Source organism: Salarias fasciatus, chromosome 2 (genome assembly GCF_902148845.1).
Source record: "Salarias fasciatus chromosome 2, fSalaFa1.1, whole genome shotgun sequence".
Lineage (NCBI taxonomy): Eukaryota > Metazoa > Chordata > Actinopteri > Blenniiformes > Blenniidae > Salarias > Salarias fasciatus.
The window spans coordinates 7880832-7949975 of NC_043746.1; the positions used below are offsets into that span (position 1 = coordinate 7880832).

Below are 69144 nucleotides of genomic sequence, written 5' to 3' on the forward strand. Positions count from 1 at the left end.
CGTGACACACATGGAGGGCAGAGTGTGCAACAGGAGGACGAGTCCAGTCCGTCTTCTCGGTGGATGTGTGCACGTACGCATGACACGGTGTTCGCAAACGACAGGAGGACAGCTGACCTGCCACGATCCAAACTGTCTGACCTTGACAAAAGTTCAGGTTCACAAAAAAATAAATAAATAAATTAAAGCATTGGAGGGATTGTCTCAACTTGTAATGACATTTTTGCAAAAATATTTCAGTACCAGTCCTTCAATATTTAAAGATCGGGTCCATCTAAGCACATGAATCCACACGGAGCCTTTGTATCTCCATCCACTTCACAGAGTTGACTTATGGAAATCTGTCTCATTACTTCTGCCTTCCTGCGGTTCAAACTCCCACATAAAAACATCATGATCCAAGCTGTTTCTGTTGTCTGCTGCGTCAGTCAACGATTTCTCTCTCCCTCTTTTTTTTTTTTTTTGATGTTCTAAGTCTTCTCAGCTTCTTTCCTCGTGAAGTCGGCGATAATTATGGGAGTAAAAAGGCTCGCTATCAGAGCAGATTAACAACATCTCACTAGGCTGAACTCCTCGCTCCCTTTTATCCGCTCAAACGCAACAGAAGAGAAGAAGAGGAGTTACACAACTCCCACCTCGGGGACCCAGCCGACTTTCCACCCAACTTCTGTCTGTCTCCGCCTGTCTGGGGCGTCTGCTCGTCCTCGGCTATTTGATGTGTACGTTTGAAGCAGCCATGCGACCGGGGCGGAAGGGATGTGCCTGTTGTTCGCAGCTCTCGCCGCTTTGCCCCGTTCCCCGGAGGAAACGAGTTTCAAAGCGTGGCAAAGTTGGACCTTTTCTGGTTCTACATTTAACACCTCCTCATATCACAGTGCGAAGGTGCTGGATGGCTTCCTCCTCACCCCCGTCTTTCATCAGCCCTCCAAAGACCGCCCCCCCCCTCCTTCCTTCTACTGTCACTTAGCTAAAATCTCCCCTTTATAGGAATATGCTTCAAATTCCTGCAGTAACCAAAAGCCATTTTAACTCACACGGCCGCTGGATGAAAGGTTCACTTAATGATTAAAGGGGTGTAAGATCATGTCAGCTCGAGAAAAAACAAGTTGTTACACATTGGAAAAGCTAAAAACTTACAAGATTTCTTTCTTTTTTCTTTTTGACTGGACGCATTAGCAATACCTTTCATTTCCCTCGTGGAAAATAAATGAACAACAAGTTGAACTTGGGGTTAATTAGTTTCTGGCAGTGCTGAGAGAGAGGGAAAAAAAGGGAAAACGATCTGCATGGAAATGATGTGATACGGCTGTGTTGTCGTCTGAAATTTCCACATGCAGACTGAAGACATGTCAATAATTCAATCAACGGTCAGGATTAAACAAAAAAAGTCAGTCAAGATGACTTTTAAACACTTCCCCTTTCCGTTGACAGTAAATAAGTTTTCATTTGTTATAAACCGATCTCTCGTCGTCTCTCCCAGATGAGAAAAGCAAAGCAGAATGTCTTCCTCCACAATGAAAATAACCAAAACAACAACAAACTCTGTCACTGAACGCACGCCGCTGCGGGTTTAAACCTGATCACCAGCATCAGATTTCCTCGACTCAATCAGATTTGCACAGACAAGCTGCATTATAAGAAAATAGCAACGCTGATAGCTTTCTTGAATGTGACATTTCTGCTCAGGCTGTTTTCATATTTCAGACTTTCATATGATCTCTGAATGAAGGATACATATTAGCCTCAGTGAGTGATGAAGTGAGAGTAATAAAACGCTGCGATGTGCATCAGAAAAACCAAGCAAAGTCACAGGAAGAAGCACACGAATCTACATACGCGGATTCCAGCGAGATCACAAATAATCCCGAATATGGAACCTGTCGAAACTGTGTGATGATTTGTTCTGTACTCCTGTTTCCTCTCACAGTAGGAAAAAAAAAACAAACATGTTTTTGAGGTTTGGTTGCAGTCAAATTCATTGTCCATTGCAGTATAGAAAAACACATTTTTGGACTCCAACCAGAGATATTCATGCCGGAGGGCAAGAGTGTTAACTGATGTCTTTCCCTTACTTCAATGTTTCCTTTCCATACATTAAACCAAATTAAAACGTTTTTCCACAACAGTAAAGTACTTGTACTTCTGTCTAAACCTGAAGCTACCTTCTGATTTCAAAATACCACAATGACTCTGGTGCTTCCCAAGTATCACTGCCCTGTATGTTTTAGATGGTTTCTGCTCCAACAGGCCTGATTTAAACAAATGAGGCGCTGCAGAGGCCTGAAAATGACCCAGCATTCATCTGTGTCACAGCAGGGACATTAAAACATGAGGAGCAGTCAAACTGACCATTCAGAGCTTGGATAGATCAAACAATAAAACACAAAATCAATTGAAAAAAGGTATTTAGGGCAAGCTTCACAAAATGACACTAAAGTGACTGATAGAGAAATATCCATGTAAACCCATCATAAGGCTTTATTTCAAGCACACCTTCACAGTTTCCGAAGGTATTTTGATTTTAGTCAACTTTTTTTATTAAATGCAAGAGGGAGGTACTCTCTGTTAATAGTTTTCCAAACTATAAAAAGTTAAATGTATGACTTTCAGTATAGTACCCTTATAATTGTAATTTAATTTCCTTGGATTTTAAACCCAAAAAGCGACATTTAAATGCATCGTACGCTCACAGAAAACAGATGATTTAGTGAAAGCTCTTGAAAAAAAATTATATGATGACAGAAAAAGTAGTAATTAAAGAGTGTGTTCAGGTCGCTGGCCTGGTCTGTGAGGCAGAATCTGCAAGCAAACAAAGACAGAAGAAATGTCTTACCTGCTCCCCAGGCCGGAATCCCTCCTTTCCAAACTGTATCCAACTTTAAAGTCCATGAAGAACATGAGAAAGTTTCTCCTCCACAGTGATGAAGACCCGAACATGGCGATAACTGATGCTGCACGAGAATCAGTCGAGGCTGTGGTCATCGCGTTTCTGCTGCTCCCTGGTCGAAATCAAAGCTATATACATATATTTGTACTTTATATTCTATCTGGTTTGCTATCGTCTCGCTGACTCGTGCAGCACAGCTGTGAGGAAGGATTTTGCTCTGGAGTAGAGAGGGGCAACATGAGGCTGGAGGCCCACAGGTGGCACGACAGAGCGCAATCACTGGCACGTGATCAAAATCAATCAACACAAATTAATTTTCACAGATCCATGTTTGGTTTTTTTTTTATCATTCTTAAGTAAAAAGACTAAATACATCCTAAACTCCTGTGAATGTGGATAACTTAATTTCCCTCATAATATTTTTCTTTGTTTTATTTTTTTTCTTTTGCAGTTCTACACATTTCTCAACAGAGGATGAATATGAAAAAGAAACAAAAAAAAAATTACATTTAAAAAATTACAATATTCAAACAAAGAGAAGGTAAAAGGCAAAACACTGGCAACCCAGTCAGTATCAGTCTCTCATAAACAATGCTGTATTCATGAAACATAATCAGTCTCCCACATGTATTCACATACATGAATGAACATATTCAATCAAATAAAGAAAGAAAAAAGAAAATAAGGAACAATGCTGTCCCCCCCCAAAAAAATAATAATAATGAAAAAACTCATTAGTTGGTAAAAATTTCACTGAAATTTTAGTCTGATTAAAGTAAATATTGATAATGAGAAAATGTCTGTTTGTTTTCGCTTCAGGCTTCATGTGGCTGTTTAGACATCAGATGCACCGTGCTTCCTGTTCATCTCTCTCTCCTATTTTGAGCACTTTAAATGAGTAACTGAAGGCATTGCTATGGATTAGGACCATGTCTAGATTATCAGCCTCCTTTAAGAACAATATCCTCATCGTGTGCTTGACTGTCATCTTCATGTTTTTGCAAAACATCCAGGTTTTAGCGTTTGGTGTATTTTAACGAGGCATTCATGGCCGACTCCTTGACAACAGTTTGAAACTGTCATGTTGTTGACCTGGAATATTCCCGCAATAATCCCGTCAATATGGATGACCGTGTTGAAATACACAGTCTTATTTGTTGCACCACATGCATGAGAATGAAGACGACACGGTGCTCCTGATGCCTGTCACGTCCTGTGATTGAGCACTTTAGAGGTATTTTGTTCATAATTCTCCCAAAACTACAGTTTGTTTGAAATCAAACTCACGCCTACTTTCGAAATGATCACAGTCCACTCGCACAATCTGCACCGGAGCTGCTCCACAGACGAACGGCGTTTAATTCAGCAGCCGCACCGAGGTTCACTTAAATCAGACCAAGCCTGACAAGTGTGAAGAGGCCCTTATACACAGTTTCAATCTTGTCTGGTTTCATTTGAAATATCTGAAAACAGCCTCCTCCTGAATTCCAGCAGTGTGTTGAACTTTGTGCCCACTGATCTTTTTTAAGGGGAGCATGCAGCTATTGAAGGTGTTTCACTTCAGTTTTCCAATGACAGCTGAAAGGGAAATGTGACACATTTTTACAGATCATTCCTGGAATTTATTCCTGGTCCTAAGGCAGTTCAGTCTGTACTTTTGTGCTCATGTGGGTCTCTTTGCGAAAGTTAAAATTGAGCTGAACCCAAAGAGTGACTGCAAATAAACTAAGTGTGACAGTTTATTCAGTAAAATCCTGGCAAAGATCTGCTAACCGCAGGTGAAAATTGTACTGTTATAAATTGTTCTGATGGAAAGGAATCGAGATTAGATACTTATTGTTTGATGCAATCTGTCAAAATGAGGGAATAATGAAAAAGAAATACAAATCTTGAGTTCAAATATACGTATCAAGAGAGAAAACACAGGAGCACTTTCGCCAATAAAGCCGAATACTCAGCTCAGTCTGAATTTCCAGGTAATAATCACAGGTTTTATTGTATTTCTACAGCACTGAGGTGAAGGTGTGCCCCCAACACGACCAGTATAGAGATTAGTGATTAATTCTGGAAAATATGTCACATTCTGACTCCGAAAATGCAGGAAAATAAACAAGTGTGCAGCAGTAAACTGGATTTTTCATCCAGCCCTGCAGTATAGAGGTGTAGACAGAGAGTTAAACACAATCTGTGAATAGGAAATTTTTCTGAAAGTTTGGGATTTAAATAGAGAATTGTGAGGTTAACTCATTAGGCAACAACATTACAAACGCACATGTATGGTTGCAATTACCAAGAATGTACTCTGGAAAGACTGTTCAAGGGTTTTTTTTGTTTTGTTTTTTTTCTGTGGGCTAAATGCAGCCACAAATTATACACAAATCTTGATGGGATATATGACATTTCAGTGTATTGTACTTCTTTTTGGATAAAAAAGAAATACTTTCTCAAAGAAACAGTGATAAAAATGATGCAACTGGTGACCAAAAATGAAAGAAGCAAAGCGATGCAAGAAAGCAAGTGAGTGTTGCCGTTATGTGTCCCTGCCTTTGGTACACTTTTCTGCATGTTTGGACACTTCTTCATTAGAGCTTGTCTAAAAATATCCACATCACATCGAACTAAGACACATTTTAGAGTTTAAAAGTTTCCATTGTGTTTTTTTTTTTTTTTATGGTAAAAACCAATTGTTGAAAACTAAAGTCAATTACTGAGGAGCCTGTGTAAGTAAAGAATACTATAGTTGTATTGTTCTGCCTGATTCAGTCTATAATCATCTCTTTGATCATTATGTGAAAGAAAATATTGTGAAAGACGAGAAAACCATTCAGAGCCAGTGGCTGAGGAAAGAAATCCTGCTAATTAATTGAATATATTCCGAAATTAAACAGGAATCCAAATCTGGTGAGTCTCTGTATTCCTGAAGGCGTCGTCCTTCATGTGTTTATGTTGGATTTAACTCAGAATAAACACAATAAGATGTATTAGCACTGTTCCCTTCCTTAACTTCATACTGACATACTGACTGCAACTCAGAGCCGATCTCTCTAAACAAGAAAAGTTGATAAGGATAACAGAAAGTCCTGACTTTCACATTCTGAAGTTGTTTTTTTTTTTAATTCCAAGACATTCCGTATCAGCAAAACAGCGTCCAGAGAGTGTTGCCTCGTGTCAATTATACACATTAAAAGTTAAATTAAACGACAGAGGCAAAGAGGTGATAGTACAGAGCCGCGCGGCATCCCCAGGGCCTGACAATTGAGTTTTCATTTCATATAAAATTATACAGTGTGTCACCTCTGATCAGAATCTAGCTCACCCTCAGAGAGGCCCGCTGAAATTAAGAAAGAGTGAGAGACGATTCCAAACCCACACAGTGAAGGAGGGGGATGCTTTTCCCTGCAATAGCTTTATGAAACAACATATATACCGAGATTCTGTATAGTAATAAAGCTATTCTTCCATTATTTCTGAAACATTTAACTGACAACACTATGCATATTTTATATAAATGGAAATATGGATTAGCAGCTATTAGCAACATGTAAGAGGCAACTATTATAGTGAGAAGTCGATTTATTATAGATAACTATGTTTATGGTTAGCATTAGATGACAGTATTTGCACTAGTTACTGTATATTATGAAAGTGCTTCTTTAATAACTTGTATTATTCTTGCCACTAAACTACAAAGTGATTGTTGCTGCAACAGTCATTTTCTCCATTACCGCAGGCTCTGCTCTCTAGACCTACATTTATCATCAGTACACTTCATCAGCAGAGCTTCTTCTTCTTTTTTCAAATGTTGTTAGTGTTGAGATTAATCTCCCACATTAAAAATAGGTGCGATGCAGCTTTCAAGTGTCCCGCATTCATGGAAGCTCTCTGGTCCAATCAGATTGTTGCGTGTGGGAACCAACTGCTGTACAATAAGCTCAGGAGAAACACATTCAATCAGCAAATCCGACAAAGATCCAGCTTGACATCTCGCTCCGCACATGACTGGCTGCCGACATGCTGCTAACCCAGGGCTCTGCAACCCCGCTGCTCTTTCGCCTCTCTGCAGCGGCTTCCTGTAGCTTTTAAAAAATTACATGTAAATAAAAAGATACTTTTAATTTGTCTCACAGCATGCGACCTTTCAATGGGACTCTCATTTTGCAGTTTGAGGTGCCAAACGTGACACTTGAACAGAATAATGTTCCAATAGTTCCTCATCTAAAACATGCATACTATCAAAAAAAAAAGAAGAAACAACATCCAGCTATGTCACCTGTCCTCCCCCGTCACTGCAGGAGGTTAATGTTTCCCCTCCAACATCAGCCGCTGATAAACTAACCATGGATGAACCCGCAAAACAGAAAACTATCTGGCAGAATGATCCACGTCAGCGAGCGCTCATTTGTGTGCCATCGATTCTAATTCACTGTGAGGATCCAAATCTGCAAACAGCCACAAAAAAGTAAAGTGGAAAGCGCTTAATAGGTCTGTTTTATATAGCTAATATAACAGCGGCTGTGTATGAATACAGCAGGAACAGCACACAGTCAGATGCGTAATCTTCATTCATGTGAAAACTGACTCTTTTTGGTCAAAAGGTCGCGGGCCCTCCTAATGGGATTAGAACATGATGAGTCACATGACAGGGTGTTTGGACATTAGGAGAACTCATTTCTTTATCTCACATGTTTTACAAGCCGGTGCTTAAACGCGCCGCTCCCGGCCGCTGGTAATCTTGGCAGTCCCCTAATCTACATCTATGTGATCCGAACGTGACATATGGTGTTTGTCTGTCAACCTGCGAGCGGTGCCAGTCGGGACAGCGCTCAGCGGGGGTTGAATCGAGCATCGCCCCGGCACCGGTTGCCGTCTCGACTTTATCTCAGGACTGTTGGTCCACAGTCAGTTTAAATGACGTCGGGCCACTCAGGAGCAGATCAGCATGCTTACGGGTCAGGGTGTTAATAAGAGGACCTTAGCGCTTCCCGCTGAGGCGGACGGAGGCCAGGTGGAGGTGAGGCGTTATAGAGGGGAAAGGTAGCCAAGTGGAGATGTTCTCTGTTCCTTTATAGTCCTATAGGCCCGGGCCCTTTTCATCTGTAGCCACCAGCTGCTCTGCTGCACCTAGGCACACCAGCCACAGGTAAGCAAGCAAATTTCTCTGTATTCCCTCCAGATTTATGCTGCTAAATTGATGTGTACGGTTAACCAGGATGAAAAGAAAGTGTAGCATGGGCAGGGTCTGCGATTCAGCCGGCCTGCCGTGCCAAGGAGGCTGGCACGGGGCCAACCGGGGATCGAGGAGAGGCGGGGATGAGCCAGCTCTCTGCCAATGCTGTAATGCCTGGCACAGGTGCATTGTTAAAGACACTGTTAAAATGATTCATTTTCAATCCAATAATCTGCAGCACACTATAACATGTCCACAAAAGGTCTATATAGTCTCTAAACGGCTGCTAAATATGTTTTTCACCTTGAAAGAGAGGCTGAACTTTCAAACTGGGTGAATATCCATCACAAATGGGATTTACTTAATAACACTAACAACGGTTCTCTAATCGTTGACGGAACATGCCCTCTCTGGAGCGCCACGGCTGCTCCGCTGGGCCCCGAGGGGGTGGGGGTGGGGGTGGGTGGGTAGTGGGGGGGGGGGCGACCTTGAGGAGCTGGTCATGCTGGGACATGTGTTTTCTCTGCAGCCGACGTGATGCTGCCATAAACTGAAGCTCAGATGTAGAAGAAATGAAATAAAGCAAAGCAAAAAGTAATTCAGACTAAATCAATATTCAATTCACTTTGTAGAAGTAACATTAAACATTACTTTGCAATGTTTATATAGAAATTGTTAAAAGTGAAAACTTTAAAATGTTAAAAAAAAAAAAATCTAACTATTGACAGCATGGTGGGAATATTTTCTCCAGTAACATTGCACACGATTGAATAACAACCTGCAAAATTTTTGACCATCACAGCCTCCTGCTTAGGTCCTTGCACATTTTTTTTTCCAGATTTAAAATTTTGGGACTTGTGTCACACGACGACTCTCCTGCAGACCTCGTTTCGCTGTGGCTTTTCATCCCGGCCTTTCATTTCCAATGAGAGAATGAATTATTCAGTTTTCTACACACTTCAAAGCCCTTATTTTGCGTTGGATTTTTTTTTTTTTTTTTGTTCCCTTTTTCTCTTTTTTTGCGTGCCTACTGTGTTGTTTCTGCACCATTACATTCAGCTTGGAGCTATCCGATAGAATTTCACAAGAGCATGGCAAAAACATCTATAACCTAAGTTAGAGAGAGAAAGTGGTCCTGTAATGTCTGAATGTCATCACTTCGTCTTCTCGCCTTTCATCTGTCTGGCCTTCAGCTTTTAAGTATTCATCGGTGGATTCGGTTGTGTGCTTTGTCTTTGAAACCCAACATAATAAAAGTTTGATCAGATGTGCGTTACTCCGTCTAAAGCTTGACTTTCCGGCTCCGTTGCAGAAGTCTCCCTCCTATGGCCGGGGTATCATGGGCGGTGCCGATGCTGCTCCTGCTGGTGCTCTCCTGTCCGGGGGCGTCCCCGGGCCCCCTCCAGCACCTGTGCGGCTCCCACCTGGTGGACGCCCTCTACTTTGTGTGCGGGGAACGGGGCTTCTTCCACACCCCCACCCGGCTGCACAAGCGGGATCTGAAGCATCTGCTCGGTGAGGCAAGCGCCGACTCTGGGAAACGACTCCTTCTGTTTGACTTTGTGTAAAATTACTTCTAATTCTTTCAATGATGAGCGTTCAGAGAGCAAAAAAGGCATGACCTCACCCCGAGGCTCCCGCCTGGCTTTGTATCTGCACACCATGTTCAAAGTTCAGGCTTAGTCTCATGAAAAATTGGATACTAGCTGGAAGGAAGAAGGAGGGAGAAAAAAAACTTCACTGAACTAAATCTATGCATTTGTCTGAGCCATCATTAGTGTGCAGAGCCTCTCTCCAGCCTCTTTTGTGAGTCCGGCGGTGTGGTCAGGCTTTTGCTCTTTTATTGTTGCCTTTAACATCTCTGATGTGACAAATCCATTCATCACAAATCTTGTGAAATCCCCAAATTCTTCATTATGCCGTTCCCAAAACGCATTATTTGGATCCCCTGCCTCAGTCATCGGATTCGTGTTTTGAAGTTAACATTAGGGGTGTATGGCTGTGATATGCCTCTGCTGGAGCTCCGTCATATCCCCTCTTGAAGCACAGACTAACAAGGCTAAATGGATTTGGGAGATCAGATTAACTAGCTATTAAGTCCCCATTAAAGTGTGAACAGTAAATGGTATTTTTAGGAACTGGGGGTTTGCACAGCAGCAGCGGCAGGAATTAACACGGGGCTGTGGAAACTTTCCCCACTTCAAAGGGTTCCTGTCTGAAAGGGCCAGACAGGAGCAGCGGCCGTGGAGAGCGCCGTCTGGCCGCGACGAGCCCAAGGTGAAGCGAGGCATCGTGGAGCAGTGCTGCCACAAGCCGTGCAGCATTTACCACCTGGAGGGCTACTGCGACTGACGGACTCGCCGCTCCACAACCGACACCTCTCATGGCCGGTAAAGAAAGAAACCGGGACCCCAAAGTCTATTTCTGGCCCACATACTTGCTGGCTATGTCTTATCAACTGAAGGAAATAAAGCTTCATGACCCATGACCCACGGCTGCTCTCTGCAGAGATGTGAATTTGTGTTCTTTGTGGACGGTATGCGGTGTGTTGAAACATGAGTTTGCAGGAGCCTTGTGCTCTGCTCCAGCTTGTGGCAGCAGTCATACAGTGCCCTCTACTGGACGGAGACTGACGAGGCCCAAACAGGCCGGGCAGGCCGGGCTCTGGGCAAACACAGGCCAGTGACACTTCTGTCAAAGAACAGTCTTTATTGAACAATTACTAGAAAACAAAACAGTGTCTCACCCAGAACCACTCCCATATCCAATAGAACTTTCTGAGTTAAATAAAAAAAAGAAATCTGAAAATATTGTATGTACAGTAGAGTCCAATAACCTCAGTTAGCCTCCTTCAGTGCTGCATTGAGGCTTGAGGCGCCGAGTTCAGCGAGGCCCTCGCCGGGTCCAGACGGCGTGTTTTCCTTGTTGTGCTGGAAGGCCTTGGCGGGATCGAACCTCCTGCGGGGGGCGCCGGGGAGCTTCGCCTTCAGCTGCTCCAGGTCGCACTTCTGCCTGCTGACCTGGGAGCGGAGCTTTGACACCTCCTGCAGGCACAGACAGGCGGGGTGAAGGGGTGTAAACACTCCCAGCTCTGGAGATGGAGCCGCAGACGGCGCCGGTCTCACCTGCTTCAGAGCGACGTTCTCGTCTTTGAGCTTTATTACGTGCTTGATCTTTTGCTTCTGGTTCTGGTGTCCCAGGAGGTGAGCGTAAGCGTCCGCCAGTCTGTTCAGTTCCTCCTGGTTTGCGCCGTTCTCATTTAGGAGAGCGTCTCGCTGCGCAGCAAATGCGTTGAGCTGCTCCTGTGGGGGAACACACACACACACACACACAAACACACACGGAGAGGATTCAACTCATGCGCTTAGTTTAACTTAATGGGAGTTGATGATGCTTTTCAGCGTCTTGGGGCCGATCTGAGTCCAGAGCAATAAATAATTAGTTTGAGCAGATTTCAGAACCACTTCGGGATCTACAGGACGAGCCTCAGGTTTTATAAACTACTGGGTATTTCTGCATGTTGTCATTTTATGGTACCAATGTCAGATTACAAACAAGTAATGCTGCTGTGGAGGGCAGCGTAGAGTTAAAATACATAGATCAGAGAGGATATACATCTCCACCACCTTAGATAAAATGGGTTAAGATGAGTGTAGAGGTGAATTTAGGTCTTTCAACAGCTATGCAACTAATTCTCCCATCTAAAAACAGCACACAAACTGTGAATATCTAACATCATCATGAACTGGAGGAGTAGGTTTGTAGAACTGGCATCTATTTGGATCATTTCTGGGCACCTGACTAATGCAATTCCATCTTCTCCACATGGTCCCATCAACTTCTGAGGAAAAATATCTGCTGCTTTCAGCAGCTTAACGCTGCACCGTTTAGACCACACAGTCGCCGTCTGCATCATGTGTTCAAAGAAATGGGACTGAAGGAGAAGGCTAATGGGTCGGAATCAAATCTGAACGGTTTCGTGCTTTTAAAGTCAAAACAATGAACTGGGCGACGCTCATTACACCGGAGTAGACAGGAGATAATCCATCATGACAGACAGATTTCAAGTCGTTTTACTTTAAAATAGTGATAAGTGCAACATTAATGGAAAACCATCTGAATTCTAAACATGAATGTGACCGACTGACCTGGAATGGCTGGACTTTAGCAAACAGCTCCTCGTAAAGACTCTTCCACTGCTCTCCCTCTGAATTCTGGGTGCTTTTAAAGAAATAAATGAATTAAATATCAAGAAAAGAAAAAAAAAAACTGAACAAGAACTGTCAAACAGTGATGCAGGTGTGCTCACCTGTTCTCCTGCACCTCAGCAGTCAGCCTGTCCAGCTCCCGTCGCTGCTCCTCTATCTGCCACTGCAGAGCGACCTTCTCTTGGCTCAGCACCTCCACCTGCTCCCTGGAGGCCCGCGCCTTCTCCTCCGTGAGGCCCAGCTGATCCTGGAGGCGAACGCCGTCTCCCTCGGCCTCACGGAGGCGACTCTGGAGCTGACTCCTGTCGCTCTCGGCCTCACGGAGGCGACTCTGGAGCTGACTCCTGTCGCTCTCGGCCTCACGGAGGCGACTCTGGAGCTGACTCCTGTCGCTCTCGGCCTCACGGAGGCGACTCTGGAGCTGACTCCTGTCGCTCTCGGCCTCACGGAGGCGACTCTGGAGCTGACTCCTGTCGCTCTCGGCCTCACGGAGGCGACTCTGGAGCTGACTCCTGTCGCTCTCGGCCGTGCTCAGGTGGTGTTCGAGAGCATGTATAGACTCGTCTCTCTCTTTTAATTGAGAGAGAAGGGAGCTGTTCTCCTCCGCTGCCCTCTCAAGCTCGGCCTGCAGTCTGGTCTCCAGAGCGTCTTTCTCCTCCTTGATCTTAGCGTGGTGGTTCTTCGCTTGGTCGAGTTCGTCCGTGAGTTTCTCTTTCTCCAAGCGAACGACCTCCAGCGCGGTTTGGGCTTCCTCCCAGTCTCTTTTGATTTGACCCATCTGGTCCTCCGCTCGCAACAGCGTCTCCTTACTCTCCGTTGTCTGCAGCTGATGACTTCACAGTACAAAAAAATAAATAAAAAATTTCAATGACACCGGCAACAAGAGATCTAACTGTGCATGTGTGTGATTCAAAGCACAACAATCTTTGAAATCAATGGTTTTGCCTCAGCGCTCAAACTTTGACAAAAACAATTAGTTCGCAATCTTTCATATTGAACATTAGCACCACTTAAAATCTTGTCAGTTCTGTTTTTGTGTGTGTGTGTGTTTTTTTTTTAGTTTTGAAGGGGCTCACTGATTAAATAACATACACATAATAATGGATTTGAGACCATTACTGAATCAATGGAGACATTTTTGATCAATCCAAAATAATTCAGCTGCGATATGAGAATTTGTCATCACAATAATGACAAATGTTTGAAACTTGTTACTCGTTTGAAAAACTAGTTTTTAGCAATCATCCTGTCGGGCTTTAATAAACAGTACCAGACACTGTTTAGTGACAGGAGATTCACAGGTCTATAAATTTAAGTGGTTATTATCTGCTCGAGACAGATCATTGTCGTTACAGTCGTGTAGTGTGTCTTGTTTGGGTCGTCAGTTTCCCCTCTCCCTTTTCTGTTTGGTGTCTGTTGATTTGTTGTCGATCTAACCAATACCAATCTCTGTCAGTGCAGTATTTGTTGTCAGTGTGTTCAGCCGTCGGCTGCTCACCTCTCCAGGAGTGACCTGGAGTCACTCAGCTGCCTCTCCAGGTCTTCATTTTGTTTCTTCAGAGTGAGGATGGCCTCCTGCTTCCACTCGTCCTGCTCCTCCATCAGCGTGAGCTCCCCCAGGATCTCCTCCATCTCGTCTTTCAGCTGTTTGACCTGTTTCTCAGACTGATCTCTTTCAAACTGGACGAGGGCAGACAGGGTCTCCACCAGTTCCTGTAGTGAAAAGAGGAGGAGCTTCAACCTGACGGGCTTCACAACGAGCATTGAATTTCAGACTCTCACGCCAGATCTGACCTTCTGTTTTGCCAAGTCTTTCTCAAGCGTCTCATTTGCGTGCTTGAGCTTCACTTGAAGTCTCAGCGCCTCGCTTCTGGCCTCACTCAATGAGCTCAGCTCATTTTTCAGTTGGTTGACTCTCCTCAGGCCTTCCTCTTGAACTCTGCCTGCAACAGACCAGAATGTACACGTTCATCAAAATCGTCAAATGACCACAAGAAATAAGATCTGGTATGAAGATGAACGTACTCCTCTCCTCCTCAGAGAAAACACATCGCTGCTCTAGATGCGCCACTCTCTCGTCCAGCTCGTTCTCGGTTCTCCTGAGCACGTCTCTCAGTCTGAGGAGCTCCACTTCTTGTTGCTGAATTGTCGTCTCGGCCTCATAAATTTTCTTGTTTGCCTCGATCATCTCGTCCTCCAAGACTTTTAAAGTCTTTTGGGAGGACTCCAGCTCCTGCTCTTTTTGTTTCAGCCCGTCTCGTATGGATTGGAGCTCGGTGGTGCGCTGCTCCAGTTCGGCTTGCAGGTCCCTGTCAACGACGACAGGCGAGTTCACGTAACTGAAAGAATGCCTTCACACAGGAAGTTATCAAGTGTCTGCCTACTTGAGCTTCTCCTGAGATCCAGAGGCCATCTTCTCCCGAAGCTGGAGGCGGAGATCCTAGAAGGACAAGTTTAGATCAAAAACCTCTTCAAGCGTAAAGATTTGCTGTCAGCTTTTGAAAAGAGGTTTGCCCTCCTCATTATGATTCATACCTGGATCTCGTCATTGGCTGCATCCAGATATCCCTGCACGACTTTGAGTTCCTCCTTCAGTTCGCAAATCACAGCTGGAGAAGCGAAATCAGCTTTAAAAGAATCAAACCAATGAACGGAAACGCTGACTGTATTAAATGGAAACGCATACAAGTTCACATACTGAAAACTCACCACTTAATCTTGCGTTTTCAGTCTCGAGATCAGTGTTCTGTGATTTTAAGATGTGATGGAGATCCTCTATAGAAAGACAGTCTTTATAGGTTTGTGTACACATTAGTCAGCCCTGTTTCTTCAAACCAGGAGGAGGAGATGTGATTCTTACCCAGGTTTGTGTTCCGCTCCTTCAGGGATGTCGCCGTATTCCTGGCAGCTTGCAGTTCAGCGTCCAACTCCTTTAACTGTCCTTCACTGTTCACTCGAAGGACACTCAGTTCCTACATAGATACAAACAAGCACATCATATCAGCCAATAGCAACCAATTCAACAGCACTTAAAGCAGAGAGAAATAATCCGTACTGCGCTTCGAGCGTCCAGATGATTCCGGGCCTCCATCAACTCCATTGTGAGAGAGTTGATTCTCTTTTTAGAAGCATCAGCAGAAATCTAAAAAAACATAACTTTTTTTATTTTTTATGTTGCATAAATTGAAGAGCATTTGTAAGAACAGCACAGAAACGAAAAACAGACGAACCTTGTTTTTGAGGAAGTCATTGATTTTCTTGAGTTCTGCTCGCTGTCGCTCCAGTGTGGTAACATTGGCAGTCAGGCCCGTCTTCTCCCTGACAAAAGCCAGCAGCTTGGCCTCCACCTTCTTCAACTCCTCTCTCAGGGCCTGGAGCTGCCGGTCCTGCTCCCCTCGCTGCTGCACCAGGGACCGGATCTGGACAAGAAAACAGTTTGGACACGATACGTGATGTGAGACCTTCCACCTTGACGTCGGGAGCCTGGTTTTAACAACCAGGGGCCTCTTGACCTCTATTCCCCCACCCCAACTTCCTTCCAGATCTTTTTTTTTTAAATTTATTTAGGTAACATCAAAATATATGAAAGAATAAACAATCAGAGAGGCAGTAATGGTAGCTAAGGCTACTTAAACATCAAGATTATATTTTGGATTGAAAATCGACGAGAATATAAATATATTTGACAAAGTTTCACCTCTTTCTCCAAGAATTTCTGTTGTTTTCTGTCCGCTGTCATGCACGTCTTCTCCTTCCTGGCACTGGAGCCATCAACCTTGGGTTTTTGAAAGAGACAATTTAATGATGAGAGCAGTTGTCATGGAAGGAAGTGAGCATCGATCCAAAATCACACTGAAATGTATTGACAGAAATGCCTTTTCTGACTCATAGAAACTAAGTATTCGGTAATAAATTCCCTTCCAGAGCAGTGGAATTGATTACAATTTAACACAAAACTTACCAGCATATCAACAGACATTGCCCTGCGGACAGGGGTGGAGAGGGCATCTCTGGAGGGGGATGGTGGAGGCTGCATGGCAGTGCCCGCTGCTGGAGGCACACAGAGGGTGAATTACACACACACACGGCACGACGGTTTAGTCCTAATCCGTGTTGTTCACACACCGTCTTTGGGATGTTTGAAGCGACTCGAGCGATCGAAAGACGCCGCTCCCTTCAGGTCCCCGGGTTTGATGTCGTAGCTTCCCGGCGGAGGGGCGCAACCTTCGGACAAACAGCACACAGGTTGACAAGTAAAAGGTGTATTCCTGTTGTGGATCGGGTCGAGTACACGCCAACCCTGATGTATTTCTCGAATTAACATTTACAGAATGTGGAACCAGGCTGTAACCAGGCAGGTAACTGTAACCTTTCACTCGCGTTCAATAACACGCGCTCACGCGTTCGTGATGTTGACTTCACTTACCAACGGTCTCGTTGAAACGTTTCAACGGTGCTCTCGAAAAGGACATTTTATTTCTCGGTGGAAGACAGCCGACTGTTCCGAATCGCAAAGCTCCACAAATCCACAAAGCTCCCAACTCTGCCGCTGAAATTTCAAAACAGTCTTCTGCGTCTGTTAAAAGACGCACAACCAATAGGGATGCACGTCCTGGATTACGTCATGACGCGCCGTATACGCTCGCTGAGCTGCGTAACCTTTCTGCGCATGCGTCAAAATGCCCACCCTTCAAATGTGATGTGATGAAATGTAAATTTCCTGTTTTACAATTTATTGTTTCTCAAACAATTCAAAAGTTAAATGAAAAATTCTTTCATCTAGAAAAGTGATTTATAGTTTGAAAATATTATGCGGCTATTTTCTTTATTCTAATAATGTGAACCTTTGTCAAAAACCAAGGGAGTCTCACCTTTTTTATCATCATGGGCCAAACATAAGGCTGCTGTTTTTTTTCAACAAACCAAAGCAATTTTTCAAAATTAAATGTGTATTTATTTGATTTATTATAGTTTCAGAACCTGTAATGGCATTTAAGTACCACATATTTTTTTATTCATAAAGCACTTTTACACAACCATGATTGAAACGAAGTCTTGTACATGAAAATGATTGTATTCCATAAAACAGAACGAGAAATAAAATACAGATAAAACAGTGCTTTTAGATGAGTTTCAAAACAAAACAGTGAAGAGCCCTGTGTGGTAGACCTTTCCACATTTTAGGGGCAGTATCTGAAAATCGTGTATTGTTATATTTTATTTGCTGGCTGTTAGATAAAAGTAAGATACAACTTTAAAAACAAGACAATATATATGCAAACACACAGCTGCAAATTTTTAGGTTTACTTTGTGAACTGATGACATTGTTAGTGGTCAGTTTTTCTTCAGTTACAAAAAGAGAATGAGCACTATAATCACTCCTTATCAATTATAGTGGCAGAGTGGTCAGTGCTGTAACCGGGAAGAACATCCCTGACCTGAGTTTGGTGTTTTTTTTTGTATGGAGACTGCATGTTCTGTCTGTGGGAAATTCTTTTTTCCCCCCTCTCAGTTCCAAATGTTCTGCCTGCTGTTTTTGAGTAACTTTAAAATGACCTGTGAATAGGACTATGGCTGTGAGTATGAGTGTTAGCCAAAGTGTCAGTCATTCACTAAAAATAATGTGCATTTAAATATAACGCATGTAAAAAAAAAAAAAAAAACCACACACACCAGATTTATTTGTCAGCTGTAAAGTGATAAGTCTTTGATGTAATGTCTCTCATGTGCCCATAACTCTGATTCTTCACTGGTAGCTATATATAAAGAAAGTGTAAAGTCTACAAACAAAGTGATTTGTGAATCTTGGTGTGAAATGAAAGCTGCATTTGAGGTTAATAATAAATTTGACTTCATTTATTCAGTTAAACTTTTTTTTTATTTCATGGAAATACAACATAATTTTAAATCCCTTGCAGGACCATTGTTGTACATTTTATATTCATTTTCTCCATTTTTTTGTACTTCAAAACATGGTCACTTGTACAACAACTTCATAAACAAAGCCTCATGTCACAAATGGAGCCATTGATGACAATAAATTACATTTGCCATGCTAAGGTTTCGAGATGATACATTGGTACCTTCAATTTTACGAGATTAACCTTCAACTGAACAGTAAGTCGGAGCTGAATAAATATGATATAAAGACACTGGAGTTACAAAAGAAACTTCCTTCATTCAAAACAAAGCAGAAAAAAAAGGTTACAGGGTTGTTAGAGGGAGGTTACTCCTTAATAATTCATTTGTTCTTTATATGAAAAAAATAGGGACAAATTTTGCATATTTTGATAACACTGCTAAATCTAAAGCAAAAGTCCAACAATAGTAAATACTGACTATATTTAGGAAACTGCCCTTTAATTATAACTGACATTTTAGTTTTTTTCTTTTTGCTGTACGTCAGAGTTTATTTTCATTTATTCACACTCAAAACTGGTTCATCTAGTACAGTACCATCTTTATACAACCTAGAGGTATTCTCTAATCTTTTTTTTCCCCCAAACTCTCGAAAAAGCAAACTTTTTTTTACTTGAATGGAGTTGCCTCTTTTCCAATTTGTAAATAATATCACTGTATTTCATGTACAGAATATAAAAAATCTTTCCGACAGACAAGAGAGGGGAGGAGGAAAAGAAAAAAAAAAACAGCTGATGAATCATCCAGTAAACAATGAGGCAAATATATCAAGGATGTGTAAATTAAAAATATTAATCATTAAAAACAAGAACAATTACAACACTCAACACTTCACTTTTGTTCAACAGTGAAATTTACAGTGGATCTGGTACCACATGAACCAAAAAGAGTTTGGAGGCAAAAAACAAAAAACAAAAAAAAAAGCAGACAGGGCTGGAGCGTAAATAAAAGAAATGCAAACATGTCTCAGTTCCTTTGAGGGCAGGCCGAGGAAGAAGCAATCAAACGCATCATGATGGAGACAAGGTGTGTGTGATGGGCGTGGTAATATCAGTATACCACCGAATGAAGAGACCGAAATGGATCCAATGTACAGATTTGGGTCTTTATAGAGGAGAAGTGTAGCTGCACTGCTACAATCAGGAGCTGGTACAAGAACAATCCTCCACTTGAGCGATTACTGAATATTTTACCCACCACAGGCTGATTTCTGTCTCCACTCTCGGTTGCGAATTCTAAAATTTGGGTTTTTTTGCCCGGCTGTAATTTCACATATAGAGTATATTTATTCTATTTTGGCATTTCAGTCAGCTGTCCAGTGCACATGTGTGCAGCTGAAGGAATGAAAAAAGAAAAAAGGCATGCATGAGTCTGGGTGAAAGCCACAGAGAGTAAAATGAAAAGAAAAAGGCGTGAATATACACCTCCACCTCTGGTCTGGTCCACGTCTGCCAAGAACCCAAAGACGGAGCAGCGGATCCGTCTCTGGATTCCTGTAGCCGGTGTGGAGCCAATTACATAACCTATACCTCTCAAAGACCAGCAAGAGGCAGAATTTAGCATCACAGCTAAAGGGAATGTGTGTGTATGTGTGTATATTTGAGTGTGTGTACTATATGTCAAGGATCTTTCGTTTCAACAGGTGGTGGCCAGAGATTGGTGTATAGGAGGCTGGAAGCAGCGAACATGCTCCACGGTGGAACTGTCCGTCTCCACGGCCTTCATGTACTTGTTGAGGATGGCAAAAATCTCATTGTTGAGGATCTGGTACTTCCTGATGCGGTCGGCCATTTTCTTCAGGGGCTGTTGAGGCAAACGTGGGGGGCGGGGGTTAAATCATTGAATCATGGATAACTGTGTGCGTGTGCAGCGGACTGCTCGCACCCACCACATTTTTGATGATCTCGTCCTTGCCGTCCTGCCGCTGGACTTTGAGCAGGTGGTAGCAGAAGTCGAAGAGGTCGAAGCGGCGCTGCTGCCCCAGCAGCACGATGATGGCACAGCCGGCCCAGTTCAGCCCGTCGCCGAAGCACTGCCTGCAGAGCGGAGCACGCACAGCAGGAGGTCATGTTTGAGTCCCGGCCTCGGGCTCCCTCTAACATTCAATCTGAGCTGTGGGGTCAGATATGCCCCACCTCCAGAATCACCTGCCTCCATGTTCCTAGCGTGACATCTCCACATCCTCCTTTAATCTCTGAGGCTTTCCTCTCAAATATATCCAACACCTCTCCTCAGCATTCATGACAAACCGTCTCCACCTGGCTGCTCCGCCTTAGCGGTCCCTCCGATCGGCTCTTACTATTCATGTATTCATTTGCAGGCTCCCCGGTGGAGTCCTATAGAGGATGAGTGGCAGCGTATGACTTTATCAGCTGAAAGCCACTGCGGCATCTTTATGTACTGAATAAGAAAAACTGATTCCCTCGACCCTTCTAATGTCTTATTTTGACAGACATGCCATCTTCTGAACCTGCGATACAAACATTTTACCAGGTTTATCCTCCTTCTTAAATAGAATTCATCAACCAGAAACTTTCTGCCAAGCTTGAGCCCACTGAGGGTCAGAGGTCGCCGGAGTTCATCCCAGCTGAATACAGGTGAAGGCAGATTAACACTCTGGACATCTCACCAGTCCATCGCAGGACAGCCACACACGTGCACGACTACCGGTCACCTAGGGTCACTGATTCACCTCAAACACATCCGACTCCACATTCAAGAAAAAAAAAAGAAAGAAAGAAACTCCAGAAGTGCGTTTACTGAAATGATTTTTCACTTTCTTCTGCTGCATCCTGCGTCATGAATGGTAAACAAATCATTCTCAAACAAGCTGTGCTCTTTTAATGCTCCTGCCGGAAAAACAGAAGCAGTTATATAAGGGTGTAACAACCACAGCTGACGGCAGCAGCAGACTTTTTTCTGTTTTAATTCCCCACCACATCCAGGCCCGCAGACGGCTGCAGGACACGTTCATCTGCTGGGAAATTCACACAGCGGAGGACAACCAGCACTGTCCAAGGCAAACATTGATTCACACATGAAGGCTGACTGCTGGAAGCACTTTTAATTTTTAAAAACATTTTCCCAATTGTTAGAATTCTCATTTCTGTTCTTTTCCCGTAAACCTGTCACACATCTGATGACTTCAGTTATCAGTGCAAAAGGTTAGGAAATGTGTCAATTAAATCTGGAACATGGCAACGAAAACATAGAGACAGAATCCTCCTCTGACGCAGATACGTTTCCACTTACTCGGCCGTGAACTCGTGCGTGCCCACGGGGATGCAGTAGACGAACTGCATGGCGCTCCACAGGCGGTGGAACTCCATGCACTCGTCCACGTGCATCACGCCGTTGGTGGGCGGCGGCCCGCGCCACACGCCGTCCTGCAGGAAGCTGCGGATGCGCGTGAGGATGACCTCGAACATGGACAGGCCGCAGCACAGGCGCTCTTTGGTCAGCAGGTCTCCCTCGCGGGCGATGGCGATTTGCTGGAGGGCGAGAGCAGGAACACACACTTTTCAACGCTCATTATAGGTAAATATCGAGTTGCCATCGTATTCTAATATTTCCTGCGGGTGCACCCGTTTAAGAAACACACACGACGGGTGTAAAACTCACTTGTGGCGTTCCCAACCTCTCGATCAGAGGCACGAGGTGGAGCGGGGCGTACTTCGCTTCCAGCCTCTTCATCCTCACCTCCAGACGCTCTCCCTCTGAGACACACACCGACACACACACATTTCAACAGGAGGCACTTTCCCAAACTTTACATTGTGTGAGACACTCCATTTACTCAGATTTGGAAAAAAGTTCTGCGCATTGAAATGAGTTGTTACATAATAAAAGGAAGATTGTAGAAATACCAGGAATATCACACTCCAACCCCCTTTTTGGAATCCTATTCCCACAATGCATTGGGACCAACTGGGCTTCTGTGTATGAATACCTTTGATGTAGACTCTGGGCAGAATGTTCTGGAAAGGAGCCGCATGAAGCAGGTCGCACACTTCCTCCTGGGACTGAGATTGAAGCACAACAGGAAGTATATGATTCCACTCAAGATCTTTGAGCCGCTTTGCTTCACAGGCACTCGGACACAGCATGCAGAGAGCCGGGAGGTGATCTGGATTTTGCTGAATTCCTTCGTTTATTCGATTTTTGTGACGTTCTAATATATAGTTAGATAATTCTGCAGCGTCTCCAGGGGAAGACGGCTCAGATAGCAGACCGGCAGCGTGGCTAATGAGGCTATGTTTATCAAGCCACGGTGACGAGCCAATATTAGCAGGATTATAATTAGTTTTACTCCGAAGCACCAAATCCTATCTCGTCTCGTTCGGTGGCAAAAGGTCAAGTTCACAGCCATCTGAGCTGCGGGACGTTCCGGGATGACTGCAGCCTGTCGCAGCGACGGCCCGTCAAAACTCGAAATGCGGAAAAAGCAGCATCTTAAAACCTCGGCTGAAGAATCTCAGATGAGAAGAGAGAGAGAGGGGGGGAAACATGCAACGTCCGCACGCTCAACTACACACTCAAAGAGGCAGTCCCAGGCAATGTACACACAAATACACACACACTGTTTGGTGCAGTCAGACAGAAATGGAGGGGAGCGTGAGAGCAGGGGGGGTTATACTGCATGAACACAGGCGTCTGTTAGTTCAGGACAAACCAACCAGAAACATGCCGTCACCTCCTCCATGGAAGAAAAGGAAGGAAACATCTTGCATTCTCTTTAACCTAAACACTCATTTTAACCAGTTTTATTAATCCTTTGAGAATCAAAGATAATCTCAATCCTTTTTGCTTCCATGGCTGACTGGAGGTGGAACTGTGTGCTAAACTAAGACGGAGAGAGAACAGACATCAGATCAAACCAACGAGAGAGGAATAAAGACAACTAATATCTGCTCGGAGAGTTATTTAGATACCAACGGCGAATCCTAAATCCTTACCACCTGTGGGTGTTTCCAGCGTGAAATGAAAAATAGAGTTGCACTTCAGAAAAAAAAGCTCTTCAAAGGTGAAACACATTTGCGGGGGGAACATGGACCGGAGGCCTAAAAGTTTCTGATCGCTGTTTGGAATTGGTCAGAAACCTTCAGGCTTCTCCGGTTCCTGGTCACCCACATGAAAACATGGCAGGGTAAATATTTAAAAAGCAAGGAGCAGGAAAGAGGTAGAGACAATTCATGTGTCAAAGGAGCTTTAGGGTTAATAATCACGCAGCAGTATTATGGAATTGTGACATTTGTGAAGGAAACGTTCCTACCAGAGCTTGCTCAATGAGCAGACAGAAGAGGATGGCGTTTCCCACCTCCCTTAAACTCTGGAAAACATCCGTCTTCAGCTCGGCATATTCAATGATATCCTTAAGCTGGTGATGGAAGAACTCCAGGATACCTGGCAAGGCAGAAATGAGACATGCACCTTTTCTTATTAAGTCAAATCTACATGGTTCTGCAGTCTAACGGCAGCCAAGAAGCGAGCAGCGTCCCAACAGCTCATTATGTCATTATTAATCTACCGCCGCCAGGGCGAGCAGGGCCTGTGTCAGCGGGTCCGCCGAGCCGCTCTGACCCACATTCGGGGGAAGCGTCAGGCCCTGGCGGCCGAGGACAGGAGGATCATTAACTGCTGACAGTAAGATCACGGGCCGTAAGCCAGGTAGAGAACTCAGGGTACAGAACATCAGTAATCTACAGATTACTAGGCTGTTGTCAAAGGGATATTCCATCTGACTGGCTCTAATCTGCACACACAGCTCTGGCCAAAATGCATGACAGCAGGTGGGGAAATGCACAAAGATGCAGCGCGAGTCGGTGGAGGAGTGAGACGCTGTGCGGTGAGTCCTGGCTGGCTGGGCTCGCACACACTCTCCTGTTTGTGTCGCATGCTGACAAAACAACAAGTCACAGTCAAACTTGATTTCCATTGTCCTATCCCTCCCTGTCCTCATCCACCACGGCAGTACGATGAGATGGAGCAACTTTTGGTAAAGTTAAAAGAAGAAAAGATTACAGGCTATTTTCACTGAAACTTAAATCCACACTTGCTATTTTAGTGGCAATTATCCGAGTGTGCGGAGTGCTTAAACTCCTCATTAATATTAGGTGTGAAGCGGCCATCTCCTCTTCCCTTCAAGATTCGAGCATGAGGGGCTAATTCATGCCCGATAATGGCGACCGAGGCGGATTTGCCGAGCGGCGAGAAAAGAAGGGGCTTTTCTTCAGGAAACTCGTCTATTTGTGCAGAAAAAGTGAGAGCGACAGCTGTGACGGAGCTCAGTCCTGAGGACAGCCGCTGTGGGACAGCTCAGCGGTCCCCAGTGAACGCCATAAACACAAACGAATCTGGTCCTCGCTGCCATCCGCCACTCACATCGCGGAGTAATAAAGTTACTGCGCTCCTGCCACCTGTGCAAACACAGTTGTCCCAACAGAAATACAAAGAGCGTCTGACGCTGCAAGTATTGAATAAACTCTGGGGGAAAGACTTAGAAAATGAAGCCGGGAGAAACAAGCACAACTTTATGCATGAGTATAAAATCAACTTCTTAGAAATACTCTCTGTAGAGACGTATTTATGGCTAAATAATTTGTGACCAAGCACTGAAGTAAAGAAAAGCTCATGTGATAAGATGAATATTTAGAGAGAAAATGGCACAAGATGAAGAAAAAATCATTTAATTTGTCACATATAGAGTGAGATTTTATATTTTCATTTTAAAATATTGCAAATAAAGCAGTAAACATCTGCCTCTCAGGAGGACGGAGGTCTCACAGTGGTGCAAAAACAGCAGCTTTCCTGTTTCCCGCCGAACTCCGTGATTCAAACCTTCTGGTTCAGGTTCGCCTCTCTAACCTCCAACACTTTCTCCTACGTTCCATTTATTTTAATTTGCATTTGAAACCTCGTCAATTTATGTCCAGTGGCGTCTTATTTCCTGACAAAAACACCAGGAACAAGCTATTAAAAAAAACTCATCTCTTCTGTTTTGTAGAAAAATTGCAGGGAAGCAATTTTTCACCGGACAACTGGAAATGTCTCTGTGTTTTGAAGAAAATTAAATCAAAATTAGAACAGAACTGTAACTTCTGCAGGCATTTCTGTAATCTGCAGCATTATATGACTCATGCACAACACTCCAGATAAAAAGCCCCGAAATTGCTGAGTAATTTTTGAGCAAATCGAACACAGCGAAGGGGTGAACCGGCTGACAGGCTGCATGAGGAGAACTCTGAGGCTGTATGCCACACAGGCCAGCTCACCTGGGGAGCCGTACTCGTGGCGCGGCAGGCGGCAGATCTTGGGCATGACTTCTATCAGTGTTTTTACGTACTGCAGGATGGTGCCCTGCAACTGCAGAGTGACAAGACACCACGGATCAATCCCAGCAGGCAAAGAAGGGGAGAGAGAGAGAGAGAGAAAGGAGAGTAATCAGCGAGAGTGGAGGATCCAGGGCAGAGCGACTTCAGGAATGGGAATTGGAGATAAATACCAGGCTCTTGACAATCTTGAGCAGCTCCTCCATCACCACAGCAATGCCTTGGTAACCAAGGAGGCGGCAGATGGTCTTGAAGTGGGGCGGGCCGACGAAGTTTCTGTAGGAGCTGTATATGTGGGAGTAGGCGATGTTCAGAGGCTGTGAGGGAAACAGGGGGCAGAGCAGAGACAGTGTTGATCTGCACGAGCAGCAGAGGTGCTTTTGTTTTGAAAAATCATGTGAATCAATATTGCGACAACATGGCTGAAACGATCGGCAGCCATTATTACATGACTGGCTGCTACAACGGCGCCTCACCTTGGACCCATACAGGTAGTAAGGCTGCACATTGGCTGGTTTGTCTCTTTGAGGCTCCTGGGTGAAGGGAATAGCTGTACGGACAAAGCTGAAGAAAGAAGAAACCGCGTTACACACAAAACGGCGGGACAGACTTTAACCAAACTCATTCTCCTGCTCAGATCCGCCGCGGGACAGACCGGTTTGTGGATCCGTTGTAGCAGTAGTTGGGAAGGAAGTCGAAATTGAGCTCCCAGAAGACGTGCAGCGTGATCCGTCCGTAGGGGGCCGACACGTTGTGGTTGGCCTCACGGAACATGGCGTCGAAGCTGTCCAGCGTCATGTGCTTGGACAGGAGTCGGTGGGTTAGCCTGTTGATTTCCAGCAGCCACTCCAGCTCCTGCCGGGCAGACGGGAGCAGCGTGAGGCACAGGAGGCGAGCACAGGAAGTTCAGTGAGGAGCGTTCGTTTGAGCGGCCCTACCACTATGGAGGTGAGGTCCTCGCTCTCGAAGCGGCTGATGGCGTGGTCCAGCGACTTGTACATGGCTGCCGAGATCCTCTGAGTGATGAGGCGATTCAGGTCGATGGAGCGGCCCAGCAGCTGCAGGACACGCCGGGAAAATCACTCACTTACAGTACAACATGGACAGCTGTTACGCTGTTCTTCATATCTGACTCAGCAGGAGATAAAATGTTTCATGGCTTCATAGCATTAAACTACTCCCCCAACACACTGCACAAAACCACATGTTGAAAAGAAGCCATGAAAGATACTCAAGGCTGCCAGCTCTCAAACACTGTGCAGAGGCTCTCAGTAATTATCGACACCAAAAGAAACGCGGTTGGATATGGATACCTGCACGTGTCTCTGCTTCAGCAGCGTCTCGTAGCGGTTGGACGGCGGGTACGGGATGATCACGCCGTAGTTTTTACACTCTGCTCTGAAGCGTTTATCCAGGAGGACACTGGGAAACACACGGGATGGGATTCAGTAGAAGTCTGCAGCGGTAAAAACTAGACTCAGTAGCGACTGCGAAGCGTGTAAAAAGGGGGAAGCTGCCGCCGACTACCTTCCAGCCATCGCTTTGTAGTAGGCAAATATCTGATCTGCTAGCTTGTAGACAAACTGATCAAAGCAGAGGTTTACCTGAGAAGGAGAATTAAAAAAGGATTAAAGTGCTGTTTGTTTAAGATTAGCGCTGAGCTACGGGCTGGTTTGAAAATGAGAACATACCTCCGCCTCGATTTCATCATAAAGAAACTGCTTCTTGAACTTTGTGAGCGCGTAGTAGCCGCTGTCGTTGTACAGGTCTAGAGGATACAGCACGTATCTGGAGGACAGAAGAGATTTCACACACTGCTTCTTTATTTCAGGCCTAGTTATCTCTGCTGCTGAGTCTCACTCCATCATGGAGGGCTCCTTGGTCTCCAGGATGTGGTCGGTGAGGATCCAGGGCATGGACATCTCGATGGGGAACTGGATCCGGCGGCCCATGGTCAACTCCAGGAAGAACTCCCTGAACCAGAGCTGGGAAAGGTCGCAGCACTGCTGCAGGGCCTCTGGACAGCACAAAGAGACAGAGGGTGACTCCCAAGAAGCTCATATCGCCATGGTTACCAAGGCTACCCAACACGGTCATTTGATGAAGTGAGCAGGAGATCTTTCCGCTCACCGCTGAAGTTGAGCAGGTGTGTGAAGAAGAAGGACTGCTTGTGGAAGTCTTCGATGGCCACCACGATGGGCCCGTCCAGACTGCTGCGGAGAGTCTTCTTCGATCCGCTCTTGTCGGCGATCAGCGACTCCAGCATGGTGCGCACCATGTACAGCTGAGCAGGAGGAGGCAGAAAGGAAATCTTTCAGCAATAAAACTGCATCATCTGCAAACATTTCTCTCTAAATTTTAAACCGTAAGCGTGTGTGTGTTGTTACAGTGTTACATTCCAGCCATTCAGAATAGAAATCCATCAAGTTGTTACTTGGGACAGCTGAAACCCATTAAAAAAGGTTTTTAATGTGATTTCCAGGTGTGAACAGGTGTTCGTCAGGTCGAACCTGCGTGCTGGAGGGTCCGACAGCCCGACGAGGCACCTTGATGTCGAAGCCCCCCTTGGGATCCTTCTCTCCCCTCAGGCAGGGGTCGTTCGGAGGTTCCCTCGCTCCCTCCCAGTCGCAGACCGTCTTTCGGATGGCCTGGAGAACACTACCGTTAAAGAAAAAGGAATTAGACTTTACAATAACCATCCACATCGTTTCTTTTTCAATTCACCTCAAACAGCAAAGTTCTGATTAATGAATACTTTTGCAAAACACTTTTTGCGGTACACACGTTTTTTTTTTTTTCAGACATCCAATCAAACTTGTTGAACAAATCAGGAACAATGAGACGCTTTGTGAGACGTGAGATAAATGTGAGCACAGAGACAGAAAGGCACATTTGTCTGAGCAGATCAGACCGATGTCTCTGTTGTGAACACTGGGCTGCTCTGTTCACTAATTCACTAGTAATCATGTTTGTGCTGAATATGTCAGCCACATTTATAAGAGGCTTGCATGGGAATTAACACAAAGACAAACCTTGAGTGAATCAGAGCGGTGTGGACTGTGTGTGTGTGTGTGTGTGTGTGTGTGTGTCCGTACCTGATGAGAACGTTCTTCTTCTTGCGTACAGCCTGGCGCAGCGGCTCCCTCAGGGTCATCTGAGCGAAGTCCTGCAGGGCGGCGTAGATGGTGTTCCTGATGGCCTGGTTAAACACCGACTCCATCCGGCCCATCAGAACCTGCACGGTGCAACAAACCACTGACCCTGAGTATCCGAGAGCATTCAGCAAGCCCACCACTTCCAGAACTTTACGATCTGCGTGTCTGAGAAACTGAGGCACAAAAGAACCTGAGTGGAATGTGAACCGACTGTGAGAGCAGTGCGGAGTTTTACACTTCCATCACTCTTCACACAGAAGGTCAAACACCCGAGCGAGGAGACAAGAATCAAAACACGTTTCAGTGTGAAGGCTGAGACTCCAGAAAGTTCAGCTCAGCATAAAGTTATGAGAGAGGCTGAAGGGGAACATTTCCCAGAATGTGAAACTTTTATCTTTATAGTAAATGGTGAAGACATCAAAGCAGCCGGGGTGGAGGGTTCATCATGGTTGATATAGGTTTTTGTTCCCCTCAGTTAACTTTGAGTGAATTGATTCAGACTCATTCCAGCAGTGAGGAACGCTGCTGAAGAAGAGTTTTCACCTGCAGTCCTTTGATCATGGCGATGACCTCCACGAGAGCAAACTTCTCCTCGCTGGTGTAGTTGTAACGCGTGGCTCGTTCGTACTCCTCGGCCGTGCCCGGACAGTCCTTGTTACAAAATTTATCTGTGGGGTGCACCAGCTTCCACGAGTACTGAGGCCAGAGGAGAGAGGCGGACATCAGCAACGCAGGCAGACTCAGACATTTTTATATTTACTGGACACACGTTCGTTTTTTCCCCCCAATTGATTAGTTTCATGCGATTCGGACTGAGTAAAGAAAATGCAGACACACACAACGTTCACAAACATAATCAATTCCCCGGCATCACTCACAACTTCCATGACGTGCGTGCTCCACTTGGACAGCAGCTGCAGGCCCCGCAGGGCCAGGTCGAACAGCTCCCGGTACTCCTCGTCCGACTTCTGGCTGTCCAGGCCCGAGCCCGTCACCACCTCGCTGTTGCTGTAGCGCGCCAGCTCCGAGATGAAGCGGATGTGGTCCTCCCTGATCTGCACCATCTGCTCGCACAGGTTGTACTGCGGCGAGATGCTGCTCTGCGTGCACGTCCACCTGGGGCACGGAGGGGTGAGGGGAGAAGGTGGGATCGGCAAAAGAAACGGCTTTTTACAAGTTAAAGAGTGAAGTGACTGTGAGCAGGTTAGCGTTCAAATATAGTTTGAATATTTGTATTATTTAGACATTTCATTTGAATATATAGGGTTACATTTATACAAGTTTCTCTTCTTTTTACTCCTTTTAAAGCAGGATGATTGATAAAAAAAAAAAATGGAACTTCATTATCTGCTTTTATTTCTCATTCGAGGGAGACAGAAGAATCTGATGGGTTTCTTAAAACGAGGGCTCGACTCTCACTTGGACTTGTTTTCTTCGTAGTGGGCGCTCGTCTCGATGTAGCGCGACAGCTCGATCTGCATGTCGCCGAACAGAGGCACCACTTGAAGCTGCAGGGGGGGAAAAAAAAAGAGAAAGAAAAACCCACAGGAGTGAACGTCTCTCGCTCTCTGCACACAAATACACTCCTGCATAAAATAGGCTAAAAGCCTCACTTTGAAGAACTTGTCGATCTTGCTGAGGTTAATCCTCTTTTTGGCATCGAGTTTGTAGATATTGCTCACGTTCCCATCCATCAGGTACAAGCCAAAGCCCATAACCTGAGGAAGACACACAAAGGGGGATTTGGCTATAAGTGGATGGACGCAGGCCTCAGGTCGGGGATCTGACCGGCAGATGAAGACGTCAAAACGTTCGTTTTTACCTTAAGCAGCATGTGTTTCTCGCTGGGGGTCAGATACATTTTGTTCTCGTAATAGTCGACACAGATGTTGACGATGTCTGCCAGCAGCTCCTCGTAGCCCGGGATCACCTCCAGCTGTTGATGCAGGCACTGCAGAGAGAGCGAGGCGGGTCAGAGAGGCCGGGCCGCTTCCTGCATTAATACAGCTCAACCTGTCTGATTTTTTTCAGCGACAGTCTTCATTTTCTGTGGTATTTGTGGTTTCTTTTCACCGATCTGCTGAGTCATTGGGGTCATTTTGCATGTTGCTGAAGGTGTTTGGCTCTGTCATTTTGTCATGGGACTGTTTCATTTTGTGTCTTTGTGGGCGTTTTGTGTTTCTGCTCATTTGTCTCTTCCTGACTGTTTTGTTCTTTCATCTTGCAGCTGCACTGCATCGGGTGTCTGCTGAAACGGCGTCAGCCATTCGACTCGTTCAGCAGGTCAAATCTTGTCTGTGGTGAACCATGCAGGTTCACGGCATAAACTGAACAATAAAACTTGACATTTAGACCTGCGACACATGCAGCACGAATGTGGGTCATTCAGGTTTGTCGCTCATCTCAACAAGTCACTTCCCAACAAACTGAAAGGTAAATGAAACGACGGCACCGACCTGAGTGATCCTGTTGTGATTGGCTAAAAACATGGAGAGATTCTGGGATTCCTGGATTGACTGGGGATCGGCCATTTTTCTCAAAAACTGCGCAGCTCTGTAAGAAAAAGACGAGCTCTGAAAAATGTGAACTCACACACACACACACACCGAGGTGAAATCCTGTATTAAAGCAGCGGTACCGTTTGTAGGCAGAGTGGTCATTCTTGACGCTGCACTTCATGTTCTTCAGCTCGTCCAGCACTGCAAACATGTTGATGAATTTGCCCAGAGTGAGCAGATAGGCCTCCGACACGAAGTCCTTCCTCCTCTCTGCGTGGCACAGACGCTTCACCTCACTGCAGAATCGCTCGATGGCTTTCCGCTACGAAAAGAAGCAGAAATCCTGTCATTTTTACAGTATCTGACCAACTAATATAAAATTCACACGTTTGTTTTTCATTTAGAGAGATCAGAATCGCTGAGAGAAGATCCTCCAAACAGTCACATGCATCATGTGAGTGATTAAGAAAAATAAAGGTCAAAAAGATAAACATTATGCAAGTACATCACCAAGACACTTTGGATCAGCATATGAGGATATAATAATAATAGCAGCATCACAATATGATGCAAAGCTGTGAAATATGATTTATTTTCATGTTTTTACAATTATTCATATTTGAATGCAATAAATTAGCATTGATTTTGTATTATGATAAATGTTGACAGATAATGTAGCTGTGGAGCTGATGAAGAGGCGACATGTTTAGAATTTTGCCTCTTTGTCTTCCAGTAAGTTTTAAAGGAAACCGTACCTGGAAATACATGAACTTCATGAGTTTGGTGACTTCGGGCTCCAGCACCTCCACGGTCTTCTCGTAGATCTCCACTCTGTTGGGCTGCTCGTTGCATTTCACCTAGAAGACACAAGAGGGCGCCGTCACACAGCCTCCCTTCACTTTATGCAACAGCAGTTACTTGTTTTTGTTTTTTTTTGCAGGGTAGTTAGACCTGTTTACATCACTTCCAGTGAAAAGGTCAGGCAGCAGGAACAAACCTGCTCTGGAAAGTGTGTCAATGGGAGGCGTTTTGCAATTCTTTTCTTTTCTCTTTTTTAATTTAATTGTGGAAAAAAGTGCAGCTGCTGAAACAAGTGAGGGCAGAGCAGAAGCAGCAGGTTCTCCTTCCCTGGAAAAATGAGTTCAGGCTTGGCAGCCTCACACTCACATTACCGGCTGGGCAACCCGGAGCATGTTTTCATAAGGTTAGGCTGGGCATTCCCTCCACACATTATTCAAGCTTGATCCGTCCATTAGAGAGTGTGTGTGTGTGTGTGTGTGTGTGTTACCTGGGGAATGGCTCTGGAGCAGCTTCTCCAGGTGTAGAGCATCACAGCGTACTCGTGTCCCTCCTCCAGCATCTCATTCTGCACGATGATCACAAATAAATCCAGAAAGAACATTTAAAATGAAGAACAGACTCCTGTAGAGTCTCTAAATCAGCAGTGTGGAGCACACAGCTTCACTTTTTGTGTATTAAAGTAGCCGCATCAATCAAATGTAGCTGGATGTTTTCTATGGGCCAATTTTAAATGCATGTTCATCATTTTTTTTGGAAACTTGGAAACTACTTCTGTTGAAAAATTATTGCTCAATCTAGGTGTACTTATGTTTTGGTCCCTTACTCTTATTGTTAAAAGTTTTAAGTCAACGTCATTCAATATTCTATTTTACTGTACTGAAATTTTACTGCATACCTATTTTTTATATATTTATTTTATTAATTGAGAATATGAACCATTACATTATTATCTGTAATTTATTTTCAAATTCACATCTTACTACCAGGTTTTAATCAGAATGTGTGGAGGACACGTCAGTCTTTATTTATAACGTGCTTTCATATTACAAATACAACTCAAAGAGTGAATAATAAAACAAAAATCAATGTATAATGAAATAAAAACAGCTATTAAATATCCATAGTATAAAATCTAATGACAGAAAATCAACAGGTCTGTTTTTTCTGTTTTTTGTTAATAAAGCTCTCTCATCCAATGATCTAGAATGGTTATAATATGAAACAAATAATGTATGAATTTGCCACACGGGGTTCTTGACATGTTTGTAAGAACACAGCAATCATTTACTTAATCCAAAATGTACGTCTGAAAAATGAAGGGAATAAATTATGACTTACAAAAAGGCATTTTGGCTTCAGAGGGTCATAATTCAAATTACAATGTGTCATTCATTCACAACATTAAGAAAGTATAAATGATTTCCCTCTGGGTTTAAAAACAAATGTTTTCTCTTCTGTTAGATTCTTAATGTGTGAAATGTGTTTAGTTTTTGCAAGATAAGTGATAATTACACAATTATTTAAAGAGCATCTAAGATTATTATACTGGCCTCAACGTTTTTAAAGGCTATATATTCTTCTACATAATATACAAATAACTTCCACCTCATTTCAGTGCACGTACGTGTGAGTGTGGTTTCCTCATCACGTTTCAGTCCATTCACAGTGAAGCACTTCGCCTCAGATTAACTGCTGCTGCACAAACAAAGCTCCGCTGATAGATTGTTCTCCCACTTCACTTTATGTGTCTGCTGCTAACGTGAATTTACAGAAGCTCATTTAAAAGCATAACGCATCTCAGCGGAGTCGCACAGCCGAGAACCGGATAAATATTTTATCAGGGGACGATTCCCTTCCCTCGGCGGATCCCTCCATCGCTGGGGCCGAGGGAGGAGAGTCCCCCGACTGGACCGGCTTCCACCTCAATGGAACTTCCTGCTTCAATAAGGTTAAATAAAGCCCCACTTCCCCCTCGTTGCCAGTCGAATCACACTCTCCATTCACCCCTCATCGCAGGCGAGCCGTTTAGTGGTGGAGTTCCTGCCTGATTCACCAGCGTGTGAGTGGAATTCGTGTGTGTGCGCCCGTGCGCGCGTGTGTGTGTGAGCCAAATCCCAACAAAAGAGGAGAATGATTATCAATTCACGTTTAAACAAGGCTGTCTTTAAGGGCATGGCGCTGCTTCCCACAGTTGGTTTTGTATTCGCTGAAAGAGGAACAGCTACGACAGAGGTGAGACCACAAAGGAAAGAATTCAGCGGGATGGATGCTGGTTTCAGTGGCGGAGCGGTCTCACCATGCTGGAGTGGACGGTGGCCTGCTCGATGTAGCGGGCAATGCCGGTCACAAACGCATTCCTGTCCTCGAAGTTGGTGTCGAAATTAGCCTGCGGGAGGACGGGAGACAAAAGGAGTCGGCGGGGTGAATAGAGAAGGCAGCGGCGGATGAAGGCGGCGGGCGGGAAGGGAGCGGTACCTGGTACATGATGGAGGAGGGAGGGGGCTCGATGCACGGCTGCTGGTCCGGGAGCGGCAGCTCCTCCAGCAGGTCCACGTTGGACAGGGCATCTTCCAGGGTCACGTGGGTCGTCATGGTAACAAGGCGTCACTCAAACAACACCACAATCTAAGAGACGGAGGGGGAAGAAAATAGCTGTGAGACACGGAAGAATTACACAAGAATAAATTCACAGCGTCACAATTAGAAATTAATATTTCACCGGTTCAAACAATCTAAATCTGATGGATGTGAATGGAATTACACTTCAACAAGACAAACTATCAATCCTGGGAGATCAATCCCTAGAAATTCACACAGCAGCAGTTTAGCAGAACTCATCTGGACGTTATTGTTAAATTGTCACAGACAGAAATAAATTCTCAAATTCACATCCATAAATAACCACAAGTGAAAAAACACTGAGCGCCGTCTGCGCTTAAAGTTCCATCATATATTATTGATGCTATTGGGGAAACGATATCTCTGCATTTACCACTTCCTCTTGGTCGAGACCTCGTGTTTATCAGTGCACTGGAGGCATTTGGACGACATTTTTCAGGGACCCACAGTGAGATTCAGTCCAGCTCATAAGATCTTTTTCAATTCAAATAAAAAGAGCAGAGTTTGTGTCCAGGCCAGGGCTTCTCCACATCTTTAATTCATGGAGGAGACACGCCTTCACTGTTATCCAGCTGCCTGCCACGACTCGGAGCTGCAGCTCCTCCAGACAACCCCACCCCCCCCACAGCCACTCTGCATGTAGACTGCGGTTTTAAAACAGTGCGGTGGGAAGCAGGAGACATGTTCTCTCACTAAGCAGTGTGATTTTTGAGTACTTTTATCTACAACTTGAAAACATGTGGAAGGAAAACTCATAATCGCTCAACTGAAGCAACACACACCTGCACGACTCAAGCTTTAAGATATCGGCAGCTCGCGGGGCTAGTCAGACACGCTTATTGTAGTCTGACACTGTTAAAGTGCTGATTCCATCCAGTGCACAAAGGCTTAAAGGCTCCACAGAGCTGTTCGTACAATACGGGGACAGATGGAGACACGAAGGTTTGGAAAGCGAAGGCTGAAAAAGACAACTGAACTCCAAGTCGCTCACAGTGGTCGATGCCAGCGGCGTTTGTGAGTTTTTGATAATTGTGCCACAAAAGTAAAAAGGTCCACGGATCATGATGGTCACAAGCAATCGTTTGGATGATGGAGAGCTTTGTGCTTTTCAGTCACAAGCACATCCACGTGAGACTCTCTTTTCACATGTCTAGACAACTTCATTTCCTCTTTCAGACTCCTCTTTAAGCCGGGTTTGCACCCTGCACCTGCATCCTCTTCTCTCTGACAATACCAGAGTCTCTGTGGGGCCCAGGCCTCTCACAGGTTTGTTTTCAGGCCCGCTCTTTGCATACTTCCAGCATATCTTTCTTGAAACGTCATCGATATGATGAAGGTGAAGAGGCATCCGACAGTGAGTGGTATTTTGACAAATCGCAGAAATAGGATTTTTTTTGCATTTACTTCAATTCAAGCAAACTGTGTATTCCTCTCACATGTGAGGCTATAATAACACATCTTCACATTATTGTATCAGTCTTTTAAACGCCCTTCCCGCCTGATAAAACCCCGGCTCGGGCAGAGCCGGGGGGGGGGGGGGGGGGGGGGGGGATTCGCCCACCCGGATATCATGCGCCTTTCAGAAATGTGTGTTTTACGTCTGACCTGGCAGACAGGGCTGACAGCACAGATAATCAGCTTAATATTCACAGCCAGAGACAGCACGAGCGCAGCCGAGAGAGCCGGGGGCCACATGAAAGAGCGGAGGCTCAACCCGCCCCTCGCCGCCACAGCTACACACTGAAAACTCCCAGAATCCGAAGGCGGTGATCATTCAACACGTACACGGGGCGAAACTGTCGGTCGTCCGCCTGCATGTGCCGGCGACAAAAAGTGAAGAAGAAGTGGGTGGAGTTTCCTGACAGATTGGTCATACATGGAGCTGACTAAAGCCAAACACCAGTCAGATCATCAGTGAAGAGGTGCAAACAAGACGCGTCAACCAGATCATAGATAAGGAGGTGAATGAAACTCAGAGGAGGCCCAGAAGAAGTCCATGCTGTCACTCTGTGTGGAAGTGAAGTCGTCACATGGTGGAGGATTATGAGAGAATACGTACGTCCGGGTGTTCACATGTCTCTTGTGCAACACCAGCTGCGGCGGGATTCAACCCAAAGACCAGGGGTTACATTCTTTACTAGAGTTGCATGTTTCAAGGGAAAATACGTCATTGTTGGATTTTTTTAAGTAAAGTTTAACAGCAATATTTTGAAAATGATGTCTGTTGACACAAAAATGGCAGAAATACTGAAAACAACACATAGTTTCATGTGCTGCTGGTTGTTTTTTGTAATAAGACCACGCACATGTGCAGAGAACAATACAGTAGAAACAATTCAAATAGAAGATGTGGAGAGCATTCATAGTTCCATCTTGGGAAGCATTTTTGTTTTCAGTGTCTCCCAATAGCGTTGGCATGTAAACAGACACCGAAACAAAATGAAACCTTTCCTGTTTCACTTGATGACTGTTGCTACGTAAACAGGGCCTGAAACATGTCACATTCGAGAATGTTGAGTTGTGGCTCTCACTGCGGGGGCGAGACGCCTCTGCCAATCTTTTATACCAGTATGCTGCTGAAATCTTGAAATGTTGCAGGATTTGCAGCCTTGCAGGCCGTGCTTCTTGTATTTTTCTTTTTTTTTTTTTCTTTTAGAGATATACAACCTGTCTCTGATTCTCTTTAAGACTCGCATTGGTTATTTTCAACTGCTGGGCTCACAGAAAAAGAAACATACATCTTGCGAGGAGCGGTTTCGTCAGCCAGACAAACAGGCTCGGTGCCTCAAAACTCCCATCTGTGCCCACGAACACAGACGCAGGCTAAAGCCGGGGCTGGCTGAATAAACTTTCCCACCCTACAACAGACGCTGTTCAACAGTTGGTGTGTTTGTCTGTCCATCCATCCGTTCGTGTGTGTGTGTGTGTGTGTGTGTGTGTGTGTGTCTTCACAAAGCAAAGGGCCCCTTCATTCCCTTCTGGGCTCTTGGTACCGTAGCTGTAGGCTTCAATTATGGTGGAACAGCTGAAGGAGGCCAAACAAGACAACAGCTCTCAGAAAACTCTCGCAGTAGTTGGATTTCGCTAATATGTGTAACAAAACTCTTCCGCCAAAGCCAGATTTACCATATAGCTAAAGCAACCATACATCGACAGCTTTGGGTCATATGTGCTTATGTTGGGACAAAACTGTGAAGGCTGAAGGAAACAAACAAGCACTCCAAATATTCACAGCACTACAATTTTTTTCCAAGAAAGCCTCAATATGGGCATGATCTCAAGATGTCTGAGCAAATTTCTGCTTCTGATTATACTCACTGATATATTTTAGAAGCAATGAAGAGCTTAGAGCTCATGAAAACACCCTCACAATAAATCCACGTTTGTATTTATTGTCGTGAATTTTCTACTGCGGTTCAAGCCGTAAAAACATGAAAAGCGATCGGTTTACGGGTTCGGTTCTGCTGTTCAGCAATGCAGCGCGACAGCAACGCGGAGCAGCTCATCAAGCCCAAAAAAGGCCATCCCATCCTAAACACAGGATTGAGCTGGTTACAGTTGGTTTAATACTGTTATATTTATTTATACCAAGATGCTGCAAACAAACAAACAAACAAAAAAAGAGTTTTACAAGAAATATGACAAATAGGGTTAGAAGTGCTGTGCCCAAGCTTACAGGATGCAAGTTGCCCGGTGAATATAAGGTCGCTGAGGCATTAATCAAGAAAAAGAAAGAGATCCCACCAGCATGAACATGGATAATAGATAACGTGCAGAATCGGCCCATTTGCGTAATTCAAACGAGTGAGAGAAAGTGTGTCAACTGCAGGGTCACACCACTCAGCGGGATCTCCCCCAAAGGCGAGCTGTGTAATATATATTCATCCACGCAACAACAGAATGTGATCCGACCAGCGTGGGATAAAGGGAATCTGGACACACACACACACACACACACACACCTACAGGATCATGTACAGCACACTGACTCACACACTGACGCTACAGCTGTGGCTGTTCCAGCAGCCTCTGTGTGGCCTGCAGCCTGGTGTTCATGACACTCGCTGACTGAGGTATTTCACAGGCTGATTGTCATTTCACAGACCGGCACGGGGAAGGGGGAAAAAAAAAAACAACAAAAAAACAAAAAACAAAAAAGCCGTTGTCTCATGATCCCCATGATGTCCCGCTCTTCTTTTCGAACCAACAATGAGCGTCACATGAATACGGAGGAGAGGAACAAACAAACTTGGTGTTGATGCTCAGGTAGAGGACATACATATAAAACCACTTTGGCATTTCTGGTTTTCATAATGGAGTTTGTTCAGTAAGGTTCTTGAAAGGTGTGGATTTGCTACGGTTTGTCAGCATCTTTACTTCCCTTTTCTTTGGCCGGTTGGTTATTTATGTCTGCACGCCTTTTTAGCGCTTCTCGAATCATCCCAATTCTAAAAGCAGCATCGAGAAACAGCAAGGCCACAACAGCGCTGTTCTCCATGATCCATAATTAAGGAGTACTACAGGGAATGCTACACACTGTCAGCATCAATTATACTGTTTGAGTTTGTCAACAAAAATGTGGATCATGAGCTGTCGAAGGGGGAAAACATTAAATAAAGACCGCACTGTCAAATCGCTCCATACACCTTAACTAATCTAATCCATTTCCAGGTTTAGGAAAACGAAAAAACAAACTATTTACATATAAAGGCATATAAACTTGATTTCTTTGACATTCTCCTTTGATTCAGCACATAATTGATTATAGCTATTGATTTTGTACTGATGACTTTATAGATTGAGCATTGGGATCTTCTTCCTCGTTCAGGTTTCCTATTTTACCACAGGTTGTCAATACCATTGAAAAATGCAACGCTTTATCAATACCTCTTGTTCAAACAGAATACAATCATAAGTAGCACAGAGATGAACCATTAAAAGTGCAATCGGATTTGAACTCATGGCCTGGAAGAAAATCAACAGTTGGGAGTCATCAGGTGGAAACAGTTCCATTTTAACCAAGAGTCAAACTCATAAGTGATAATAATGAAAACGTAAAGTGGCGAGTGTCCATACAGGGGCTACTGTGAGCGAGCATGTTCAGTACAGTAACAACTGTGGCTTCGATAACTGGCTCCCTGAGTGCTACAGCTTCCTGTATCCTTTTCCCATAAAGGGAAAACTAAAAGTTAGCAGGAGTTTTTTTCACTGGTTTGGATCTATATCAGTGATTTATCATAGCAGCACTAGTAAATTTGGGTGTTTTTTGTAAAAATGCAATAGGCAAGCCTGTTTTTCCTTCAGCACCCTCCCACAGACAGAATCAAGGTATCTGAGGTCTAAATGTGTGTGAGTGTGTGACTGTCCGTCTTCCTCCGATTGCACTGTGATGGACTGGTGACCTGTCCACTGTGTACGACTCTGCACCACTCTGCCTCCTGCCAGTCAGCTGGGATCTGGTTCAGCCTCCCTGCAACCCTGAACTGGTTATAAAATGGTACTGAAGACGGAATGACAGAATTAAGCACATTACAGGCTGTGGTAATTAACTGCAAATTAACTGAAATCACATTAATGAAAAATATATTCCTAAATGTACAACTACAATACTAGTACTGCAATTTCTAAGACCCGGTCCACATTCAAACCCACTCACTATGGGATGACAGAGTTAACCAGCACAATGCAGTGATTTGAACCCAAACTCCTACCCTCTTTATTAATATAATGTTAACAAGTTTAACACTATAATATTTAAGTATTGTGCCAACAATCTGCACAACAGCACTACATGAATGCAATGCCAGGCAGCCTTCATAGTGATTTATATGGGAAACTCCACATTATTTTGAATGTTTCCGTTTATTGCTCCTATTGCAAATTAAATAAATAAATGACACTATAACAGTGACTGTCATGGATGGTGGATCCCTGCCTCCAGGCAGCAGAGCATCTCCAGCCCATCATTACATCACTGCTGGCTGCTGAGGGGCTCTCGGCCACATCTCACAACTTGCAGCAGCCTCGCGTTCCTCCCTGCAGAGCGGCGGGACGCTCACACACACACACACACACACACACACACACACACACACACACACACGCGAGTTTAGGGAAGAAAGCAGCGTGATCGTGTCATTTCTGCATGAGTAACGGGGCCCTGCATGCGTGCACGCCGGTGTGCAGCCTGAGAGCACCGCCTGCTGTGGCCTGTTGGTCGGATGGATCAGGAGGGGGAGGAGGGGGAGGAGGGGGAGGGGGAGGCGGGGTGGAGAGAGGGGAGCGAAAAGCGAGAAAAAAAAATGATGAAAGAGACGGAAAACGTCGGTTTTGAAATGAAGCCGTCTGAAGCGCCTCGCTCCTCTCCTTATCATCTGTGTTTTTTTTTTTTTTTTTTTGTTTTCCCCTCCTCCCTGTGTGATAGCGGATGCGATCAGGAAACGGTTTCCGTGCTCCATCATTCATCAGTGCACTTGCTACCGGAGCGCTCTCCTCACCCCACCCATCTCCCCGCGAGCCGCCGATGGAGGCTAACGGGGATCCCGCAGCACCGAGCGGCGGGATCCTCCGGGGGGGGGAAACCGGCCGCTAACGGTCCGGATCCCGGCTGCTCGGCGATCGGGGATTTGTATTTTAGTGTTCGTGCACGAAGATAAAGTAACGGGGTAATAAAATAGAGCCCCAGCCGTCCGGTCTCCAGCCATCATCACTACCAGCGCTCATCCTCTCGCGCTGCGGCTGCATCCGCCGCCTCGCGACTCCCGTACCTGATAATCGCATGTCCGTCCGGCGATATAAGTCGGGCGGGCGGAGCGGGTCGCGCTCTGCGACGGCGATCCGGGCTTTCCTGGGCGTTTTTTCCTCGTCTTCTGGGCCGATTGATGCTCTAGTTTCGCCCAGTGTCTACCCAGAGCTAATCCACCCCACACAAAGAGCAGAAAATGGCTGCAAGTGCATTTTCTTAAAGGGACCGTTACAGCCGAGCGGTGGGCGAGGAGGAGGATGAGGATGATGATGATGATGATGATGATAATGAGGGGCCATGACATGTTAGCTTTACTATTTCTACTTTTTAGAAAAGTCCCATCAGTGCATATCCAAACAAAGCATATCTTTGCATCACAGAGGAAGTCATCTGTCAAATGTAAACAAGTCTTACTCCAGTGGTGTCAAACACTTTGTAGTTCATTGCCCACATCCATCCACAATCCCCAGATGTCTCTAAATTTCAAAAAGTTAATTCAATATAATTTTTTCATCCATCCATGTTCTGTTTCATCCTGACTGTGGGTCACCATGCCATTCCCAGGCCAGGGTACATCTAGACAAGCCTCCACAAGATTCACACCTCGGGACTTGCAGGGTCACAAATTACAACCCAGGTTGCAAATTAACCTCACATGCATGTTTTTGAGGACCTTTGGAGGAAGCTGGAGTTCCCACAAGAAACCCACATGCACAGTGAGAACATGCAAACTCTGCACAGAAAAACTCAGCTGGTATGATGCTATTATCGATGTGAGATGAGGGTGCTACTGCGCCTCTGTGTGGTCCAGATGTATTTTTATGAAACATGAAGTTAAAAATTCAAAGTGATGGCACATGATGCCATTAACAATGCTTCTAAGGGCAAGATGTAGTCAGCTGTTCCAAAAGCACGATCTAGATTTGCAGCTGCAGCAAGCTGGGCAGTCACACCATTTGCTCAACGTGAATATTTCTATTAAAAAAACAAACGCATCATAATGTAAAGTTCCTGCTTTGCTTTTGTCGAGTATTTTTCAGTCTCCTGTATCTTTTGTATAATTATTTTGATTCCAAATTTAATTAAAGATTAAATATTGAAATATTGTAACACAGTGAAAAAGGATAAACGTAACCTCAGATACATGATTTTACTTGAGCAGTTTTAAAGATATGGGAAAGAGGCCATGCAGGTCCTAACTGTTTTTATGCATTTTTATTTTTTTTTTTATCATTTAAATTCATTAATTATGTATTTAACAATACAAATATGTGGTTTAATAAACTAATAGCTCCATCCTCCATGTCACTGATCATGATAAATTCTTTTTATTAAAATAAAAAAACAAAATATATCTGATGTAAAGAGCCAACCCTCCAGTCTCTCCCTTGAAGCCAGTTGGATTACATCCATCATTTGTACTCATTCTTAAATTCTTTGAATTGAACCCAATTTTACTCATACCATCATATCTCCTAATGAAAAGCAGCATGTTTAGCATTCAGTGTGTGTGTAATGGGCTTTAATTTAATCCTTGTGGGATTATTAGTCTACTTTTTTTTCGCCATTGGCCGAAAGTGATTCAGACGATCGACCACTTGATGGATTTTGTAGGTGTGGTCTGGTGGTTGGTGGTTGTAACTTATGTCTTCACGAGTTATTTTTATTTGAAATAATCTCATTGTCGGTGATTCTCATTGGTTAGGAAGTTTTATTCAAATACTAAGAGGCCCTTCAATCATTTAGCAGGACCTGCAGTTCCAAGTTTCACCATTGGGTTTGGCCATTCTTCCCTCATCCATCCATCTTTTACTCTGTGTATCCTGTTCGGGGTCCTGGGGCGCTAGAGCCAGTCTCAGCTGACTGTACACGAGGGCAGGATACACCCTGGACAGGTCAGCAGTCCAACATAGAGCAAACACAGAGACAGGAAAACAAATTCCCACCCAGGAGCAATTCAGTGTCACCAACTCACCTCACATGCATGTTTTTGGACTGTGGCAGAAAACCGTGGTGCACACACGGGGAGAACATGCAAGCTCCACACGGAAGGACCCTGGTATATAAACATGTATGTACAAATATGCACACATTGGATCCAGTGGACATGAAATCAGCCACCCGGGCTCTCTCTGTATGACTTAGTGTGTGTCTTTGTTCTGTATTTTAGCTTTCAGTATGATTGCTTGTTTTGAAGCTCATATTTATGAACCATCTCCTCTTTTGCTTGCACATGCATTGCACTCAGGGTCACCTTACACACAGCCTGGCAGTTCTTTGTTCTAACTTTTTTCACTGCTATAATTTAAATACAATGCTGTGAAGATGAATGATAAGCCACAGTTCATGTTAGTTCAGGTAATCATTTAATCAGCAACTGATCCAGCACATATCCATGTCAATGTTCACTTATAAACCTTATAAAATTCTGTACAAAGCCTTGGCAGCAGTGTAAAAGGCGAGTGAGAGCCTATTGGGAAGAACTGTGTACAGCGCTATGGAACAGATAAAGTGCAGATCCATGTTTTGGAATCATCCCAACCTGACAAACACCATCGGAACAGTGCTTGAATTAATAAATAAATATAAATAAAAGTATATTCAAAACATTATTTTCCAAATTGGCTGCTTCACATGTCCGAGAGGGATCCTATCTCATGTAGCAGGATGCCGAAGGATGGCCGATCGTCTGGTTTCTGAGAACGAGAGCAGGAGAAAAACGCATCATTACAGAAGTGCTGGATATGTGAGTCAGCTGTTATTCTACTTGAACGGCGGTGAATTCCTGTCCTCACCTCCTTCCAGCACCACTCCATGAGGATGTGCATAGAACGTGGAGCCAAGCGCGGCTTCTGCAGCCGCAGGCCTTTGTTCAGGGACTCCACCACCTCTGAGTTGGACTGGTGCTCGTAGGGCTGACGGCCCTCGGTGTACACCTCCCACATGAGCACACCTGGAATAAAGAGGCAGAGAGAAAGCCATTGAGTGTTATAGTGTGTAGCAATCTGACTGTGAAGCAAATGATTAACTCAAGCAACAGATTGTGAGGCTTGTTTTTAAGTGTTGTCGGTGGTTAATCCAGGTTAACAGAGACTAATAAAGACTTCTACTTTTCTTAACAGGTGATTGGATGGCCAATTCAACAAGCCCAAACATACAGAGAGCCGGGAAAGTGAGCCTGTAAGCCAGAAAGTTTCCTGCTAAGACAGATCACCACTTTGGGTCTCTCAGCAAGGCACTCAACCCCAACTGCTCATTTTACAGGAGGAAGGGCATCTGGTGCGAAACTTGTGCCAAATGAAACATTTGGATCATATATTCCGCTGTGGTGACTCCAGGAGGGAGCAACCGATAAAATTCTCCTTATTCTCTCGGCTTTAAAGGCATTATAGATTTGAAGGAATTGTACAACTGGGAGAGAAGAGAGAGAGGTCTGAGATCCCTGTGTCTACAAGTTGCAGAGGGATTCTTAGATAGTTTCTGTTTTCTTCATCAACTTTAGATTTCCTTAAAGTTGTTGTGAACAGCAGTTTTCATTTTGTTTCCTTGGAAGCAATGAGACTTTCCTTCATTCTACAAACAGTGTCTTGGTTTTGACATCTCACTTTCAGAAATGGAGTTTCCCTGGCTCTTTATCAGCTGAGTCCACTTTATGATGAAACCAGATGCCGTTCTGTCTTAATTTTGGAGGTTCCAGTGTTTTTTTTTTCCTTTTCTCCAGACTATCAAACTGGTCAATCTGGAGTCGATATTATTCCTTTTCTGGCCTCATTGAATGTTGGCTGCAGTCCCACAGACCAGTTTTCACTAATACCATTAACAGCTGTGGTCTCAGAAACATAGAGCTGTAGGTCAGCGTTTATTTTCCCATCCTCTTATAGTTGTCTTTCTTTTAATAATATTCAGTTCGGCTGTAAAATTGATGTGTCGTAGGAGGTAAATGATGAATGTTTTACAAGTGATGACAGCTGTGACACAAAAAAAAAAGAATTTACTTTGTGATCTCTAGTTCTGAGAAATGATCATCTATGCCAGTCTGAAAGATCTTCAGAATAAGATACCTTAAAGTTCATTTCATTTTAGTTATGCATAAAAGCTTATTTTTAATGTCAAAAACCGAAAGTACTGCGCCAAGTCTGTGATAGTAATTTCCTCTTGTCTCTTCCGACCTCATTACTCTGCACATGTTTAATATCTGCAGGTTGCAGCTCCGATCCATATCGTCTGTTCCTGTTGGGTTAAAAAGCTGCTGAGTTCACTACTGATTAGACGCCGATCGTGACTCTATAAACAGTAGATTGATTAAGTGGCATACTATAAAAACGTTTTCAAAAGGTCTGGCATATTTTACTTTCTGTTCGCCTTGAAATGTATGACGAAACCATACATCCTGAGGAGCTGTTATCTAAATCACGGTTGGGGTTTCCATTGAAATAAACCCACGAGCAGCTGGTACTCAGACAGCAGTGTTCATCCTGTGGTGGGTGGCTCAATCACCGACCACAGGCTTTCTAAAATAACCTTGAGCAAGACAGTGGACTCGAAGGCACTTTGCTTATCAGCATTGATGTGAGAGTGTTTGAGTGTAACTCACAATGTAAAGTGTTTTCATTATTATTCTTATGTTAATTCGCCTGGTAGCATCATCACAGTATCAGAATCACACACAGAAACTACAAACGAAACATCAAAATTCAAAACTTGCTTCATGTATTTATCTAAAGACTCCTTAATATTATATTTTAAATTTACACAACATTAAAAGTTATTTAGTTAAACCGTTTGCTTATTAGTTAAGAGTCGTTGTTTTTCTTTTTAATTAGTCAAACTGTAATTTAATTTCATTTTTGAATGGTTAGTTATTTGATTTCTTTAATGATTTCATCTCAAGTTTACTGGTTATCTCTTTAAAGAGAGTGTTTACAGTTACCTAACCCTGGTCTGGCACTGGGTTAAGTCATGACTTTTTTTGACGAGGGGGATTTTTTTTTTTTTTTTTTCAAATCCAGTTGTGACAGTTTTCTATTCATGGATACGGCAAAAACTATTTTTACTGCCATGAAATGTGTACATGATCACGTATCTGCTCCCACATTGTTTGGTTCATGTCGTCACTGCGTGCCACTCGGCTACGAGACTGTACATTCAGGAAGTCAGATATACAAACCTAACGACTGAAAGTTAGGAACAAGGGCAAACACACCGAACGACCAGACGTCCGACTTGCTGCTGAACTTGCTGTATCTGATGACCTCCGGGGCCGACCACTTGACGGGAAACTTGGAGCATTGGGAGCTTGTATACTGGTCATCGAAGACAAATCTAGAATGGACGCAAACCACACACTGTCAGGCATAAAAACACAACACCAGGTACACAACATGATCAAGCACACACGACCAAGGTTCCAGAAGGGCTTACAGAGACGTACCTGGTCATGCCAAAATCAGACACCTTCACCTCGTTGTTCTTTGAGACGAGACAGTTCCTGGCAGCCTGTTGGAGGAACAGAGGATCGACTCAGCCGACAGAACAGGGAGGCGGGAATGCGTGGCTAAAAGCTTCCAGTTGGTTTACCAGGTCTCTGTGAATGAAGTTGGAACTCTCCAGGTACATCATCCCCTCACTGACGTCCAGGCACATTCTCAACAGCTGATCCGGAGACAAACGCCCTCGACGGGCTCGCAGGTAGTCGGTCAGGCAGCCGTTGTCCATGAACTCAAAGACGAGACAGAGGGGGGAGCGCTGTGTGCACACGCCATACAGCTGCACCAGCTTACAGTGCGAGAGCCGCCTGTTTAGGACACACGCCGACACACAGAAGATGAGTGATTTTCTGTGTGTGTCACCTGGAAAAATACCATTCTTCACTGTAATACCCACATCATGACTTTTGCCTCCTCTTTAAAGTCATCCTCCGACATGCACTCTTCTCTCATCATCTTCACCGCCACCTTCCTCTCCCTCCAGGTGCCCTCCAGCACGAGGCCAAACTGGCCACTGCCCAACTCCTGACCCAGCACCAGCTCCGTAGGGTTCACCTGCCACTGATCTGCAGCAGCACAAGGGGAAGATCCAAATTATAGCAAACTGAACACACAAACATATGAGATGATACTCAATGAAAAAAAAAAAAGACATGTGGAAGTAAAGCTTGTATATTCCTCTTTTTTATATCAGATCTTCCTCTGAGGTCCACAATAAGTGCAGGTTAGAGCCTTATTATATTTGTGCACTGACCAAATCCAAAACAAACAGAAAACACCTTTAATTTAAAAGTGATGTACCCGGGCAGAGTTTTAGGTGATGGGAAATTCAGAGTTCATTTGTTTTCACCAACTCCTCAGTTTGCATCAGGAAAGGGATCCAAACAGTAAGATTCATTGTGGACTGAGTACATCCTGAATAACACCACGTTAAGTCAGCACAAGCACAATCTTTAGCTTCATTTAACTATTGAATGAACAATCAGCGATGTAACCTTGTAAGAGATCTGGTACTTCCTGGGTGCAGCATCCATATCTGGAGACGGGGTGTCTCAGCCGCGTTATGAGACCTGCCAGTGAAAAGCAGACACACAAGAAAGGACGGACTTATGAAAACACAACAGAGCTGCACATTCCTTCCACTATAGTCACAATGTTTATGAAAGCTGCAACCTCCGAAGGGAGCAGCACACTTACCGGCAGCGTTGTGTTGGTGGTAATGAATGAGCTGAGGAATGGTGCTGAACAGGTATTTCTCAGCCAAATAAAATGCCGCCTTGCCCGTTTCTGCCTGTCGGATTTGGTAATGTTTCACTCTTGGATTTTTCTCCCCATTTAACCTTGAGAAGATAAGAGTATGTTAAAACATCAAGTTGTGATGTGAGCTGTATAAACTTTCAGCCCAGTCAGATGGGGATTATTCCACGACCGGCCACGCTGGCATTAATCACAAGGTGTTTTCCAATCGCAAGGTATTATTAGAGTTAGACTTCACTGCCAGGATGCCACGTCAAAACATGTCTGTGATGATTCTGCCCGGTGCATCATGATCACAATGATCAATCTTCCTTCTGCGAAACGTAAAGGTTACGCCAGCATTTCTCCTGGCGTCCTCAGAACAGTTCCAGGCCAATACATCCGTATAAAGGATCTTTAAAGTATATCATTATAAATACCAATTTCAAATAATTTAATTTGCTTCAACAAGAAAATAAACCGGATGTAATGAAATGAATTGGTTGCTTCTGTCTATTTGATTATTGGTTTGCAATTCATTTTCTGATCCGTGTTTGTCTGAATTTAGCGTTTGCTCTGTTCTACGGTCGTTTCAACAAATCCGCAGGCAAACAGCCACAAAGACCAACAGCACTGGTTACACTCCGTCATTAAAAACTGACAACCGAGAGGGAAGACGCACACCTGCGCGCTCACCGAACTGTTCCACCTGTGCACGCTTGAGCTAAGATTATTTGCCTTCGTCGGAGGATGCATCACTGAGCTTGACATCTCGCTGTGTGTTATCACTTTCTATCTTAACTGATTTCATTTCAGGTAACCCTCAAGGAAACGGTGTGAAGACGGAGAAACCTTTACCCCGGTGCTCTGGTGAAAACCGACACAGTGAAGACTCCGACTTGGCTCGAGTCTCGCACCATGAAAGCGCCCTCTTTTCCCTGCGGGTGGAACGGGAAAACAACATCAGAGAAACAATTGAAAAAAAGGTTACGCTCATTAAATGTGTGCGGTAATTTGCAGTTTTTGCCTGTGCAGGCCTGGTAGCCGGCGCAAGCATGTGATAATGGATAAATGTTCTCCCGCCTGCCTGCAGACCTCAGCCGAACACCGTAGCAGGAAATTCTACAGTGTGGTTGTGAGAGCAAGTATGACTCTCATCACACAGGTGCAGATGTATGATTTTGCAAATGCAACAGTGTTGCAGTTGCAGCTGAAGTGCACTGAATCATACAGGCAGTTCACGTCATGTTGTTTCCTACAAGTTATTAAATGAAACAGTATTTTTCTGTCAAAAGACAGGCCTGGGGGGTGTACTAACGGAAAATGAATTAACACTAATCTTATGCTTACCTCTTTCTTGAGCAACATCTCAGCTTCCCCTCTGTTTATGTTTTTGCTGTACCATCTGTGAGAAGACAAACCAACAACCGAATCAGTTCCATGAACAACAAAATCAATTGAGTTTACCTGGAACAGGTTGAAAACACTGAGGGGGAAAATTAGAACAAAACTCACTCAAATCTCTCAAAATTGCTGCCAGATTTTTCAGCCACGAACGTACTGGGCACAAAACCAAAATTCCTAATCAGGAATCAGAAAATAAAAAATAATTAATCATAATTCTTATAACAAACGGAGCAAAATCTTTCAGGACTCAGTGGTCATGTTTCGGAGCTTTACTGACCCTTGATGGTCCTGCACGGTCCACACGTCGGACTGGCTGCTGTCAATCAGGAGGTACTCCATATCTTTCTTCAGCGGTATTTCGTCATCTCGTACTGGTTCGTAATCTTGCAGAGCGATGACCGTCATCTCTCCTGAATCGTGCACCTTTATCGTCCAAAAAATGAAGAAGGAAGTTTTTATCTCAAATCCTCCACAGCAAATGTTTAACGACATCCGCATTTGTTTATCTGTGTTTATGCAAAGTCAAGAAAGAGACAGAATGACGTCAACAGTAAACAGAAACTATTCAAATAAATGTGTCAGTTTTTGTAATCAGTGACTTTCACTTTACCAATTAATCATATGACACAAAACAGCATAACCAATCAACAGTAAACACACAGGATCAAAAGTGTGAGCCTTAACCTATTCTACAAGATTAAAACATCTCCTTGAAAAAGTCATATTTCAGTGTTTACTTCAGCCTCTTTAGCTGCTCTGTCAGTCATGTTCTTGTAATTCTCTTGTCTGGTAACAGCAATTCAAATTGTAATTGAGCATAATGATCTCTTTTATTGGGATATGTTTTTTTTTATAAATCTGCAATCCAACCTGGTTAATAGCAAATTGAAAAGACTTAATAAATATATTTAAAAAATAAACCAGGTCCTATCAATGAAAAGAAACAAGAAAGTTATATTGCATGCATCACATCCTGGTTAATAACCAGGATGTAGTGGTTATTATCTCATTTAACTCTCACTGACTTCCTGCAAACTCATCAGAAAAAAACCAAAGGACCAAAATCTGCACAAGATGATCTACAACCACATCACAGACTGGTTGCATATTTCGACATAGAAAGCCTGAGGCAGTTTGATCCCCGGATCAGTATTACAACTAAAGCACATATTTGGACAAACAGACAGCAGTAAATAAGAACCCGAAACCCCACATTTTCCCAGTAGCGCATGAACACCATGCCTGGCTGCTGTCTCCATCGCTGTGTTCCTGGATGTGTGAATATGACTAACAGTAAGCAAACTTCTCAAAACAGCAATGAAAAAATGAACGATGTGGGTATTTTTCAGCATTTACAGATATCACAGTATTTGGTTAAACCGCATAAACAAAATGTGAGCAGCAGATTATTGTTAAATCTTGGTACCTCTAAATCTGGGAGCTTGGGAAGAGGCTTCTTGGACGCTGTGGAGAGAAGAGAAATGGCATGATGCATTGTGGGTTTTCTGAACAACAGAAAATGTCAAGACCAAGATTTAAAATGAACATCTACACTCAAATGTCTTGAAATCACTTGAATATTCTCTCAGAGGCTTTTCTTTATGACAATGATAATTTTCTTCATTCACAGGAATAAAACCCGAAAAAATCATGGCAAAGGTTCAAAAAAACAAAGTATATCTGGAGAAAACATACCACAGCCGTCAGGGTCATAAACATGACAACCTGCTGCAAGCTTCTCCTCCTGCTGACAACACCTCCATTTTCCAGCCAGCCACAGCTTTGGGTGATATTTGTCCACCAAATTGTTGTGCTTCGTTTCTGAAACAGAAATCAACACATCTCATAAACACGATATCAAAGAGCCAAATGTTCACAGGGGGGGAAATGCAAACTTCAGACAAAAAGGCTCCAAAACCCAAACTTGAACTTAGTTTTCAACCTGCAACCCTGTAGTGTGTCAACTCAAAAGAATTCAATGCTGATATGTGTGTGTTGCTATGATCTGACATGACTTACCCTCTTTGAGAGCTTTCACCCATCTCTGACGACAATCATTGTCTGGGGCAAAAATGTAGAGGTAATGGCTGTCGTAAAAAACCTGCAGACATGCAAGTTTGGGAACATAGATAAGTATTTTTTTCTTATCTTATGAAACCTTACAGAATGTAACACATTATTAAAGGGGTGTAAACCCTGTGAATCCTACCTGAAAAGGGTACTTGTAGTTGCATGGAATGGGGACATCGCACAGCACAGTCTCCACACACCTGATCCTGAACAGCGGGATGCAGCCTTTCAGCATGGGCTTTTTCTGGAAAAAAGATCATTCATACCTGAGTAAACACTGTGAGCTGGCAAACACACCAAACCTCTTCATCAGCTGTGCAATTTCAAAGTAACCAGAAGAATGGACTCACCCCGGGACGACACTCGGAGTACTTCAGCTCTTGAGTATCCAGAACAAAAACTCTCTCTTTGTAGTTACAAGGTGACACTATTTTCTTCTGTTGAGATTTTTTGATCATGGTTTCCTTCAAAATCACCCTGGGGAACATGGTGAGGATGCAGAAGTGATCGGTCTGAGGCGCTGGATGCTCTCTGCTGCATGGAGCTCCACACTGTGCATGTGAAGACGAAAAAAACACACACAACGCTGTGACATGTTAAGTTCATCGGTCTTGGAGTTTCCGGTATGAAGTTGTTGCACACAGTAAACCACATCCTCAGAGCAACACACACACACACACACACACACACACACACACACACACACACACACACACACACACACACACACACTCTCTCTCTCTCTCTCTCTCTCACTCTCCTACTCGGTATGTTGCAATAAGCCAGTTTCAAGTCAAGACCTTTATTTTTCACAAACATTATTATAGATTATATGAATTGTTCCAGAAACAGAAACAATGTCAGTAACTAAACATTCAAGAAACTCTCTCTCTTTTCCATGCTCTCACTTGACACACACAAACACGAATATATCCATGCAAAATAATTTAATTAAATAAATCAAAGTGTCAAATAGTTTAGAGTATGCAGAGACTGGAAGAAAATGCCTGTTTTTTTTTGTTTTAAAGAAAATGTTGTACATTAAATAAATGCATGGACACAAATTATTCAGTCTTTGTACTAACACACAATATTGATATTTATATCAACATTTCCTAGAGAGTTGATATAGAACATGTGAAAGAATACAAAAACCTATTCATGCTAGTCACTTTTTTGCTTAAATCTTTCAAATAAAATTTGCACAGCAAAGTAAACTTTTTGTTTATTTGCTGCTTTAACCATCATTTTGGTTATTTGTACTTTTCACATTTTTTCCATATTGCATAATGTGCACTTATTTATTTTTATTTATTCTGCTACAATCAACTTTTGTGCAGTTTTGCTAAAGATTTTCAATGTTCTTGTCTTTCCACATTAATCTGTCGCCCACACACCACAAACAAATTTCCACTATGTTAACAGTAGAAATATCTCCAATCCATTATTTAGCTGGATTAGTTCACACATATAATTCAGAAATAATGATTATAGTTAAGAGTTAGAATATAAAATAAGGCAAAAAAGAAAACAACCCATCCTTACTGCTGAACTGGATGCTATAGCACCACCATCAGGACAGGAAAACACAAAAGTTATCAAGGACTACAAATTCTTCTGAATTTTCATTCAGATTAAACCGAATCAAAGTTATGAGTACAAGAGAAGAAAAGTATCATGTTTTATTTGTAACTATTGCTTTTAAAGCATTTTAAAAAGGTTTACATCCAAAAACTTTTTGTGGAATGGGGACTGATCAGATCGTTTTAGAAATGTTTTCAGGCGTCTGTCTGTCAGCTGATTGTGAGTTTATCTCTGTGTTTATTTAAAGACGTTGATCTTTCCAAGGTATGAACAATAAAATCGTCATATTGTTCAACTTTTAGGTTCCAGATATTGTAAGATCAAATCCTGAACATTTGTCAAGATTTCATTTGGCTTTGAAAACTCTGAAGCTGCACCTGTATTTTGAATTTTACAGACACTGGCACATGTAGCACAAGCAACAAAGTCTCCACAATCCAATCTCTGTGTTTGTTTACATCGCTTAACAGCCAAAACAAATGATAATTTATTCATTTTTAACTTGCTTTTGTTTATTTTTCTTAATCACTGTTTATGTTTTTTTTTTTTAATGTGTCTTAGAGTCATAATGATAAAAGGTATTAAAGATGTTTTACAGGGATGATTGCAAAATTTCACTCAAGCACTGGAAATATTATTTTAAATATATATTTGTAAGATCAAACTTAGACAGTAGGTCATACTGTACAATGTAAATGTTTAAAAACAACTAGTTACATATTCAAGCAACAGCAGTTTACAATCAGAAAATATTTTGTATATTATAAATATTGTGATGTATTTGATATCAACGTACATAAAGCTGTTTTACCTTGAGTTTATCTCACCCTCCTCTGCGTCGAGCATTAATAAGTAAATACATTTGGTCGGAAATCGTGTCGGGAGAACATAAAACTGACAGAACGCTTAAAACATACACCTTTCTTGGCCAGCCTGTGAATCAGGTGGGCCTGACGCTAAAGCTCTCAGCCAATCAGATTCCAGTTTGCTCCTCCGTTACTGTCCAATCATTGAGGTGAAAATGTCTCACGTGCTCGGTTCGGCCAATGGCAGTGAATCGCACGCTGACGCTCTCCCCAGCGTGAGCAAGTGGGGCTAAGCTACGCTATGAGCTAAAGGCTGCTGCTTTAATTACGGACACATTTCACGACTGAAAAAAAAGTTCAGCGGCTGCAGAGTCACCTGAAAGGTTAGTTGTGACTTTAAGACTGGAAGATTGTGTTTGAATATCGGTTTGCTCCACGTTGAAGACGTGGTTGTAACTCTTTAGCCGTACGGCTTTGCTAGTTAGCTTAGTGGGCTAGTGAAATTAGCGTCGTTCTCTCAAAGGCAGAAAGTGTATTTTTAAAGGTTGTCTTAAGTTTAGTCTGAAGTTAATTGAACAAGCCTGGAGATTTTCTCTTTATGGATAGAAAATCCAGATATTTAACAAAGCAGTATCTTCATGTATTCCGGACAGAAATTCAGATTAGCTCCTTCGTGGTTCGTCCATATCCACAAATTCTCTCTTTGATGCGATATGACACAAATAATGTGAGAGTCCCATTAATATTATATTCCTACACTCAAAATATTCATATTTCAGAACCGGAATGAAATCTCTTTTGTACAGAAAATCATACAAGTTATCGTTTCATGTCATCTTTGGCAAATACAAATGAATGTTTTGAACTGTGTTTTCTGTACAATTTCAGTATGAATAATACAGTAATAAACTCACAGCTGTATTAGATAAGAAATGCATAGATATTTGTATTTCATTCATACATATACATAAATTAAGACAATCTTCTCTTCTTCTAAAATCTTTGGCGTTCTGTGCTGCTTGAAATCAATTTGTCGAACCTTATCCACCATCCCATAATCTGCAAAGAAATCAATTAACTCACCATCCACCAATCCTCAATATTTGCTTTATCTTGTACAGGGTCACAGTGCCAACACCAAATAACTAAGGGTGCGTGCAGGTTCAACCCCAGACAGGTCGCCAGTCCATCACAGCACAGAAAGACAGACAACCACACACAGACACACATCTAGGGGAACTTTAGGGTAATCAGTTAACCTCACACGCATGTTTTTGGACTGTGGGATCACTCAATACACACACAGGGAGAACGTGCAGGCTCCACACAGAAATACACTAACCTCTATGCCACCATGTGGTCCATTATGGTCCCAGTTTTTTTTGGAAGATAATGAAAAGTGGACATTTCTGGTCAAAGGTCGTGTTTGGTAACCATGATGCAGTGTTCAGAGTGATGCTGCAGTGACTTTTTTTTAGGGAGGGTTACTTTGTTTTGGTTTAACAAAAAATACTGTCTTATGTTGGCTACCTGCCACAGTGATACTTTGTTTCTGCAGCCAGATGAGTCATTGCCTTTTATAGCATGTATATAACACTGAATTTAACTGTGATTTTACATGGATGTAAGGTTTTTTTCCTAATGCCATCTTATCCTGTTTCTCTATTTCATTAATCAGCCCGACATCATGGGTGAACCGCAGCAGGTCAGTGCCCTGCCTCCTCCGCCTATGCAGTACATCAAGGAGTACACAGATGAGAACATCCGCAAAGGCCTGGCCCCGAAGCCGCCGCCGCCCATCAGAGACAGCTACATGATGTTTGGCAACCAGTTCCAGTGCGACGAACTGATCATCCGGCCTCTGGAGAGCCAGGGCATCGAGAGGCTCCATCCCATGCAGTTTGACCACAAGCGAGAGCTGAAGAAGCTCAACATGTCCATTCTCGTGAACTTTCTGGACCTGCTGGACATTCTCATCAAAAGCCCCAGCAGCATAAAGCGAGTAGAGAAACTGGAAGACATAAAGCTTCTGTTTGTTCATATGCACCATCTGATAAACGAGTACAGGCCACACCAAGCCAGGGAGACGCTGCGGGTGATGATGGAGGTGCAGAAAAGACAAAGACTGGAGACAGCGGAGAGGTTCCAGAAACACCTCGAGAGGGTGGTGGAGATGATCCAGGGCTGCCTCGCCTCGCTACCTGACGATTTACCTCAGATGGAGGGGCCAGATGGCAGTTGTGAAGGGGTAAAGAGTGCATCCACATCGACTGGCGTTGGTTGTTCCTCTGGACTGACTCCCAGGCTGAAAACAGAACCCATGGATGTCGAGGAAACGGGCGCCAGCTGTATGGCAGCTGGTCACCAGGACAAGAGCAGCCCGACCTCCAGGAGGGACAAGATGTTGGACAAAGATGCAGCCATGTGCAGCATTATCGATGAAATAGCTTAAATTTTCAGTGTTTCTGGTCATGGACCCAACAGTGTGTTATACTGTCATTACTGTGTGCGAGTGTGAACATGTCTGCTATGTTTTCGTCTGGTCTGTGATCAAGCAGGGAATGGTGCTTTATTTAAAATAGATCACATTTTGTTCCCTGTCCATATAAAACAGCTCATTCAATTTTACGTAGATAATTTAGGAAAGCTGTATTTTTTTTTCTTTTTTAATTTTGTGTGTATTTGAAACCATTAAATAAATTTGTACAATGCGACTGTCTGCTTTCACATCGCCACAGAGCTGTTCATTCAGAGCTATTAAAAAAAGGACTCTCTTTTAAAACTAATAACGCCACACCACTGTGACTAAGCAGGTTTTATAACTTGGTGGGAGGGGTCACTTAAAGGTCTGGAAGGATGTATAGGTCCTGGTTACGTCGCTACTCCACATTCCTTCACCGTTTTCAGCTCAGAAGTGTTCTGTTGGCTTACTTAGAGGGTTCTCCGACTAGAAAGAAAAGTAGCTCCTTTTTCTTCTACCAAGCTGAATAATTTACACTTTAACTTAAACTAGTTAAACCTGAAGCTACAGCACAGGGCCCACATGAGGAGGTGACGTTGAATATTAGAAGAATCAGTTTTGTAACTACATGTTATGTTCGAGGCTGGCGTGGCGGGTCGTGATTTGCAAAGCAAGCAGATTTCTGGTTTGAGCTTGCTCGATAACGGGGCCGTCTCTGGCTACGTAATATTGATGTAAGAAGTGCAGCACACAGCGCAGATTTCACGCCGTAACAACCAGAATCATGTGAGAGCAACATTTGAGGTCCTCTTTTCAGTGGAAAACGGATCAAATATACAGATATGTTTTAGTTTTGCTTTATGTATAAAAACCATTCATGAAATTATACGATTACTGCTTGGATGCTGTCGTAGATTTAGTGGCCATTTTTCGCAGTTTTAACTATTTCAGTGGAATTGGTGATTTTAACTGTTTTGTTTTGCCGTAATTATTAAAGCCAAGGCAAATTTATTCACACAGCACCAGATACAAGGATATTCACAATACTTTAAACAGAATGTTAAGTTTAAGATTACGAAATACATTAAAACAAAACCAATAAAATGACATAAATTAAGCAATTAAAACTTTATTAGGTTAAAGGTAATAAAATAGAGGCTTTTTGTGACTTTACGCAGAACGTGAACGCTTCTTCACCTTGTTTGCGTCTGACTCTGAAACACTCAGTAAACCTCTTCCTGAAGACCTCAGGCATCTGCAAGTTTCCTATTCCATGAGTCTAAACTCTGCAACCTTCTCTTGGGTGGTGGGGGGCCATTTCTGCCTTATCAGACCTTAACAGATGTTTTCGCTGTTCGCTTATTTCCACACTTTAACAATTTTGTGTCATTGGTTTTAGACAGTTTTGGGTGTCTTGATAAATGCTTAGCTGTATTTACAATTTTTATGTTTTGTATGTTTTTTATGTGTTTTACCTTATAGACATTTAGGCTACAGTGGCGAACTGTCCAGGGTGTACCCTGCCCTTGCCCGAAGTAGCTGGGATTAGCTGCAGCCCCCTGCTACCCTGGAAAGGATGAAGTGGCTAGGAAAATGGATGGATGGATGGACATTTGGGCTGTTTTTTCCCCCTTTTTAGGATTAACACCAGTACAAATACCACTATTGCTATACCAGTAGTAATATGTTTACTTGCATATCACGTTTTCTTTTACAAGATGTTATTCACTTTTTAAACTGAACATTTACAGGCTCATCTGTGTAGAATGTCCATAATAAATTTAATAAATATGTACATACAGATAAACTCATGTCTTGTTAAATAAAAGGTAAAACACGAGGAAGTAAAAAAAAAAACAGTTCATCATTATAAAAGCCAGTAAAATGAAGGCATAAAGTTTAAGAGGATCATTTACATATAATGTTATGAAAGCTTCAGAGAAGCATGGCGCATTGCTCCTGGAGCCACATGGCTGCAGTCCTGCTGCTGGCAGAGCCCCGGCTTCATGCTCCCCTCTCTTCCCCATCCTGCCTCTGCACCAGGACGGTCTGAACCAGGTCCTCAGTGTGTGACACACTTTACCACCAAGCATGTTTTGAGCGTATCAGGAAAACTCGAGGATGAGCAGAGCAAGGCTTATGTCATGATCCTTTCACCCCGCCCCCCCGGTGTTATTATTACCCTCAGCTGGGATTCCCTTCTCTCTGACCAGCTGAATCCGTGCTATGCATGATGGGAACTGCCACCATCTTCACCGGATCAATCAAGAACTCATCCTCAGAGTGTTTTAATTGATCTGGAGGAGTATTAACGATGCGAAGCGCCTCTGTGGCAGGAATTATGTTATGAAACTCTGCATCCTTGGGTTTCACAACAGGGCGGAAAGCCACCGCGCGGGCCAATGGGAGGGCGCGCTGCCGCGTCACGTGATCTTTATTTATGTAACGTAATGGTGTTACACAGTAACCTATCTTCGTGGCCGTGTGGATACGTCTCTCCGCGGGGGTTAGGAGCGGACACGGGGACATTAGATCGATTCATTTAGAACCAGAGAAAGAGCCATTCATGCGCGGCGGCACCGGTTCGGCTCGTGCGGAGTTTTGTCGCGTCGAGGCTCGAGAGCGGCGCGTCGGACGGGGAGCTGTCTGGAAAGGGAAGATGTTCCGAGCCACAAAGCAAAGTTATGGCTGAATAATGTGAGCGACTGGACTTTCTTCTCTCTGTTTTCTTCTTTTTTTCTTTTGTGGCCGCGGAGGAGAGCCTATGAGGGCTGGCGCGAGCAGCTGGACGACAGCCTGGTCCGGGTCCAGCAGATGTGGGGCGCATTGACTGCTGCCGTCAGCTGTCGGGATGTTATTTAAATGGTCCGTGCAATAATACCACACAGAAGCGCGTCTCCGCAGTGCTCTGGCGACAAAGCAACATTTCTCCAGTGACATAACCTTTAAAAAAAAAAAAAAAAAAAAAAAGAAAAAGAAAAGAAAATCCAGGATGGATGTGTTGGAGTGTCCGCTGTGTCTCTTCCTCATGTGCGAGCCGGTGACCATGTCGTGCGGCCACACGTTCTGCCGGAGGTGCGTGGGGGGCTTCCTCCCTTCCAAGTGCCCCTCCTGCAAGGAGAGGTTAAAACAGAAGGAGGTGAGGGGCATGAAGAACAACGTGCTGCTCATCAGCGTGGTGGAGAAGTGCTGGCCCGACGAGACGCGGGTGAAGTGCCAAATCCAGGAGAAGCTGAAAGCCGGGGAGTTCACGGAAGCTTTACGCATCGCGGATGAGGGGCTGCGCTCAGGTGAGGCGAGACTCCTTCACGAGAGCGCGCTGCGCTCCTGCAGTGTGTCCAGGTCACTTCAGTTTGAAGGGTTCAAATAAGGTTCCAGTAAACCGATGGCGTTCATATTCATTTATCCTCGGACTGCTTGTGTTTGGATTCACACTTTCTTACGCATTGCACACATTTTTGGCTCGTCCCCAGTGATGGTGCCTGATGGTGCATCTCCTGGACACCAGAGCCCAGCAGAGAGGCGCAGGGGGGTCAGGAAGGAGATGATGTCTCAGGCACAGACTTTGATGGCAGCAGTATCATCATATCATCTGATTAGGCAATTGACCTGGATGTATATCTGGGTCAGATGCTGCTGCTTCTTCCCTTCAGGATTGACAGAAATCTTTCTTTTTCCAGGCTTTTCTACAATCACAAACGCATTCGTAGGAGGTTTTAAATACAGTATTGTGTATTTTGTTCACATTGTAAACATGGACTGTTTTCCCAGGCAGCCTTGCAAATAGCAGCTTCCGCCTTATCAGTGCAGCTTCCTTGGCCTGACGTGCATTTGACCTTATTGTCATGTTCAGGCAGGAGGAGGTAATCGGGACGGCTTGTGCCCTCCATGAACTTTATCTCATCAGTGGTCGTCCAGAGCAGATTTGTGACAGTGAATCAGCTGCAGACTGAGTTACCTGCAACGCCCTCCCCTCCAATCCCTTTAAATACTGCTGCTGCTGCTCACTCTGCTCCGGTAGTCTGGCCTCTTGTGCAATGACACATTTACATGCTGCAGTTTCACTTATATCACTGGAGGCGTGAAACCCGTGGGCCGTGCACTCACTTTTAACATTTCATAACATTCAGCATCACCTTGCTCTGAGTCTTTGTAAAGGCCTGAACACTTTAGAAAAAAATGTTGTTACAACTTCTTGACACTAGAATGCACACTCGATTATGGGTGGAGCAGAAGCAGTTAAGAGTTTAGTTTTCCCTTGAATGCATGAGTAGGTTGAAACAGTCATTAAATGAAGATCGATTCTTCGGTAAACAGTTGCCTTTCAGTTGTGTGGGCTAAAAAAGTTAATGTATTGTTCTTAAGTAATGAGGATGAGAATTGTGGTGCACATGCCACATTCATCCTGTCAACACAACGCTGACACTAATTGCTACAACCTTGTCTTGTTGGTATTATTTGAGTTCTGTATCATAATTTATTATGCTGTCATAGAAAGCTTACCAAATTGGCAGTATTTTCGAAGTAGTATTTATATGAAATTTATGAATTTGGGTTGTATTAGCATCAGTAATGGTGACTGTTACATTAGCATTTCAGATTTGGAGTCTTTCCACATGCCGTGTGATGCAGTTACTCTGTATTTCATGCTTCATGTAGTCAATATATAAATGCACCAGGGCAATCAGGCTTCAGCTGTTTGAAAGCAGTGTAATTTTTCTGAAGCTTTCTGATGAGTTTTTTCTTTTTTCCCCCTTAGTCCCAGATGATCATAGTTTGAAGGTGTACAGAGCCGAAGCTCACTGGGGCCTGATGCGATTCCCAGACGCGCTGATAGACCTCGACAACCTCTGCTGCCTTCGTCCCAACTGGACAGAGGTGAGATATCTCACATCCCGCCATCGACTATCTCCCCACTCTGTGTCTGGATCTCCACACGGGTTTTGTAACCTGCATGTCAACAACACGTGTGCAACCTCAGAAATTATAGTACCGATCTGATCCATTTTGACACTTTTATAGATGTTATATCATTTTCTAAACGTTATGCAAACAGCTGCTTATGTCATAATGGAATTTAATGACTCAGTGCCAGTAGGAGGCTCACTGCTAATAATGAAAATTATTTTTTTTCTGTTATTATTTATTCATTTACTTTCAAGGAGGTTGTCATTTCGAGCAAAACTTCACTGTCGGATTGTAGCTGGACGTGATAGACAGAGCTAACCAAATGATAAAATAAACATTACACAATTTTTTTTTTTTTTTTTTTTTTTTTTAATGAAGGCTGTGAGCGGCCATGCAGTTGTTTGCTTATGCAGACAGTTATGTGCTGATAACGCTGTTCTGTGTGTGCAGGGCTTCTTTCGTAAAGGGAATGTGCTACTGGAAATGGGTCAGCAAAAAGAAGCCATCGTCCAGTTCCACCGTTGCCTAAAACTTCAAGCTGACTTTGTTCCTGCAAAGAGCCAAATCAAAAAGGTTTGTGTATCTCTGTATGTGCAAATATTTTTTTAAATTTTGTTTCATGGCTTAATCCTTCATCCTGATGGTTTCATATGGCAGATCCTGGAGGCAGAGGGAGTAGCAGTGCCGGATGAGGTGCCCTGCATCCTGCAGGTGGTGTCTGAATACCTGAAGGAGCCTTGTCCCATCACCACCCTCAGTGGCTCCCAGGGGCCCACTCACGCAGAAAGCCTCCTGCACCCTCATCATGGAGAAAAAGCGGAAGATGGAAGGAGAGAGGCACACCAGGTAACCTTTGCCCGGGGCTCTCTGTTGGCAACTGTGTCATTTTCGCACATGAATCCAAACCGACGAGGCTGCGTCTGATTTCGTCTCCCAAGGTGAAGCATGACTCGGGTACTGAGTGCTGCCTCAGCCTCTGCCAAGCTGTTTCCTTTCTCCCTGCTGCTGAAGATGATGAGGAGATGATGATGAGGAAGGACGACGGGCACGGAAGGGGTAGGCTGACACGCCGCTGCAGACGTTTATTCTAATTCGAGTGTCATTTCTATCATCATTGTCCTCATCATGCATCATCTCTGTCATTGTCACCATGAGCAGCTTTTCCATAACACTCACCAGATGGCTTCAAATTACATGATAATTGCGTGTCCTTCTTAAGAAGGGCAAACTGTCCACAAATCTAGAAAATTACTGTTTTGTCCTGTTTCCTCCTGTAATAGGTGCAGGTCCTCGCCTCAGAGAGAAAACTCTGAGCGTTCTCACGGTGTCAGACTTCGAGTGTCCTCTCTGCATTAGGTTAGTTTCTGGATCTACTACTATTCACTGATTCAAGTCTCATGCTCCCCTTTCTCTCTTGTTAATGCTTCAGCCTGTTTCTGTCCTTTGAAGGTTGTTCTTTGAGCCAGTCACAACCCCCTGTGGCCACACATTCTGCAAAAACTGCATCGAGAGGAGTCTGGACCACAACCTTCGCTGTCCACTCTGCAAACAGCCGCTACAAGAGGTAGCCGCTCACAGACACTCTCCTCTCTGAAAAAAACCTATTTTAAACCTCATGGAACAAAAAGGCCTGGTTTTTATCTCTGCAGCATCTCGACTTTAGGAGCTGCTTAATTATTAAAGCTTTGCTACTTTCGCCACTCTGAGAGCTTTAGATCGCAAATTTAGCTCGGACAGGGCGGAAGGCGTCATCCTGTGATGGTTAAAGGTGGTTTTCTTCTCGTAGGAGGGTTTGATTGTATAACTCCCACCTGAAAACTAATTCACACGAGTGCTACAGAAAAAGAGAACTCGCCTTTTCATTTCTAAATTTAGCTTCAAAGAAATAACTGCCTGACTAAAAAAAAAATCTGTTGTATCAGATGTGTGGGCACAGATTTTCCTAACTGTCCAAGATGTGATGAAAATAAACATACTTATGACGACGAGGTGCATTGTTCAGAGTTCTATGACAACTCTCATGTGATCAACTTGCAATATGGATTGATTGTTCAACATCAAATTATGTTCTGTGAGGCTTCAAACTTCTTTTGGTGGATGTCATTGGTGAAAAAAAGTAAATGTGTAGCTAAGATTAAGGACTAAATGGAAACTTGATGAGTGGAAAGACCTTCATCCTCCAATCTGTATAAAAGGGAGAGGCATGGAGAGCGATCAAGGACATGCTTGTCATCCATTCATCTTGTATTCCCACTTCGTCCTGCTTATTAGTGTAACGAACCTCCTGCAGCTGACAGGATCCACTTCAGGACTGACAGACGACCAGCATACAGACTCACACTTAGAGCCTCTTTATACAGCAGTTACCATTACAGTATCGGGCATGTAAGCCTGAGAAAAACTGTTTTTTAGGTACAGGCTGATCAAACCTGCAGTCTTCAAACTGAAGGGCCCTGTCAGCTTGGGTTTTCTGTCAACCTGCAGCAATAACGACTGCTCCACGGCGCTTCCTCGTCATTTTCTGCACCAGTGTGCATTGCGAACCCCTCCAGGGTCACACGGCGAGTGCTGAGCCAGACTGTAACGTTCGGGAGCCTCTGAGGGAGAGCTTGAACTGTGAAGCTGTGGCACTTGAGTGCTTGTTCTTGGCAACCTGCGACTTTTGCCTCATCCCAAAGGGGAAGTTGGAGCGGAATCATCAATGTTTTGACACAATGGAGAAGATCCAGATCATATCACAGATGACACTTTATATGCTTAAAGGGCTTTTAAATTGTTTGCTACAGTGCAGTGAGCAGTGCAGTGGAGAGGAGGAATGTTCTGAAGGGGAGTTTTTATGCTTCTGTGGCTTTTGCTTTGTGAAGGTGGAGTCAATTAATACATTACAAATGGTGTGATTCTCACATCTCTGTGCAGTTTTAGGTCACCTTCCTGATGGGAGGGCCCCACACACACAGGAAGAACATGCTAAACAACCATGCAGCCTTCATGAAACTCTAATCTATTTTACATATTCATAAAGTTCTCAGCAGGTTGTGCAAAACAACTCCAGCATACTAAACTGCAAACTATATTATTTACCAATAAATCTGGTTGAAACTTTCATTACTGAGTTATTTCACTGCTGCACTGTATGCGTTGCAAAAATTCTAATGCAGTGTTACTTTCTTTTTTAATTTCCCAGTACTTTAGAAACAGGAAGTACAACACTACCGTGGTGGTTCGGGACATTATGACACGGTTGTTTCCCTCACAGCTGGATGAGAGGAAGCAGGTCCACGATGCAGAAATGGCCGAATTGTCCAAGTAGGCACCTGCATTACACTAAAAACACTCTTCTTCTATAGCAAGTTCAGTCATGCATTTAGTTCCTGTCTTTGTGCATCACTTTTTTGACTTCCTCTCCTTTTACCCGTCAGCCTCACTAAGGACATCCCTATATTTGTTTGCACTGTGGCCTACCCCGGAGTTCCCTGCCCGCTGCACATCTTCGAGCCTCGGTATCGCCTAATGATGCGTCGCTGCATGGAGACCGGCACCAAGAGGTTTGGCATGTGCAGCTACGAGCACGGCAAAGGGTACGGACCTCACTTTTCATTTCATCATCCTGACATCTATCATATCAAATCCACGCTTTGTCGCGCAAACAAAAAATTCTGGACCGAGTTCAGAAGCACAGGACGTCGGCACTGTGCATCCGAACAGATGCCTGCTGTTATTTTGAGCAGACTGTCTGGGTGCGCCGAGACCATGTTTGACATTTCCCTAACTGTGCAGCTCACAGCAGGCTGGAGGGAGCCTGACGAGACTGTCAGCAGCGCGGCACAAGAAGATCTCTGAGTGGGCAAAGTTGAATATCAGTCATATGTGACCCTGAGGGGGTGGAAAAATATCAGCATGGTCACCAGTCTGCCAGGAGATCTGCTGTGCATCTTCATCCCCCATTAAATGCTTGGTTACGGTCTACAAAACGAGGCCATGTTATACAAAATTCCTCAGCAAGCAGCACTGCTACCGTAAAATTCAAAATAGAATTATTTCAGTGTAATTTCTATCTTAAATTTAGAGCTTTCACTGAATGTAGGTAAAGGTTTCTACAAATATCAATGTCATAAGAAGTGGAATTAAAAGGACATTAAATATGATTTATGGCATTACGTCAATTGCAAATTTGAGAGATAATAAATTGACTCTTCTGATGCACTGTGCTCATGATATAGAATCCGTTTTTATGGAAAAAGGCATCAAGAAGGTGCGTTGACTCAAAACACGACGTGCCAATGCAAAAGAGAAAAACAATAGTACTTGGATTATTTGAAAACTGACTTTTCCAACATCATCTTCTCCGATTCTCTGATAAATAATACAAAGCAGCGCCTGTCTCAAGGCTAAGCACATTAATTGAATCACTTGTTTTGCGTTTTCATTAATTTGTATGACACTGATCTTGTATTAGATGTAAAACCTTTATCTTCACGTACCTCAGATTTGCAGATTATGGCTGCATGCTGGAGATCCTTGGTTTGGACCTGCTCCCCGACGGACGTTCATATGTGGAGACAGTGGGTGGCAGCAGGTTCAGGGTGCTCAAGCGAGGACAGAGGGATGGCTACCACACTGCTGATATCGAGTATCTGGAGGATCTCAAGGTCAGCCTCGCAGAGATCAGAATACACCTCAAAGGAAAATATAGCCAGAAACATTCGCTGGACTTCTCTGGAGTCTTTTCACCGGTTTGCCTCCTCTCAGGTCGACGGTAGCGAGCTGGAGCTCCTGCAGCATCTCCATGACAGTGTGTACCAGCAGGCTCAGGACTGGTACCAGCGCCTCGGTGGCCGCGTGCGCGAGCAGATCAACAGACAATACGGCAGCATGCCAGAAAAGGAGGACAATATTCAGGTGCGGGCCTTACAATCACTGTAATGTAACATTACTTTTTTTTTCCATGTCATGTCCAGTAACCACTGCCAGCACTGTGTGACAATTTACCAGAGCCATGGCTCAACACTTTTATATGATATATATTTTATAGAGGAATGGTACGTAAGTGCATTGCTAATTTTAGATATGGCATAGATTCCAGTTATCAAGCACATTCAGTGAGCATTTAGAGCATTTTAGTTACTTTACTACACTTCAGTACTGACAGTTTTGGACCGATTAACCTAACTACATCTTCCCAGTTTATCCACACAATCTTCCAAAGTATACTCCACCAAATATTACATTAAATCTCTATTGATGGACTGGGGACAAATCCAGTCTTGAATCTGGTTTTTGCTCACTCCATCCACAGCAACCTCAATTAGGGCAAAACAAATATAAGCACTGGAAAAATCAACAGATTTTTTTTAAATAAATTTTAAAGAGAAAGAGAGAATCATTTTGGGATTTTTCTATGTTAATAAGCTTTATCTGATTAGATTGACCTTTTTCAAATTGAAATTTTGATTGGATTGCTTGAGGTGACCCAACCCTGTTTATGATCTAATCAGAGTCTATTTAAATGACATCTAATTGTTTCTCACTGGTGTCACTCGATGCTTTGTGACGGGAAGGTGACTCAGCAGAAATTCGTCTCTTCCTGAATGTTTCTTCGCCGCAGTTTCAAAGGACACACAAAAGGCTTGATTAGAGAAACGTGAAATGCTCACCGACAGAAAGATGACCATGTAAATGCTGCTATGTATTTGTTCAGAAGGTTTCTAACAGCCCGATGAGGCTGAGTGATGCCACATGACTTGAGTTTTCTGATCGCCGGTTGTTTCTGTTCTGATCCTGCTGGCTCTCCTGTAGGCCTCGTCCAACGGTCCGGCGTGGTGCTGGTGGCTGCTCTCTGTCCTCCAGCTGGACCCCGCCTATCAAACCACTGTCCTGTCCCTGACCTCACTCAAAGACCGCCTGGGACACCTCCGCCTCGTTCTTGAATACTTCTCTCAAAGCTAGAGCTCTCGTCTCGCAGGTGTTACGGCCACAGCTGGCTGACAGTGGAACATTACGCACACAGATAAATGGAACGAGCGGGGTCGGCTCTCTCTTAACCCAGCTCAAGGCTCCATCTTTTGGTCAAAAGCAGAGGGCTTGTGGTTTTATTGCAGAACAAAACGCAGTTGTCCGGAGTTGGGGGTTTGCTCTTGGAGCTTGCTGTACGTTTGTCTCTCTTGCTCTCTGAACGCTCGATGATCTCACTGTGTCAATACGACGTGCAGGGTTGACCAAAGATGCTTAGAACTTAGGATCATTGAGAGTGAACTTTGATCTGTGGATGAATATCGTCAGTTCTTTAATGTTGCTCATAACCAGACATTGGGTGTCAGCGTCTCCAGCCCCCAAAAAACATTAAAAACATGCAATACCGTCAGCAGAGCTAGTACAGCACACTGTATGGCCACGTGTCGCCTATTCCAAATCAGGCATTTGTTTTGACTTTAAAATAGCTTTGTTTGGAGTGAGAATAAACATAATAGCACCCTTAATAGGTAGAGATTGATGTCAGGAATATGCAGCTCGGCGGATTGGTTAGAATTCCAGCCAATCCTGTTAGACTTTGAGTGAAAGTCCTTTGCTACGGGCCATGACTTGTACTGCCTGTATTTAGTTGCTGGCCTTTGCAGCCACTTGATAATAGCTTGTTTTGTACCATTTGAATACTCCTGTAGGATCCCAATTAAGAAATTATTGCAATAACAATAATAATTTATAGTTTGCCAGGGCAGCAGCTGGAGGATCTATTTTTAATGGGCGACAGCTCGAACTTGTGTTGTTTTTACAGAGAGAAGTTGAGGTAAGACACTTGGAGGTGTGACAGGTTTGTTTTTACATTTGAAGCTCTGTGTATGCATATGCATGCATGAGGTGTAAATAAGGCATCTTTGTCGGTTTTGTACAAGTCAAACAGGCATGTTGTCAGCACTGAAAACAATGTCACGTTCATTTTCTTTTTTTCTTTTTTTTTTTCCTCAACACCTCAAGTTTCAAATTTCCATCTCGTCAAGATCTCAGAGAACCAGGGATCATCATAGGTGTTCTTTTTTTTTTTTCTTTTTTGCAAGCGTTTCATTTTCTTCATGGATACTTGCAGTTTTTGTTCTGCCAATTCTCCCTCCTCATAGAGTCTATGCCTAAAATCATTGACGTAGTTGTCAAGTTCTGAGGAGGGTTCTGTCAGCTTCTGCTGATCGTGCACCAAATCCAAGGTACCATGAGCAGTGTGTTGCAAACACAAGTTCATATGAACTAAATCTTTCTTGAATATCCTCTCAGGCTGCCACTGAAAAGCTTGTTTGGTGATCAGGTGTGACAAAAGTGTCATGGGTGACTTTCAGCTCAGCCGATGAAACAACTGAAAACCCAAACCTTATGGAACCCAGGAAGACCAGGAAAAGCCAACTAAAGCACTGGTGTGTATGTGTAGGTGAGCAGGCAACCCAGGTGTGAGCAACGAGCCACTCCTCCAGCTGAACAGCAGCAGGTCCTGATGCCAAGGAGCTGTCACACCTCGACTGTTTCACCACTCTTACGCAGAGAAAAACTGATTTGGCTGAAATGTTTTGGTTAGCAGTCAGTCCTCCCCTGGGGTTCATCTCTATGCCCCCCTCCCCCCCTTTCCCCGCCTTTACACCTGTCTGGCCCTTCTACCACCAGCCATGGTGCCTTCGAGTGCCTGGGCCAAGTTATCAGGCGATCTGCAAGTCTTATATTTTCTTAGATGTTGGACTGTGCGATATTTGTTTTTGGGAGGAGGTAGTGCTACATTCCATGGAATGTAATAATTTACTAACAACAACCGGCTTTGTTTATTTGTTGATTTATTCTTTTTTATATACACATAAAAAAATGTGCCATAGTGATTTCTCTG

General features: G+C 43.8%; 6 protein-coding genes across 10 annotated transcripts in view; 3 read left to right on the forward strand and 3 right to left on the reverse strand.

Annotated features, from left to right (window-relative positions):
* The first annotated feature begins 9373 nt into the window (after positions 1-9373).
* Positions 9374-10540, forward strand: insb (preproinsulin b). The gene is made up of 2 exons (XM_030109486.1): positions 9374-9569; positions 10261-10540. The coding sequence occupies exons 1-2, from the start codon at positions 9380-9382 to the stop codon at positions 10404-10406; spliced, it is 336 nt and encodes a 111-aa protein (XP_029965346.1). The 5' UTR covers positions 9374-9379; the 3' UTR covers positions 10407-10540.
* Positions 10541-10748: 208 nt separating this feature from the next.
* hmmr (hyaluronan-mediated motility receptor (RHAMM)) lies at positions 10749-16810 on the reverse strand. 2 transcript variants are annotated; one of them, XM_030108026.1, is made up of 17 exons: positions 16689-16810; positions 16388-16486; positions 16224-16309; positions 15960-16037; positions 15493-15681; positions 15318-15404; positions 15123-15234; positions 14972-15037; positions 14798-14871; positions 14647-14702; positions 14288-14571; positions 14057-14205; positions 13761-13975; positions 12364-13095; positions 12203-12275; positions 11180-11356; positions 10749-11098 (listed from the first exon to the last, which is right to left on the reverse strand). In XM_030108026.1, exons 1-17 carry the CDS (start codon positions 16732-16734, stop codon positions 10892-10894), a joined length of 2730 nt encoding a protein of 909 aa, XP_029963886.1. In that variant the 5' UTR covers positions 16735-16810; the 3' UTR covers positions 10749-10891. The 2 variants fall into 2 exon arrangements, with proteins under 2 accessions (XP_029963886.1, XP_029963877.1); XM_030108017.1 differs by having other exon boundaries at positions 16224-16312.
* Positions 16811-18645: 1835 nt separating this feature from the next.
* Positions 18646-41524, reverse strand: cyfip2 (cytoplasmic FMR1 interacting protein 2). 2 transcript variants are annotated; one of them, XM_030116264.1, is made up of 30 exons: positions 41351-41523; positions 34440-34589; positions 34261-34350; positions 32452-32529; positions 31919-32020; positions 31304-31485; positions 31122-31218; positions 30488-30616; positions 30279-30383; positions 30085-30173; positions 29544-29781; positions 29209-29361; positions 28606-28745; positions 28021-28168; positions 27641-27794; positions 27371-27527; positions 27202-27298; positions 27038-27114; positions 26824-26932; positions 26449-26568; positions 26166-26365; positions 25987-26074; positions 25684-25827; positions 25454-25544; positions 23455-23585; positions 22132-22204; positions 21804-21898; positions 21435-21673; positions 20071-20218; positions 18646-19985 (listed from the first exon to the last, which is right to left on the reverse strand). In XM_030116264.1, exons 2-30 carry the CDS (start codon positions 34554-34556, stop codon positions 19818-19820), a joined length of 3759 nt encoding a protein of 1252 aa, XP_029972124.1. In that variant the 5' UTR covers positions 34557-34589; positions 41351-41523; the 3' UTR covers positions 18646-19817. The 2 variants fall into 2 exon arrangements, with proteins under 2 accessions (XP_029972124.1, XP_029972132.1); XM_030116272.1 differs by lacking the exons at positions 18646-19985; positions 20071-20218; positions 21435-21673; positions 21804-21898; positions 22132-22204 and adding an exon at positions 22251-23140 and having other exon boundaries at positions 41351-41524.
* Positions 41525-43683: 2159 nt separating this feature from the next.
* Positions 43684-54045, reverse strand: itk (IL2 inducible T cell kinase). The gene is made up of 18 exons (XM_030116283.1): positions 53923-54045; positions 51878-52078; positions 51667-51771; positions 51477-51558; positions 51153-51278; positions 50884-50921; positions 49735-49880; positions 49566-49631; positions 49401-49455; positions 48909-48988; positions 48012-48154; positions 47810-47884; positions 47212-47380; positions 46906-47122; positions 46760-46824; positions 46532-46650; positions 44124-44281; positions 43684-44024 (listed from the first exon to the last, which is right to left on the reverse strand). The coding sequence occupies exons 2-18, from the start codon at positions 52013-52015 to the stop codon at positions 43959-43961; spliced, it is 1848 nt and encodes a 615-aa protein (XP_029972143.1). The 5' UTR covers positions 52016-52078; positions 53923-54045; the 3' UTR covers positions 43684-43958.
* A 119-nt stretch (positions 54046-54164) lies between these two features.
* On the forward strand, positions 54165-56631 carry med7 (mediator complex subunit 7). Of its 2 annotated transcripts, none has more exons than XM_030116325.1 (2): positions 54165-54306; positions 55602-56631. In XM_030116325.1, exon 2 carries the CDS (start codon positions 55605-55607, stop codon positions 56367-56369), a length of 765 nt encoding a protein of 254 aa, XP_029972185.1. In that variant the 5' UTR covers positions 54165-54306; positions 55602-55604; the 3' UTR covers positions 56370-56631. The 2 variants fall into 2 exon arrangements, with proteins under 2 accessions (XP_029972185.1, XP_029972177.1); XM_030116317.1 differs by having other exon boundaries at positions 54180-54300; positions 55596-56631.
* Positions 56632-58841: 2210 nt separating this feature from the next.
* lonrf4 (LON peptidase N-terminal domain and ring finger 4) overlaps positions 58842-69144 on the forward strand; it is a 12306-nt gene continuing 2003 nt past the window's right edge. Inside the window, exons 1-13 of one of the 2 annotated variants that reach the window (XM_030116304.1) lie at positions 58842-59332; positions 59366-59668; positions 61138-61256; positions 61737-61859; positions 61944-62132; positions 62225-62342; positions 62567-62642; positions 62736-62850; positions 64471-64592; positions 64706-64864; positions 65773-65935; positions 66036-66185; positions 67083-69144. The exon at positions 67083-69144 is cut by the window's right edge and continues 2003 nt beyond it. In XM_030116304.1, the coding sequence (XP_029972164.1) occupies positions 59371-59668; positions 61138-61256; positions 61737-61859; positions 61944-62132; positions 62225-62342; positions 62567-62642; positions 62736-62850; positions 64471-64592; positions 64706-64864; positions 65773-65935; positions 66036-66185; positions 67083-67232 (1782 nt within the window). In that variant the 5' untranslated portion in view covers positions 58842-59332; positions 59366-59370 and the 3' untranslated portion in view covers positions 67233-69144. Of the gene's footprint in view, positions 59669-61137; positions 61257-61736; positions 61860-61943; positions 62133-62224; positions 62343-62566; positions 62643-62735; positions 62851-64470; positions 64593-64705; positions 64865-65772; positions 65936-66035; positions 66186-67082 lie in introns of both variants that reach the window. The other variant, XM_030116296.1, reaches the window with a different exon arrangement.

Bases quoted from the DNA above. Each gene is read 5' to 3' on its own strand.
- itk (XM_030116283.1), bottom strand. From the start codon at position 52,015: ATGTTCCCCAGGGTGATTTTGAAGGAAACCATGATCAAAAAATCTCAA. The intron at 51,559-51,666 runs GTAGGATTCACA...GCATGTCTGCAG, and splicing joins ACTACAAGTACCCTTTTCAG to GTTTTTTACGACAGCCATTA. The intron at 48,155-48,908 runs GTAAAGGTTTCT...TATCTTCTCAAG, and splicing joins GTTTTCACCAGAGCACCGGG to GTTAAATGGGGAGAAAAATC.
- cyfip2 (XM_030116264.1), bottom strand. From the start codon at position 34,556: ATGACGACCCACGTGACCCTGGAAGATGCCCTGTCCAACGTGGACCTG. The intron at 27,299-27,370 runs GTGAGACTCAGC...TCTGTCCTCCAG, and splicing joins AAGGAGCCCTCCATGATGGA to ATACGTGCTGTATCCTCTAG. The intron at 21,899-22,131 runs GTATTCATACAC...TGTGTGTCTCAG, and splicing joins GCCCAGAGTCTACATCAAAG to AGGGAGAGCGTCTGGAGGTG.
- med7 (XM_030116325.1), top strand. From the start codon at position 55,605: ATGGGTGAACCGCAGCAGGTCAGTGCCCTGCCTCCTCCGCCTATGCAG.
- hmmr (XM_030108017.1), bottom strand. From the start codon at position 16,734: ATGTCCTTTTCGAGAGCACCGTTGAAACGTTTCAACGAGACCGTTG. The intron at 16,038-16,223 runs GTAAGTTTTGTG...CAAAAACCCAAG, and splicing joins CAATGTCTGTTGATATGCTG to GTTGATGGCTCCAGTGCCAG. The intron at 14,703-14,797 runs GTATGAATCATA...TTGTCCTTCTAG, and splicing joins CAGCCAATGACGAGATCCAG to GATCTCCGCCTCCAGCTTCG.
- insb (XM_030109486.1), top strand. From the start codon at position 9,380: ATGGCCGGGGTATCATGGGCGGTGCCGATGCTGCTCCTGCTGGTGCTC. The intron at 9,570-10,260 runs GTGAGGCAAGCG...CCCACTTCAAAG, and splicing joins GGATCTGAAGCATCTGCTCG to GGTTCCTGTCTGAAAGGGCC.